Source organism: Rhinatrema bivittatum, chromosome 12, assembly GCF_901001135.1.
Source record: "Rhinatrema bivittatum chromosome 12, aRhiBiv1.1, whole genome shotgun sequence".
Taxonomy (NCBI): Eukaryota; Metazoa; Chordata; class Amphibia; order Gymnophiona; family Rhinatrematidae; genus Rhinatrema; species Rhinatrema bivittatum.
The window spans coordinates 36311534-36383622 of NC_042626.1; the positions used below are offsets into that span (position 1 = coordinate 36311534).

Here is a 72089-nt window from a genome sequence, read left to right on the forward strand (position 1 = left end):
CTGCTTGAAGCTCATTGCAAGGCAAGAGGCAATGGCTTACATCCATTGGCACGCTAATTAAGGCTGATGTTCTTTCATGTGTTCAAAGTGTATATTTGTTTTGTAACATGTTTTGATACAATTTTTTCACACCCTCTTTTCTGTTTTTATATATTTTTACTTTATTGCATGCAGGGACTCGAAGTTATGATTTTCTTAGGTAAATCAATGGGACCATCAGAACTACAAATCCCTGCATGCAATAGGGTAAAACCAGGACTGGATTAGTCTGTTCCTTATGATATTGAAACAGATGGCCACCCAATGGCAAAATTCTTAATTAATACATCAATTTAAAAAATGTAAATGCCTACTTATGACATAAGTCTATTGTAAAGACACTAATCAATTTCTTCCTTGAAAATTATATCAATTTTACCTATATCTAGCTCAATATACAAATAAAAAACTATTGAAGGACCATCTGATGTGGAGCCAATTGTCACAGTTCTGATGCTGATTCACTGTTTTAATCATAGGTCTGTCCTGGCTCTTAATCAACTACATACATTTTTTTAAAACCTTTTTTGCATGATTAATAAAATGGCACTTAGATCGAGATTGCTCTATCCCAACATGGATCCATGTTTTGCATAAGCTGCACTGAAGCCTAGGAACAGATTTAGAAAGCATTTACTTCCACTGAATGGAAAACTGGCAAATGACCCACTTTAGGCTCTGAAACCATTTCCGATTCGGTTTGGTACCTGACTACAAATCCTACAATGCACTGGGGTGTAAATTCAGAAAACTTGAGACAGTCAGCAGCTCTGCCACTGTGTAACCATGTGAAAATGCTTGGAGCAGAGGTTCCCAAATCTAGTCCAGAAGACTTGTAGAAAGGTCTGGTTTTCAGGTTAATGACAATAGGTTAAAAATTCTGGCTTGTAACCCAAATGTATTCTTTGTAGATATCCTGAAAAGCAGACCTGGAGCAGGAACTCTAGGAGCAGCCTGGGACCTACTGAAAGAATAGTTTTACCCCATGGCATGTAGGGAGATGTAGTTCTTAATATCACTATGGACTATATCTCCTTTCATGGCATAGAAGCAGGACTGGCTCAGCTTGCTTCTCATGAATTGGCACTAGGTGGTCACCTTAAATATTCTGCAACTTTTTCAGAACATAAACCTCTGTGACTGTCAATTTTAACTTTATCATTTTTTCATTATACTTTAAGGGCTTTTTTTTTAAATTTAACATCTTAAGCCTATAAATTAATAACATCACTGAAACAGTTTAGGAAAGAAGATTACCTAAAAATAAACTTACATATTTTCAGAAAGCATATCTTATTCACAGCATACCAGTGAAAAATGTAAATAGCACCTGTCAAGGAAGTTTTAAACAGAGACTATTTTCTATATGGTAGTTCAGCATTGTGTGCTGAATGCAATTCATTATTGCAACTCTCTACATGTGGGACTTGTGCAGAATTCTATCTGGGGCTGAAACAGGCTGCTCCATTAAGGATCATGTTACTCCCAGCTTGCAAGAGCTGCACTAGCTTCCTGATGTGCACAAGCAATTTTTAAGCTGGTTACACCAATATATAATATGTCCTTAGAGCAAATAAATATTACTATAAAAAAATGGCCTCAGAGGAGATGCCCTGAAGCATCTCACCAACCTCTTAGAGAGATATAACCCTCATAACCATTGTGCTCCACAGAGTAGTTTCTGTTGATACTTCCTACTTTAAAAAATGTTCATGGGGGAGCAAGATGGCCACTTGAACTAGATACTGTGAGTGTGCAGTGCCAATTTCCTGTAACATTTTGCCTGGATTATGTCACCTAAATGCAAGGGGAAAATGATGAATTTCCCCACCAAGCCTCTATACCTTACCTTTTGCATCTCTGGCTCCACGTTTAACGAGAGGTGAAGTCCTGTTGCGAGTTCCATCAGAGGACGAGGTTTCTCTCAGCCGCCGTCATCAGGATGCACAGCCAGAGCTGAGGCATGATTCCTCTCAGACTGTTGTGACGGAGCAGAAAGAAGATAGTGTTCTTGCTAATTTGCTGGTGGGGGCCCTTGAGAGTTCTTATCTCTGCCTCAACAGTTCCAAATGTGTCTGAGGAGATTCCCTGGATGATGGATATTCTCCAGATATTTGGAGCTAACATAACTCTCAGCCTCTGTGGACTAGGGTGAGATTCCTGGATCTGCAGAAGGCCAGTCACCAGATGATATCTCCCAGCTATTTGGTAAGCTAGCGGCATTTACGTTGGAGTCTCTCTGGGAGTTTATGGCAAAGTTTGGCCAAATTCTTGATATTTCTTCTTTCAAATTGGATTCACCTACTACTAAGCTAGAACCTCTAGTTTCTAATCATGGTTTCACGTTAACTGAGCATGTGACTAAGTTTGATACTGTTAATGAAGAGGTTGAGAAGATTCAAGCCTTTCAGACTACTCTGATTCAGGAGTGTAGGGTTTTGTCTTGCTGTGTTGGATTACTAGAAAATGCTTCAAGACTTCTTAACCTTCAGATCCTGAATTTTCCAAAAATTTGAGGGGAATTACCTTTCAATAACTTTCAAGAAATATCTATCAGACATTTTACATATGTCTTATGATGTAATGCCCCCTGTTAATAAGATTTTCTTCTCATTATTTCCTGCACTTTCTAATGCTCAGGATGCTCCATTATCTTCTTCCATGAATTTGACTCAATTGTTGAAACTTCTGAGGCCAAGATCATCGAGCAGGCTATGTTACTTGTAACTTTTTTTTTCTCGCTGAATTAGATTTGAGCAACATTATGTCTGCTTGCTTTAGAAATACGAATGTTTCTTTTCATGGTCAAGCTGTGAGAGTGTATCCACCCAGATCTACAGTATGTAGGACAACACAGGAGAGGAGAAAGCTTTTCTTGCCTTGTGGCAGGATACTGTAGCTTTGGAATGTCATTTCTACTATACTACCCATGCAAATGTTTTGTTAAGTATCATAATGCATCTTGTATATTTTTCTCCCTGGATCAATTTAAAGCATTTATAGATGCTAGATGGGTAATAACGTCTTCGCCTGTTTCCATTTGAACCAACTTCCCTGATATGTATATTTTGGAGTACTATTATTTTGGGTATTTGGTGTTTCTTGATTTATGATTCCTTCTTAAACTCCTCTTTTCAGTCTCCCTGGCACCTGTTTACTTACAAGAGAATGGATAAGCAAATTGATTATTACTTCATTTTTTGTACTTTAATAACTATTTACTTATTTGATTTATAAATCTGCTTTTCAGCATTTCAAAGCAGATTATATTTAGGTACTGTAGGTATGAATGCATCGCACTTTTGTTTCTGTGCTATAAATACCTTCTACTCAGCCACTGGGGCCTCTTCCTCACTCTGGCTGCCATCTTCCAGTTCATCGCTGCCTGCTATGACTCGTGGGGGTCACCATGTGATTGTTTCCTAGGTTTGCTTTCTCGAGCTGTCCACAGATGGAGGAGATGTCTCCTTTAGGGACTGCGAGCTGCCCTCAGCAGTGGCCGCTTCCTCTCCTGTGCCATTGTCTTTATCAACCTTTTTCCACGCAGAGTCTGTCCATGCACTGTTTTCTCATGCTTATTCATTTGTATTTCCATACAAAGTTGTGCACTTTGTAAACATGACAAATACAATAAAAATACAGTTTTTTAAAAAGTTAATTAGCAAGAAATGTGCAGGTGAATATTCTCCATTGCAAGTCCTATGCTATGGAAATCATTTCCTTTGGCAGTAAGAGAGGAACTGGACTATAACATTTTTTAAAAAAACAGTGGTCTATTTATTTTATGCAAGCCTTTGATCTTTTTTTTTTAATATACATATTTCTGTTTCTTTTGGCCTGAAGGATGTGAACCTCAATTTCTGAACCCTTATAGCAAGGGTGGCCAACCTGTGGCTTAGGAGTCATATGTGGCTCTTTCATGTGCAAAATGCAGCTCTTGCTCTCCTGTCCCCATCGCAACTGGGTAGCACTGCACAGGACAGGAGAGGTGCTGGGAATAGTAATGTTGGGAAGAGGGAGGGGAGGAGAGAGTATGTGGGAGAGACAGGGGATAGGAGCAAGGATGAAAAAGAGAGGGGCTCTGGCAGGATACTGGTGGTGAGCAGAGGGTGGAGAGAGGAGAGGTAAGGTAGCACAAAAGATAGGGTGAAAGATGCTCTGTTGGGGCCTCTGATCCTTCATTAGTGTTCATGGTGGGAGAGCAGGATGTTACACTGGGGCTGCCAAGAGACAGACTGGGAGGCCTGAGAGAGAGAGAGAGAGACTGGTGAGGAAAGATTGAGGGCATTGAGAAAGAGACTGGTGGGTTTAGGATAAGAGATTGAGGGAAGAAAGAAACTAGTGAGGACTGAGAAATTAGTGTGTGCATAGGGATGGAGAGTTAAGAGCAAAAGAGAGATTGGCCAATACAAGTGGAGGTATTGAAGGAGAGAGGATGGTGGGAAGACTGAGAAAGGCTGGAGGGAACAGAGAGGAGGAACTGAGAGAGTACTGGAGACAGGATGGAATAGACTGAGATATTGAAATAGAGTAACTGATGTGGATTGGGTGGGATGATTAAGAGATACAGATTAGAACAGGGTGAGGGAACAGAGAAAGAGACAGTCTGGTGGGGACAGGCTGGGAAAATTGTGAAAGCGACTGATAGGAGGACTGAGAGAGATTTGTAGTAACGATGGATTGAGATAGACTAATGAATAGGGTGGGAGGACTGAGACAGAGAGAGAGGCTTGTGGGGATAGGGTGAGTGATTAAGAGAAACTAGTAAGAACGGGGGAGGGAGGACTGAGAGAGAAGAGAGATTTGTAGAGACAGGGTAGGGGACTGTGTGAGATTAGTTGGAAAACTGAAACAGAGTGGGAGGATTGAGAGAAATTGTTGAGACAGGCTGAGAGAAGTGAGAACCAGGTCCTAGCAGTCCTGTAGTTAGGACCTGCCCTCAAGATAGCACAGGCCATGGAGACTGCTGTGACCAGGATACCCCAGGCAAATCCATTACCTCATATCTGAAGCCAGACGAGGACCTGGAAGTCTTCCTGAAAAACTTTGAAAGGACCGCCCACGTGTCAGCTTGACCCAATGTCAGTTGGACTACATTCTTGGCTAACTTGCTCATCATGGGCAGGAGTCAAGGGGCTTTCCAAGTAACCAAACTGGATGGGAGGGCTACCTATTAGGGGTGTACAGGGATAAAAAATGTGTTTTCATTTTTTGGTTTGTTTTTGAGAGGTGAATATTTGATTCATTTAATTCATGTGAAAAAAATGAATCAAACATTAAAAAAACAACCCCAAAAAGGAACCAAAAAAAGAAAAACGGGGTCTCCCAAGTTCTCCCTTCCCCAGCACCCATATCTCCTACCTGGAAAAATGCCAGTGCCAGGATCCCCCTGGCCCCCATTTAACCAGTCTAGTGGGGAGCCACCTGTGAGGCCTAGGCCAAGGATGTGGTAGGTCACCACGACCGCGACCTCGGCCTATGCCAGGCTCAAGTCTTTGCCTCACCCGGAGCCCATACCCAACGCCAGAGCCCAGGCCTGGAGGCTGGATCCCGATGTCTGGGTCTTGGCCTAGGGTCAGGCCCAGGCCTCACAGCTCTGACAATGCATCCTAACTCAGGTGAATTCACCCCAGCAGGTGGCACCATTTTGATGTACAGCATTGCCGTACATCAAATTGGCTCCATCCGCTGGGGTGAATGCGCAAAGGTAGAAGAGAAAAGGATGCCATTATCACTGCTCTAAGGCCTGGTCCTACCCCTAGACCGAGGCCCAGGTGTCGGGACCCAGCCTCTGGGCCATGCCGAGGCCCAGGCATTGGGACCCTGGCCTAGCCTGAGGTCCAGAGGTTGGGACCTGGCTTCCAGGACAGGCCTTGGGTCTGTGCCCAGGCCCTGTTCTAGGCTGAGGCCCAGGCATTGGAACCCAGCCTCTGGGCAAGGCTCCAGCATCAGGCCTGAGTTTGGGTCAAGGCCCTGGAATTGGGCCCTGACCTAGTCTTCATCAGATACCCGACAGATACCCTGGAGCATGACACCGGGACCCCGCTGAGGTCCCGGTGTCATGCTCCAGGCTAGGCCGTGGCCCCTGCTTTGGTCCTTGGCCTATGCTCTAGGCAAGGCCTCAGCTTCAGACCTATGTCTAGGCGCCAGCAATGGTCTCAGGCATAAGTCGTGGCCACTGCTTTTGGCTTTAGCTTATACCCTCGGCAAGGCCTTGGCCTTGGGCCTAGGCCCAATGCATTCTTTTTAAACAATAAGGTTCAATTCATTTGGGGCCCTCAATTTGTTTCGGGGCTCCCAAATAAAATGAATTACCCTTATTCATCGCATTTTACACATTCATTTAAACAAATGCACATCAATACTACCTATGCGGAAGTCAAGGCCACTATTCGGGAGAGAACTGGATACCCCTCAGAAACATACTGGCAGCTGTATCAGCAGGGGTTACTGCAGCCCAGGAAGAGCCCCTGAAACTTATTTCATCACCTGAAGGATGCTGGCTGGAAGTGGAGGCAAAGACTGACCTCGAAGTAGTCTGACAGGTGCTTCTGGAATCTTAGATTGGCTTGACCGGCCCATGCGGAATTGGGGCTGCAAACACACTGGGATTATGTTGGAAAGAGCTCTAGAAGTGGTGGATTTCTTCCACCAGGCGCAATTAATGCCTGATGTGGCAAGGCAGCAAAAAAATAGGCTGTACAAACTCCTTGGCAAAGCACAGAGAGTTGAGTTCCCAGCAGCATCCATCAGAGGTGGATAGCTTGTTTCTGTACCTATTACTCAGACCACAGTCTCTTCCACATGCTTTAACTCTGGTTGGAGAGGTCATTTGGCATGAGAATGCCAATCTGAGGGGCCTGAAATTATGGATGTTAGCTTAGTGACCCAGGCAACCTAGAATGTGAAGTCTCTGGGGATAAAGGAAAAACTCTAAAGCAAGAACAATCTTCACCCCGGAAGAAGAAATGTACCTCAGGGAATTCAACTCTCCTCAGGAATGAAACTGTGGACAATTTTTCCTTCTGTGCCCTCTGTGTGAGGAATGGTCATCAGAAGGGCCACTGCCCATTTGGAAAGGTCAAAAATAAAGAGCCCTTGAAGGCAAGAGCTAAAAGCAAAGGCGAACCCACCCAGTGGGCATGCTCTTTTGTAAGGCGGTGGACTAACGTTGAAGAGCGTCCATGGTTAGATGACATGGAGTGTGCACGCAAGTGGGAGGAGCAGCGAATGACAGAGCTGGCAGCAACAGCAGAACCCCAGAATGAGAATGAAAAATGGGAACAAGACTGGGTGAAAATGTTCGCAAAACTGCAAAATTGTAGCTGTGGATGTTCCTCATCAGCGTCGTAAAGAGTCTGTGATTCAGGAGGAGCAGGATGACGTGCCCACCCAAGCATTGGTGTATTCGGGGTCTGGCAAGACTCGTTTGTGAGGAGAGCCTTCAAAAGAGTGCATCAATCACAAGAGAAAAGAGACAGTTACCTGCATAAATGGGGACAAACAGGAATACCCAATCAGGTCCTGCTAACGATCCCCCTTAAGGTCAAGCCATTATGGAAGAGGGAGTCCTACCTTAGCTCCCATACCCAGTTATTTTGGGACGTGATTGTCCCCAGTTTACAGCCCTGGGGAGCCAGCTCATAGTAAATCAGGACAGCCCACCCAGGGGTGGGTCACCGGTGAGGAAGAGCTAGGAAGTAGTCCTGGCACAACTGGACACCTGGCCTAACAAGGCTGAGCTGAGTGGGAGGCTATGTGAGGGAGCATATAAGAAACTCCCTCAGAACATCTTAAAGGACCGCCTACAACTGTCTGTACCAGTCCTGATTAACTTCCAATTCAGCAAGGTATTCTGGGCTACGGTGCATCACTGTAAGCAGGCTTAAGAAGTCCGGGCCTGGGGGATGAGCGGGGCCCCAGAGAGAGACAAAATCTTAGGATAACAAACTGTAAGTTACAATTTTTTTGTTGAACTACAAAGCCAGCTAATTTGTTTGTTTTTTACTGTTCACCAATAAAAAAAGCTTATAAAGATTTTTGCTAGAGTCCAGCTTGGCTAGTCCTGAGGGCTCGGCCCTTTAGTCCCCTACTAATACTTGAATATGCCATCTGGGTATGGGGAGAGAGAGCTTGGTAGTTTTTTTGGGGGTTGCAGTTCCATGTGGCAGCTGGCAATGGTAATGTCCCAGTGTTATATAGAGAGAGCACCATTTTGCTCTCGTAAATTCTTTTTGCTTTCAAGGAATCTTTTGTTTTAGATGAGAGTTTCTTTCTACCCTCTCATTCCACTTATTTATGTTTGGATTTTCAAATCCTTTTGGACTCAATTAAGCTGTTTTGAGTTTTCTCTTTAAAAGGTAAACTTTTGATACTTCATCTACATGGGGAGGGAAATCTCAAAACTTGCCCTGTATTCCGATGGGAGTGAAGTGGAGGAGTCAAGTAACTAAAAAAATTAATTAGATTTTAGGAAGTCACAAACTTACTAAAAGCACTTGTATCAGCTCAAACGTGAAATACACAGCTCTAAAGGCATTAAAACACCACTGAATCTTATCAGTAAAGAGAAATGTTGGAAACTATCAAACTCCTCTCTCATGTGTCTTATTGAGTAGTGACTTTGTTTTTCCAAAGCTGAGCTTATCAGTGCTGTATGCAAGAGACTTCATTATGGGAAAAGTAGCAATGTGAGGGCCTTGAAAGGAAACTTTTCCCCTGTGCAGGAAACCTTGGAAATGTATTTTGTGACATAAAAACAGTATCCACTTAAACATAAGTGTGAGATAAGGCCTCTGGAACCGTTATCCGGGTTCTACCACAATAGGAGTTACATATACATTGTTTGGGCTTCCCAAGGACTGGATTTGGGGACCACTCACCAAAGGGAATCTCCAGTACCAAAATACAGCTTCAGAAGAGCCCCAACACCAAGTGATGACTCAGGGGACTGAGTCCCAACACCCAGTGACTGTTTATTTAACATAGTTCCACTTACTCATTTCATATGTTGCGTTCATTTGTGCAGTAACTTTGGTTGTCCTCCTCCTAATTGGTAACGATGCTCATAAGCTCCATCAGGGAAAGGCTGAGCTAGCCAACAATTTCATCTCTGGACTTGTAGCCCTGTTTGCCTTAGAGAACTGGAAGTACAAGCCCACAGGTGCAATGAGGATAAAACCAGGATTGGCTTAGCTTGTCCCCGATGACATGGAAGGTGTGGACAATTCTGTTTGATCATGATCTCTTAAAAAGGATTACAGTTATCTTCTTTTGCCTTTGTCCTACCACTTTCTTCCTTGCTTATGACTATAAGATTTCCCCAAGCATTGAGAAGCACTGAGGGTCGTGTTTTTTGGTCCCCACTGATCCACTTGAGTTTTTGGGAGGGGGTAAGGGGGAAGTGCTTTTCAAATCTAGTTGAATCAGCATAACCTTCTGCTCTAGGACTTATTCTTGGTGTAAATACAGACAGGGTGCTACACACACACACACACACTCTTATAGGAGGATCTGCACACTCTCTAATGGAAGAAGTAAATCAAATCAAAAAGTAAACTGTATCGTGAGAGCAGCAGGAACTTTTGTGGATGTCCTCTATGGATATTTCAGGGTCTTAAGCTTGGAAAGTTGCTTACAGCATAGCATTGATCCTATTCTCCATCAGGAGAATGGATGGAGCTAGATGGAAGCATCCTCATGCGTAATGGAACACTGCCATGAAGCAATGACAGGCATTGCAATAATACCGTCATAATACAGCGTGGAAAAGCAAGCTGCTTTTCTCTGCCCCAATCAGTGGGGGTGCTCTAATACACTGTACTTTCAAATCTGCGTTCTCTTCCTGAATTTGCAGAGTTCTTTTGACTGGCAGACTCTAATTAAAAAACAAAATTCCCCCATTTAACATTTCTTTGTGGCTGACGCACATATTTACCCTCTGAATATGTTAAAGAGAACGAAGAGACAGCACCTGGGAAAAATACGACAGAAAGCAAAAAGCTATAAACTTTAACTAGTTTCAGTGTTGAATAATGTATTATTTAAGGAAAGCAGAGCTGTATTTGAAATATCCGGTAAAATACCAGTTTGAGGAAGGCCAGGGTGTACCAGGAAAATGAGGAAACAGGGAGCACGCCAACAGCCTGAGGAAGGATAGGACCAGACTGGACAGAGACAGGGCTTCAGTGAGGGACACTGAAGAATGATAGAGAAGGGTGAGGGCCTGGAACATCAGGTAGCATGGGCAAGGCTTGATAGAGATAGGAAACACTGCCAGAGAAAGGAGGGACATTGAGCCACAACCAGAACGAGGAGGGAGGAGGGGATAATTCCAGGCTGGGGAGAGCTATGGAATGTGTCACACTGAGAAGATACAATGGTCAGGTGGACGAGGATAGAAGCTCTTGACAGGAGTAACAGATCTGAATAGGGAGAAGATTGAACAGGGAGGAACCAGAAATAGAAACATGATGGCAGAAAAAGATCGTGTGGCCCATCCAGTCTGCCCATCCATCCAATTAATTTAGCATTATAATTCTCATTACTTCCTTAGAGAAGTGTATGGAAACTTTTGAGATATTTGAATATCTCCCCTATCTCACCTTTCCTCTAGGGTATACATGTTTAGATCTTTAAGTCTATCCCCATATTTTTTAGAACAAAGACCAGTGACTGTTTTAGTAGCCGCCCTCTGGACCAACTCCATCCTGTTTATATCCTTTTGAAGGTGCAGTCTCCAGAATTGTACACAGTATTCCAATATAGGGGCCATATCACCTCCCTTTTCCTGCTGACCATTCCTCTCCCTATGCAGCCAAGCATCTTTCTGGCATTTACCATCGCTTTATCCACCTGTTTGACCATCTTAAGGTCATCAGATACAATTACCCCCAGATCCCAATCTTCCTTTGGGCTTAGAAGAATTTCACCGCCAATACTGTACCTTTCCCTTGGGTTTTTGCATCTTAGATGCATTACTCTGCATTTTTAGCATTAAATCTTAGCTGCCTTAGACCATTCCTCGAGCTTCGCTAGATCCCTCCTCATGTTTTCCACACCTTCCTGGCTGTCCACTCTGTTACAGATTTTGATGTCATCGGCACAGAGACAAACCTTTCCTGACAAACCTTTCGCTCAAAAATATGTTGAAAAGAACCGGTCCCAGGACTGATCCTTGAGGCGCATCACTAGCAACAACCCCCTCCTCAGAGAAAACTCAATTTACCACTGCCCTTTGTTGCCTCCCACTCAGCCAGTTTCTAGCCCAGCTAGACACTCTAGGATCCATATCAAGGGCCCGCAATTTATTTATAAGTCTTCAGAACCTTCTCCTGAAGTAATAAAGTGACCTTTGTAGCTCCTGCACCAGATGGACACCTTTTACCATCCTGTCCTTTTCTCCACTGTTTACTCCATAAGAACAACTTATGGTCCAGCACTCGCTGGCACAAAAAACTGTCAGATGCCATGAAAACCAAATTATTCTTTATTCGATTTCCTTGTATTTTCTTTTACCATTTCTTGTTATGTTGCCCCTTCCCCACTGGTGTTAAAGAGGAGGGGTAGAAGGTGGGGAGAAGGTCTCTATTTACTGATTCAAAATCCATGGAGACAGTGCAGCTGCTGTTATAATTATTATTTTTTTTCCTTTTATAAATGTCTCTCCACATGTAAATAAACCCGAGAAATTCAGGAACCAATTACACAAGGACTGTGAAAAGTCTATCATCATCTCTTAGACCAATAACACAGCTAACTCCATTTACAGCATGCAGTCAAATCTGCAGAAGGGAAGGCGGAGTGAGACCCTGCAGAGGAAAGAATAGTGGATATAACTGAAAACAAAACAAAAAAATATATATAGATATATATATATATATATACTGTATCGTAGAAAGAATAAGCATATATAAGAAACTCAACATACAGTGAATAACCTTTTGTCTTTAAGCAGTTCTGTTTATAGCATACTATCATATGCACAGCTTCATTAAACAGCAAAGTATAATCGCTGACCAGTGAATGAAACACTAAGTGGTTAAACCACCTTTCTGCGGATCTGTCCTGGTGTTTCACCAGTTTCCTCTTAACACCCAGGGCTGGGCTGGCACCTGACTGTACCAGCCAGAAGCCTATGCAAATCACTATTCGTAAACACTTAATAAGACATTCTATGTTCATATCGGAAAATATAATTAATAAAATTAATAATGAGCCACCAGACCCCTCTTTCTTGATCTGTGATGTCCACGTAGTAAAATGAATAAACGTTTAACAAATGTTATTTGTTTTTCTTGTCGCTGTCTCTTTTACAGGAAATGGGGGGAGGGAGCGGAGGGGGGCGGGGGTGTGGCCTGTGGATGGGTGGTGGCCGTGGGACGCCCATCAGAACACGCAACACTGAGGGCTTCAACTTTAATACCGTCTGCAGAAGGTTCATCGGAAAAAGTGACCGGCCCCCCCTCCCCCAACTCGGGAAGGCCGTGGGTCGTGCACGAAGGTTGGTCCATAGGCCTGCACACTGTCCAACGCAGGAGGAAAAGAATTCTGTTGCTTTCAGACATCAGTGCTGAGATGTGTTTTTCACTTTTCCGAATTTCAGATTTTTTTTTTTGTGAGTGGTTGCAATATTATTTTTCTTTTTTTTTTTTCTTATTTAATATATATATTTTTTCTCATTTTTTCCCACCATTCCATGTGTGTCAAAACTTGAGATGCAGGTGCAACAGAAGGAGGGGTAGCAGCTGCAGCCAAACACATCCAGCCTTCTCAGACGCTTTGTTCCCATCATGAACTGCTCCTGGGCCTGTGTGAACAGAAAAAAAAAAATATATATATATATAGAGAGAGAGAGACATTACTTAAGAAGTATAAATAGGATGAAGGAAAAACCCTGCTTCATGCACGCCATGCATTCAGGCATCAGTAATATCCCGCCTGGACCACTGTAACTCCCTCTACGTTGGGATTCCTAACACCTTAAACTGCCGCCAGCAGCTCATACAAAATCAAACAACTTTGATCACCTGGCCTGGCCCTGATCTAACACACGAAATCTCTCACCCTTATATATATCAAGCACTTTGTGCTCACAACTCTGGCATGTCTGCAGACCCCTTCTCATAATCAATGAGGTCCATATTCAGACAGTCCGGATAGCAAAGTTAGACGGATAAACTTATCTGGCTAACAAATAGCTATATTCAATAATGCAGCTGCACTGCTGAATACAGCCGGCTATCTTAAGGTTAAGCTGGCTAGCTTTAGGACAGGTTTATGGATTGACCAAACTTAGCCACCTAAGTTAGTCAGCTAACTCTAAATATTGGAATTAGCCGGCTAACTTAACTTCTCCCAGTTACGCTCCCGGAATGCCCCGAACTTAGCTGGCTAAATTCTAGCTGGCTAGAATTAGGCTGGATAAGTGCCCAAATATTCATTTAGCCAGCTAACCTCTGAGGTACTACGTCCTACGCCCGAGCTATCTTCAGGAACCTGGTAAAAACCTGGCTCTGGTCTCATAGAGGGACACAAAGAGGATAACTTTCAAACAACTCTGTGTGACCTCATATACAATGGGCCAGATTTGCAAAAGTATTTACACGCTTAGCAATGGGTTTTACACATGTAAATACACTTTACCCATCTAAGTGGGGTTTTGAAAATTGCTACAATATATGCCATTGAATTGTCCATAGGATTTACTTGCTTATGTGCATTCTAGACATGCAAATGTCTTTTGAAAAACTGCTACAATAATATATTAATTTTACACGAATAGCTCCTTTGAAAATTCATCTGCAAGCATAAATGATCCTGCGGACATCTACTACAGAGTTTTATAATTTTTGCATATCAGGTACATGCAGATTATATATATGAAGAATATACATGTATTATATATATAATATATATAAAGAATATAAAAAAATATAAAGAATATACATGTACACACATATGTATACATAAATATTTCCTTATGCACAAACATTTGCAATGCTTTGAGAGCGCATACTGGGGTAGATTTTAAAAAAGTGCGCCTTCGCGTACTTTTGTTGGCGCACCAGGTGCAAACAAAAGTACGCTGGATTTTAGTAGATACGCGCATAGCCGCGCGTATCTGCTAAAATCCAGGATCGGCGCGCGCAAGGCTGCCGATTTTGTGCAGCCGGCGCGTGCCGAGCCGCGCAGCCTGCCTCCGTTCCCTCCAAGGCCGCTCCGAAATCGGAGCGGCCTCGGAGGGAACTCGCTTTCGCCCTCCCCTCACCTTCCCCTCCCTTCCTCTATCTAACCCACCCCCCCGGCCCTATCTAACCCCCCCCCCACCTTTGTCGGGGGATTTACGCCTCCCGGAGGGAGAAGTAAATCCCTGTGCGCCAGCGGGCCGCTAGCGCGCCGAGACGCGACCTGGGGGCGGTTCCGGAGGGCGCGGACATGCCCCCGGACCGCCCCGGGCCGAAACCACGCCCCCGGGCCCGCCCCCGAAACGCCATATCCCGCCCCCAAAATGCCGCGCCGATCGGCCCCACCCCCCTCGAAAAACCCCGGGACTTACGCGAGTCCCGTGGCTCTGCGCGCGCCGGCAGGCCTATGGAAAATAGGCGCGCCGGCGCGCAAGGCCCTGCTCGCGTAAATCCGCCCGGATTTACGCGAGCAGGGCTTTTAAAATCCGCCCCACTTTTTCTACCTATTTTAAAAACATGTACACCTATAATTTCTGTGCAAAAAAACTATGACTTGCTCACAGAAAACCCTGTTTATGCACGGAAGTCAGTATATTTTAAAACATGTTTTCAAAACATCTACTTGTTCACCCAGTCCTTCTCCAGGTCATTAAGCCCTTCCTTGTTTTTCACTCTGAACTCTCCCCAGTTCACCCAGACCTCACACCCAACGAATAGTAGAAAATAAATTAGTCTGATATCAATTGTGCAAGATAATTAGCAAGTGAAAAAGTACACAAATAAATTGCCAAATGTACATGCATAAGTCTCTTAAAGCAACTTACGCGCATATCTCTTGAGCTTGCTCCTGAACACCCCTAGATTCCCCCTTTTTTGCACGCATTAATGTGCATGCAAGACCAAAAATATGCATATACTGTTGATGCTTATAAAATAGCTTATATACAAATACAAGCTACTTATGCATTTATATGCTAATTTTACATGTGGGGCAATCCATGAAGTTAGCATGTAGCATATTTAAGACTAACCGGAGAAAAATCTTTTTCACTCAACGCACAATAAAGCTCTGGAATTTGTTGCCAGAGGATGTGGTTAGTGCAGTTCGTGTAGCTGGGTTCAAAAATGGTTTGGATAGGTTCTTGGAGGAGAAGTCCATTAACGGCTATTAAATAAGTTTACTTAAGGAATAGCAACTGCTACTAATTGCATCAGTAGCATGGGTTCTTCTTAGTGTTTGGGTAATTGCCAGGTTCTTGTGGCCTGGTTAGGCCTCTGTTGGAAACAGGATGCTGGGCTTGATGGACCCTTGGTCTGACCCAACATGGCAATTTCTTATGTTCTTAAATGTTTTGAAAATTCATCCCAAAGACTACTAAAACTCTCTATATTACCCATTAGACAGCATTACTGCACTACCTACTCTCAGATTGCACTAAACAACTTATATTTGCACACTGATTCTTTGCACTACCTAGACTTGGACTGAATACACTACCTTTGAATTTACCTTGTCTATGTTTATTAAAAATGTCATAATCACCTATACACTAGGCCCAAGGCAATGTACAAATTTCAACATATATAATTCAATGAAAAAAGATACCACAATTAAAATGCCATCAAAACATAGAATTTATGAAGTACAAATACAAGACACACGATACAGTACAATGCGCTTGCCATGAGAGAAATAGCTGATTATTATGGAAGCACTAACTAACTGCAGCTAGCATAGAAACGCCCGCTTAAAGAGCACTGTTTTCAACATGGATTTTAGATTTGTTAAGCAATCCAATTGCCTAATCTCGTTTGACAATGAGTTCTAGAAGCTAGGTGCATCATCGGAAAAGGCACATTCATAATTAACGGCCAAGCGAGCCTGTCGAGCTGAAGGAATATCTGAAAGACCATGCTTTTGAGACATTAATGCACAAGTGGGACAATATAACCAGACCAAAGCACTGGCCCAGGGAAGTTTGTCAGAGTTGATTAGTTTGTTATGTAATTATGTTATTATTATTGAAATTATGATACCTAACCGCTGTATACTACTGCACTGAATGTTAACTATATTTATTGTCACCCTGCTCCATAATTACTGTACAGTACTGTAACTAAATAAATAAACTGTCTGATTTGTAAATATCTGTAATATTTGTAAGTACTGTATATTTGTAAATATTTGTAAATATTTGTAAATATTTGTAAATATTTGTAAGTACTGTAACTAAATAAATAAACTGTCTGATTTGTAAATAAATAAATAAACTGTCTGATTTGTAAATATCTCTTTATTCACTCTCTCCCCCCCTTTTCTGATCCTAGTTAATTTTCCCTGTTTTATTGTAACTTTCTCACATCCTTATTATTGTTTTACTGTATTTAAAGTTGCAATTGGGAAATTTGTTTATTATGTTACACTTTACCCTACACACATTGTTAGCTGTAAACCGGGTTGATGTGATATTAGTCATGAAACTCGGTATAACAAAAACAATAAATAAATAAATAAATAAATAACTCTACTAGTGCCAAACCTGGTCAGTGAAGACTTTTCTTTTTCAGATTGCTCTGCCTCAGGAAAAATTAGAGGGATAGGCCGCTTGTAGTATGGTGACCAAATGGTCTCATGGCAGAAGGAAGTAACTGAGCCAGACCAGTTATTTGTCCCATTGTATCTAAGGCTCAACGCGCGCAGGGGCAGATTTTCTCAGGTTATGCGCGTAGCCTTTAAAAATCTGTCCCTGTATTACCAGGTGGAGGACTTGGGTTCAATTCCTAGGTCAGACCTTTCATTTCCTGTGCCACTTGGGGTGAGAATGCTGCAGAAGCAATATTCAGAGCCCGCTGGGGCACCAAAAAAAAGAGGGGTCCAGGAACATTCTGGTACAGGGCCAACAATTACACTTGTAAGTTGCTATCTCATAAGAGACTTATGCGCATACTTTTGGCAACTTATTGGCATTATTTTACTCCTGCTAATTATCTTGCATAATTGATAACAGACGTGTTTATTGTCTACTATTGACTGGGTAGGAAATCTGATGAACTTGAGAAGGACAGGGCGAACTGATGGTGGAATCGGAAAATTTCAATTATGTGGACATGTTTTAAAATATATTAACTTCCATGTGAAAATCTGGTTTTACATGGACAAGTGCTACTTTGTTCTGCATGTAAAATCACGCATATATTTTATAAATTGGTAGTAAAAGTACACATGTTCAATGCAATGAAATACTTTTACAAGTAAGCATACATACATACACACATATATTGAGAGCAGACATGCGTATTTTATAATATGCGCTTATCTCATATGCATAAGTTATAAAATATCATAGATCTCTGTGTAGCCATATACGCTTGTATATGCAGCCATGAAGAGTTGCTTAAAAATTATCCTCCTAGTACACAAGTTATCCTCTTTTGCACGTAATTTCCAAAAGTTTTCAAAGAGAAAGTATGCATGTGCTTTTGCTTTGAAATAGTGGAAAGTCTGTGAGTAAAAACTACTCATAGACTTTCTCAGCTTTGAAAATTACCCTTGTAATGTGCTATTAGATGTGTATGCATATGTATTTCTATAATAGTGCATATGTGCCATTTATTAGCCTCTTAAAATATATATTTAGCGTGACAGTACAGTTCTGTATCAGAGAAATATCTGAAGTAAGCAAGCTGCTGACATAAGATATGATGTAAAATCCGGTTAATTTCTGCTTCATGTAAGGAAACACTAATAGAATGCAAATGGATAAAAGGATGCAAAGACAGCATCATTTGTAAGCAGTATGAAGAAAAGAAAAGGGGTCAAAGGGTTTTATCAACAAACCCAAGAAGACAGGAGGAAGGTTGACTGACTGTAACTAATTATAATGTGCAGATATTTTATTAACTTTGTGCTTAATTACTTCCTTCTCAGCCCTGATTTCATTATGTTTCTTTTCTCTACAATCTCTGCCTCTAACACCATCAACATCTTCCACATGCTTGACTCTTCTTTCAAGGAAATACTCTACTCAGCCATAATTTTCTTCTCTTCCAACCGTGATTCCTGCATCTTTTTACTCTACGGACTTTCTAAGCCTTTATTCTCCAAAGTCTAATAAGTGTAAAATGCTGTTTTTTGTTCTTTACGAGAACTAAAAAATGCAATCACGCTACCTTTTTTCCCCATAGATCTTCATTTTGCTTCTTTTCAGGTCACCATTCAATATTACCTTACTAGTTTCCTTGACTATACACTATTGGGCCTGTGTTACGATTTTTATGGATCCCACAGGAGAGACTAACAGACATACCTTGGACCAGAGATCGGAGCGCAGACCGTCAGCAGGTGGTCAATAACCAGAATCAGACAGGTGATCAGGACAAGTGGCAAATAATCCAAATCCAGAGAGGCAAAATGTCTGGGCTGGCAACAAGCAATCCAAGTGCAGAATCCAGCAGAAGGTCGGGGCAGGGAGCGAGCAATCCAAGTGCAGAATCCAGCAGAAGGTCAGAGCAGTGAAGAGAAGAGCAGTGAAGAGAAGACCAGTGACAGAACTTACACACAATAGGACTCACAAGGCAGGACCAGGAAGCAGGAAGAACACAAGGAGCAGAACAATCAGCACAATCCAGGAGAAGCAGCAATTCCTACTCACCAAGCATGTTGCCAAGGCGAAGGCCTGCAGGGAAGAAGCTGCTTAAATGCTGCTGCATCAGAAGTCTTCCACGGGGTCTTTCAGTGGGGGGAGGGTGGGTTTGGCTTGGTGGGAAGAAGGGGCCAAACATCCTGGTTCATCAAAAATCAAACAAAAGTCTCACATCGCATTCCTCTCAGAGGAAGCCGCTACGGCTACTGACAGCAATCGGCGCACTGGGGGAATGTCGCGGGCAGCTCAGAATCTCGTTGTTTTCTAACAGTACCTCCCCAGCAAAGTCTCTTCACCTGTCTCCTAGGTCTGGGCTTAGAAGGAAAGCATTGATGAAATTGATGAATAAGTTGAGGAGCTTGAATATTACTGGTGGGCTCCCAAGAATTTTCCTCCGGGCCATAATCTTTCTAGGAGATCAGGTACTGTAATTCTTTTCTTCCTTTCCTAAAATCCAAGATTTTGTCTACTTCATACTGTGTATCATCTTTAATTATTGCAGGTGAAGGTTGTCTCGGTTTTCTAGTAGGCCAAGACAAAATTGCAGGATTAAGGAGGCATACATGAAATACATTGTGAATTTGAAGGTTGGAAGTTAGTCTGAGTTTATATGTGACATTTCCTATTTGTCTCTCAACTGGAAAAGATTCCACAAGCTGAGGAGTGAACTTTAATGAGGGCAATTGTAATCAGAGATTGTGGGAACTTAACCATACCAATTCTCTTGGATGGAACTGTGGAGATTGTCGATACTTCAGATCCACCCATTTTTTTAGCTTGAAACGTGGCCCGTTCCAGAAGCTGATGGGTATTTTGCCATAGATCGTGTAGTTCTTGGGTAGTGAGGATGATGGCTGGACATGTTGATGTTGTAGTAACAGGCAGTGATATATGAGGATGATGTCCAAAAACCAGATCAAAAGGTGAAGTTCCTGTGCCTTGGTTAACATGATTATGGTACATCTCGGCCCATAAAAATAAGGAAGACCAATTGTTCTGACGTTGGTTCACATAATATTGTAAAAAGGTTTTAAGTGATTGATTAGTTCATTCTGCCAATACATTAGATTGAGGATGATAAGCTGAGGAGAAATCAAGCTGAATTCCAAATTTTTTACAAAGTCCTTTCCAATAATGTGCAGTAAACGGAACTCCTCTATCAGACAGGATGTGATGAGGAAGTCCATGTAGTCGAAAAACATGCTGAGCAAACAATCGTGCATACTCCAGTCCAGGGAGAGCAACAAAGTGGACCATTCTTGAAAAGTGATCCACAACCACCCAAATCGTATTGTTTCCTTCAGAAGATCTGTGATGAAGTCACTGGCAATGTGGGTTCAGGGTTTCTCAGGGGCTGGTAGCAGCTGAAGTAACCCCCAAGGTCGAGACCGGGAACTTTTGTTGGCTGCACACATAGGACAGGAAATGCCTTTCCAGAAGACGTGGTAAAGACTAAAAGTGTGAAGGATTTCAAAGGGGCATCGGATAAACAATGTGGTTCACTAAAAGGCTAGAGGATGGGAATAAATAAAAAAGCTTAACCGGCACGGAGCAGCAGTTATTACCCTTAAGAGAAACATGGGGGTAACCTGCACGGAGAAGCAGTGACTGCCTTGGGAAGCTTGCTGTGCAGACTAGATGGACCATTTTCATCTTTTTCTGCCGTCATTACTATGTTACATATTGTCTGGTGTCATTTTTCCACTGAGGCCACCAATAGAGTTGAGAGAGATGCTTCTTAGTTCATTGGAGTCCTGGATGACCTGCAAGAAGAGAGTCATGGGCTCATTGAAGGACTCATTCTCGCAACTGTTTAGGGACTACTGTCTTCCCCACCGGAACTGTAAAAATAGAGGCAATCATGATTCGGGCTGCATCTATAATATGAAGAAGTAACTCAGGGGTTTCATCAGGGTAAAAACTTCTGGATAGAGCATGTGTCCATTGATTCTTTTCTGCTGGGCAAAAGAGCAAGTTAAAGTCAAAATGACTAAAAAATAGAGCCCATCGGGCTTGTCGGGGATTTAGCCATTGGGCATGAGAAAGATATGCCAAATTCTTAAGATCGGTGTAGATTGTGACAGTATGCTTAGCTCCCTCTATTAGATGACACCATTCTTTCAATGCTAACTTAATGGCAAGAAGTTCCCAATCACCTATGGAATAATTATCGGCAGAAGAACATTTTTTAGAGAAATAAGCACAGGTAATTCATTTCCTAACTGTATCTGATTGTAAAAGAATCACTTCAACTCCTACCAAGGAAGCATCTACTTCGACAATGAATGGTTTGGTGGGATGCTGAAAACAGGGATCCTTGACAAATTTTTCTTTAATTGTTGAAAGGCTTGAACTTCCTCTAGGGTCCAATTGTGTATATCTGCCCCTTTTCGGGTTAAGGCCTGAGTGGAGCTGCCAATAAGGAATATCCACAGATGAACTGATGATAATAATTAGAAAAATCCCAAAAAAACACTGTAATGTCTTGAGGCCAGTCCAGGATTGACTTGAATTTTTCTGGATCCATCTGTAAGCCGATTCAGGAAATTATATATCTCAGAAAAGGTAATTCTTGGTGAAAGGCACATTTCTCTAACTTAGCATATAACTTATGCTCATGCAAACATTGAAGAACTTGTCGTATATGGTCTTGCTATTGGTTCAATATCTTGGAAAAAATAAGAATATCATCCAAATATACGACGACAACGTGGGAAATAAAAGGTCTCAAAATATGTCATTTACCATAGCTTGGAGCACTGTTGGGGTGTTGCATAGTCCAAATGGCATGACTAAATATTTGTAGTGGCCATCATGTGTGTTGAAAGCAGTTTTCCCATTCATCTCCTTCTCAAATATGAATCAGATTGTAATCTCCCTGTAAGTCTAATTTAGTAAATATCTGTGCTCCTCTGAGTCAATCAAAAAGATCTGTGATGAGTGGCAAGGGATACCGATTTTTCTTAGTAATGGTGTTCAGTCCCTGGTAATCGATGCAAGAGACCCATCTTTTTTCCCAACAAAAAACACCCAGCTCCTGCCGGGGAAGAAGAAGGTCTAAGGAACCCTCTGGCCAAAGTATCCTGAATAGCCTCTGTTTCTGGAACTGATAGTGAGTATACTCCTCCCCGAGGGGGCATTTTTCCTGGAAGTAATCCAATGGAGCAATCAGTCTCGATGCGGGGAAAAGGTCTCGGCTCGCTGTTTACTAAAGATATCAGCAAATTCTGCAAATGGAGTGGGTAACCCCAGAAGAGCTGGAATAGAACACTGAATTTTGAGTGCTGGTGCCCTTACTTGGATCAAACAAGTCTCATGACATTTTGAACTCCATTTAGCCAATTGCAAGGAACTCCAATCAATGTGAGGTTAGTATAACTTTAACCATAGTAATCCCAATATAATCTGGTTGACAGCAGATGGTAGAACATATAAACTGATATTTTCTTTTATTTATTTATTTATTTATTATTTTTATTATACCGAGTTTCATGATAAGAATCACATCAACCCGGTTTACAATTAACATGTGTGTGGAGGCAGGGAGTAACATAGTGATAAACATTTCCCAATTCAACATTAAATATAGTGTGAAACTTAAAAAATATTAAAACAATAATTAGGACGTGAGAAAGTTACAAAAAACAGGGAATAATAACTAGGACCAGAAAGGGGGAGGGAATTAAAAAAGAGAATATTTACATTTCAGCTTGGGGGGGTCAGGAGGCCCCCCCAAGCTGGCCAAAAGTGCCTTTTGAGCCCAACGAGGGGTCCGGGAGCGAACCCGAGGGGAATCACGTGACGCCGCGTCACTCCGACGTGACGCCGACGTCACGTGCTCCTTGCAAAGGAGTTCAGGAATGGCGTCCTGACCCCGCTGGACCACCAGGGAGTTTTGGTAAGTCTTGGGGGGGGGGGGGGATTAAGGCGGGTGAGGGGTTTAAATTTTTATTTGCACATATGGACATAGACTCAACTTATGGAATTCTCCATATGTCCATATTGACCGCAAATGGGACCCCCTTTCGACTTATGGACTTATGAACTTAAACTTTTGGTCTGCACATCCCTAGAATCTGGCGGTTCTTGTCCAGCCAATTCATCCTTTATGGATTCTGACAGTCCTTGGTGAGATGGCTATAAGACTATCCTCTCCCTACCGTAGTTCAATGGCCAAAGTCCGGAACTGAATCACATAGTCTTCAATGAAGCAAGAGCCCTGACGAATTTGTAATAGATCAGAGGCTGCAGAGGCTGAATGTCCTGGTTCATTGAAAATCAAACAAAAGTCTCAAAGAAAATGGTCAAATTGTCCAATAAGGGGTCGTCTCATTCCCAAAGGGGAGATGCCCAAGCTAATGCTGAGCCCTCCAGCAGAGAAAGAATGAAGGTGACCTTTGTTTTGTCAGTAGGAAATAGTGGCACCTGAAGTGAGAAGTGCATGTTGCACTGGTTAATAAAACATCTGCATTGGCAAGGATCACCAATGAAATGAGGAGGAGATGGCAATCGAAGAACTGAATTTGTAGATGGACTGGGAGGAGCCGGTGTTGGCGAGGATATGGCAAGTGCATCCATTCATGCCACAAGTCTTTTAAGAACCCCTGTTGCTTGATCCAGAACTCCTTGCTGTTGCTGTACCGGAGTTGCCAGGCCAGGAATGGCTTGTAAGGCTGTTAGATCTACTGGAGCCATGGCCTCGGCAAACTGTTATGATTTTTGTGGATCCCACAGGAGAGACTAACAGTCTTACTTTGGAGCAGAGATGGGAGCAAAGACCATCGGCAGGTGGTCAATGAACAGAATCAGAAAGGACAAGCAGCAAATAATTCAAATCCAGAGCAGGAAGAATGTCTGGGCAGGCAGCGAGCAATCCAAGTCCAGAACTCAGCAGAAGGTTGGCGCAGGCAGTGAACAATCCAAGTTCAGACTCCAGTAGGTCGGGACAGGCAGCGAGCAAACCAAGTTTAGAATCCAGCAGAAGGTCAGGGCAGGTAGCGAGCAATCGAAGTCCAGAATCCAGCAGAAGGTCAAAGCAGCAAAGAGAAGACCAATGACAGAACTTACACACAATAGGACTCACAAGGCAGGACCAGGAAGCAGGGAGAACATAAGGAACAGAACAATCAGCATAATCCAGGAGAAGCAGCAAACACCTACTCACCAAGCCTGTTGCCGAAGCATAGGGCTGCAGGGAAGAAGCTGCTTAAACGCTAGCTGCATCCGACGTCTTTTGCAGGGACTTCCAGCGGAGGTATCTGTCATGGCGGGAAGGAGGGGCCAAAATGGAGTGTGTCTCACGTCACGCCCCTCTCGGAAGAAGCCACTGCTGCTGCTACTGATGGCAATCGGTATGCCAGAGGAATGCCACGGGCAGGTCAGAATTGTGTCATTTCCTAATAGCCTGATATTCAAAGACTATTGGCTAGTTAACTTCCTCATTTGCTAAACTGTAATAGGGCTGTAGTATGCAGAAAACAGCTTTAACTCATTAAAAAGGTTGATTTTGTGCGACAAGTAAGCGCATCATGTGGAAATATTTTGCAATGCGCATTAAAACTTTTGACCACTAATTTTTATGGAAATATTTAAACACACAAGCAAAATATGAAGATGAGGATGGTTTAATACTTCTTGCAATATTATATTGTACATTACATCAGGAAATATCACAGATTTGGGGAAAAATATCAACACAGGAGTTATTTTGGGAAAAACAAAACACTTCAGCCGAAAACTGGTTATTTCTCACAATATTTTCAGGCTCACACCTTCCTAGCCCACCTACTAAGTTTTAGACCAATAAAAAGAGCTTCCGAGCAGCTAGTTACTTCCTATCAAAATGTGTGCCCACTATAATCTGCTTTTGGCTACATTGCAAATTAGGGAAGCAAACCAGCAGCATCAAGAGGCTGAAATGCTACCCATTCCTGAGCCATAGCAGAAGGTGAATGGGCAACCAGGGCAGGTGGGTTCTGCATGGGGTTAGGGGTCTCACACCACATTGGAGATGAAGCTGGACCCAGAGGGAGTGAATATTTTGTGTCTGTGCCACATTGCTTGGTCTTCCTGAGGAATTGATCAGAAGGTACCATTTGAGCTCACAGGCCATCAAGGCATTATATGAGGAGCTGAAAGATGAAATGGATTCTGTCACAGGCAGATCTCATGCCATTCCAGGCCTTGTGAACTGTTGAGCTCACTGCATTTCATAGCCTCTGGCTCTTTCCAAGCCACTGTCAGTAGGGAGAATGTCACAAACAAGCTTTTCAAGGTGTTTGCACCAAGTGCTGTGTGCCATGTGTTTGCATATTCATGATCACATCAGATTTCCCTTACAGAGGCATGAGCTGCAGGCTGTGGAGATAGATTTCTGTGCTGTTGCACAGTTCTCTAATATTTTGGGTGCCACAGAATCACACGTGGCTATAACCCCCCCCCCCCCCTCCCCTGTCAGAGAGAGTTCTACCACAACTGCAAGCTCTCAATGTGCAAATAGCGTATGGGGCCATTTATCTGGCTAACTTTAGACCTGATCGATAACAAGTCTAACTTATCTGGCTAACTTAACCAGATTGGTCCGAATATAAGCACTCATCTGGCTAAGTTAGTCAGATAACTAACTCCTCCCGTTATGCCTCCCTCAAGCCCACTTCTTAGCCAGTGAACTACTTAGCTATAAAAGCAGTTATCCAGCTAAATGGTGGCTGCTCAGTAAATGCAGATATTATTCAGCCACTGCCACTTAGTGGATAAGTTGTTACTTATCCGACTAAGTGGTGCTGAATATTGGGGCTATTGTCTCCTCCTCTTGCATTCTTTTCTCAATACAGATTGTACAATCTATTTTTTTTTCTTTGCACCCTGGCAATAAAGATGTAGACCTCTGTCACTTTAATTTATGGATCCTCTTTCTGTTTTCAGATCACATTTGCAAACTCATCCCTCTCCTTTTGCCTTAAATCCTTAACTTCTTTCCTCCAATGTCCCACGGCTATTACTGAAGCTATAAAAAGCAGCTGGGATTAGGACTAGCAATATGTACTTTATGCACACGTACACAAGCATGACTGACACAATGTAAATTATGTAATTAAAAAAAAATCACAAAGGTACTATAACATAAGGTAGGCCATGGAGCAAAGAGGCTACAAATAGAAAAAAATATGAAAGCAAAAATGTTACTGCAGCTGATGAGTGTAAGGAGCTAGCCACAGCTTTTCCTTGTCTTTAGTGGTAAAAAAGGAATGTGGGATAGAATGCGGAAAGGGAGAGAAGGCCCGCACTGCAGAAGACAGGGAAGTGGCTTTACTAACCTTTCAAAGGTGTCAAAGCAGCTGTGGTTTCTTCTAAAATAAAAGAAAAAAAAATTACTGTTAGATCAAAGCTAGAAATGGACTGTAGCATGGCTCTGATTTTTCTTTACATCTGTTTATATTTATTGCAATCTGTTACCCACATTTTTGAAAGAATAGCATCTAAGGCAAAGGACATCGTATTAAATATAACAATAAATGAACATGGACATCGAAATATAGGGCGTGATTTTCAAAGCAACCTATGTGCATAAAACCCTGCTTTATGTCTGGTAAGTGATACTTTGAACATCATTTAAGGGTCAGTGTGAAACCCCATTTTGCATACACTTTTGCCTGCACTAGTGAGAGGCATACTAGGGGCGGATTCGGGACAGAGAAAGAATATATGTGGATACTTTGATTTTCTAAAGTAAGCATATAAATATATATGCAGAAAGTTAAGCCTGCTCAGGAGAGTATGTGTACGCATGTATTAGGACAATCTGCAAATTTTCATAAATTAGCTTTCAAAATTCGATGTACAGTTTCAGGGTACGAAGTAAGTACCCGCAGACTTTAACCTTACACAGGCTGATATAAACTTACCCTCATAGTAATCAGCTATATTACATACAGATTGTACTGTATTATGTCATAAATAACCAAAATGTAAACACCTCCATATAAAGGCTCTGTGAATGCAGTGCAATAGACATAAAACAAGACAAAAAAAATGGGTAATAGTAATAGCAACAATAAATTTATTTAGTTACACACTCTTTACAACTTTCTGTTTGGAGCATAGCACAGCATCCATCTAACATACAATAAAGCACATAATAAACTATGTTACATGATATATAGAATCTATACTATAACAGAACAGCATCAGTCATTCAGTAAGCCCTCCTGTATTGCCTGACTGTGTGTATGTGTGGCCAGCAGCACAAGAGTATATTTAGCATCGGGCACATGAGGTCTGTGCCCCAAATCTCAAGCACAGTGTCTCGAGTATCACTTATAGGAAGGCCTGCCGCGTCAGACCAAGGCTATCAGCGGAAGAGAGAAGATTGCTGGGTGGGCCTGGGCCATGCAACCAAAAAGAGATTAGCATTTTGGGCCAGGATAAGCGGCTGAAAAGATAAGATTAGTGTGTTGGGCCCAGGCTGTGCCACCAAAGGGAGGGCTGCTCCATTGGGCTTGGGCTGCATGGCCAAAAAGAAAAGGCTGCTGATTCCAGTCCACGTGGTGGAAAAGAGGAAGCTGCAAGGTTGGCTGGGCCAAAAAGAGTTGGCTGCCGCTGCTACATGTACCCACATATTCCAGTGTGAGAGCTTGTGTGTGTGTGAGTTTGAGCAATAGCAGTAGCCTGCCTGAGAGCTTGTGTGCGAGTGTGTGTATGAGCAATAATATGTGAGAGAGCTTGTGTAGACGTGTGTGTGAGAGTAATAACATGTGGGAGAGCTTGTGAGTGTGAGCAATAATACTGTATGTGAGAGAACTTGGATGTGTGTGTGTGGACCATAGCATGTGCAAGAGCTTGTGTGTGTGTGCAATAATACTGTATGAGAGAGAGCTTGGGTGTGTGTGTGGACCATAGCATGTGCAAGAGCTTGTGTGTGTGTGAGAGCAAGAACACAAAGGAAGAGCAGGTAAGTTACTGAACAAAAAAAGGGTAGGTAGGTAGGGGTTAGGGGTCGGGGTGGAGAGGGGAAAGGGGAGGAAGCTTAGGTAGGGGCTTAGGGAACTGGAAAAAAGGCCGATTGTGTCGCTGGGTATAATTTGAACATTACCCCCCCCCCCCGCGCGTGCAAGTTGAGGGCCCCTCGCACATGCGGATTTTAAAATCCAGAATATATGTGCACGTGGCCATTGGATTTCATAACATGCATATGCTGGCGCATGCATGTTATAAAATTGGTGCATCCATGTGCGCACGCCAGGAACCGCGCGCAATGAACATGCACCACTCCTTTTAAAATTGACTGCTCGGTGTCTTGGGGTGTTCATGTGCCACTTTTGCCTCTGGTCTTCAAACCACTGTTGTTGGTTCCATTCGCCCCTCTTTTGGAGACTTGGGTTGTTCTTGTCAGTATTGTTACTGCTTTGGCCTTGTCATGGTGCCTTGGGCTATACATGCCACTCTTGGTGCCATTTTTCCCTTCGCTTGATGTCTTGGATTGCTGCTGATGCCTGCCTGCAAGTTTCATTAAACAAGGATAGAAAACCCCAATTTTAGAGGCCAAAATATGTTGCACTGCTTCCCCCTTTGACTTTAATGGAAAATGAATGACCAAATGAACAAAATAATCAAATAAACTATTGGGACCTGAACTGAAATAAATGAATCACTGAGCCAATGAACGATCCAGACTTACCATTTTTTCCAAGCATATCCCTACTTCTGATTAGCAGGGCCTCCAGTTCAGTCAGCATTCGTGTTATTAAAAGCTTCTTTTCAGCATCATATGGATTGCTCCTTTTAAATATTGAGTTAGCTTTTTGATGGCAATCCAATCCTTTGACTCGTACTGTAAGGTTCCTGCACAAAGTTCCGAAGGCTGCAGCAATGTCTGTTCTTGTTACAGTAGCTATGTACAGTAATTTTCCAATTGCCTTTTCATGTTGATCACGGTTTGGTAGTGGATCTTGGTTTCCATTATTCTTTCAGGTAGTCTTGTTTCTATGGGAATCTTGACTTCCTTTGCAGTTTCCATGGCAAAGTGTTCCAGCATTTCAGTGGTCTTTTGTCTCTGAGGATATAGCATACATATTCTTCTCTATTTGATGCCAAGGTAATGCGTAATGTTTCCTAGTTCTTTTACTTCAAAATTCTGATTCAGTTCATAAATATGCCATCACTGTCCCCTTGTTTCCTGAAGCAAATTACTATATCTTCAACACACTGTACATCAGAATGTATGCCCATTTGTTATCTTGATTTTAGTGTACAAGCATGGATCCGCTTTACTTCACATAACTCATTCCTTGGTGAGCATTTCATTTATCTTCTCATACCAAGATCTTACAGCTAGGGGACGGTAAGTTTGATACCAGCACACGGGTGCACATGTATGTGCATATGTCAAAGGACATGACCATTTTATAACATGTGCGTGTATGTGCATGCATGGTATAAAATAGGCTGTACATGCGTACATATGCGCACAAATGCCACATCTACCAAGTAAGTGGGAGGACTTTAGTAGACACGCACACGATGCAATTACCAAATTCCCAGTTCATTCCCAGTTCTCCCAGGTAAAGGATAGAACTTTCTAAACCCTCTAGTTAATTAGCACCCCCTTTTAGCCCTGACCCTTAAAATCCCGCTGACTAGCCTAATTTTATTTTTTTGTTTTAAAACTTACATGCCATCCATAGCATAGGTAAAGTTACACAGTAGGGAATCCCGGCAAGCACTTGTGCGCGTAAGTATCTATGCGCTGGTTTCATTCATAAATCCTGGAATGCCCATGGCCCTGTCCAGACCATGCCCACACCCCTTTTTTGAAAAAAAAATGTGTGCATACTGGGAGATATGCATGTATACGGGTGCCTTTTAAAATCCACGCAGTACGCGCCAGCTAAGTTCTGGGTGTATCTCCCGGCTTTGGCGCAAGCTGGGCTTTTAAAATTCGCCCCTAAGTGTACAGATGTTCTTTTGAAGTTTACATACGAGGTTTTGGTTTTCCAGTTCCTCAAAACCAGGTGCCTGATCCATATAAATGTCTTTCTTGATGTTATCAGACAGAAGAGCAGCCATTATTTCCAATTGCTTCACTTCCATTCTCTTTCTAGCTGCCACATTGAGAAGTGTTCTGATAATGAAGTGTTTCACAACTGAAGCAAAGATTTCATCATGCTTTTCACATTTTGGGGAATATCCTTTGATTACAAATCTTGCATTGTATTGGTGGACATCCCTTTCTGGACTGTATTTGATTTTAAATGTTCATTTACACCAATTTATTTTTCCAGATGGTAGTTTAATGAGTGTCCAGGTCTGGGTCTTGTGAAGTGATATTTTTCTCCTTTTCTGTCCATTTGACTGTGTCCAGTTTAGGTAGATATGAGATGTCTTCTGAGAATAACGGCTCAATGGAATGCAGAATAGTCTGTGAGGTGGTATTCGTTTTTGTTGGTGGGATTAATATCTTGATATTTGAGTATACCTGTTGCCTCACGGGACTCGTAATATGTTAACAAAGCTTGAACAGTAACTTTGGCTTGTTCATTCTTATAGATGAGTTTATATAGGTGTACATCCATAATTCCTTGGGTTAAATTTTCTTTTCCCTTCTTAATGGTGAATTAGTTTCATTGAAATTGCATTGTGAGACCATAATTTGCAAGGCATTTCACTGACAGTAGACTTCCTTCTAAGTTTGAAATATCTAGGACTTCCTTCACAAGGATCTTAGATATGTCCCTTGATGGTGTGTTGCAACTCATGAATCCATAACATGTGCCCTCTGCTGTGTGCCAGAAAAGTTTTGTTTTTTTTAATGCTGTAATCAATATCTGTAAAGAATGTCTCATCACATCTCACGTGGCTTGTTGCTCCTAAGTCAATGTACCATCAATGTGATGTTTTCCCCCTGAATGGCACTGAACGTTTCATCCTATTCTTTGCTTCTGGTCTCATCTGCTCAGCTCTGGCCTTTCGTTTGGACATTTCTAGTGTTTGCTTCCACTGCTCAAATTTCCAGATTGAACTGTTGCCTTTTCAGGTGTCCTGGTTTATTTTAATCGCTTCATTCCTCCATGGCCTTGAGAGCTGTATCTGACTTATCATTCTCTTTACCTTCTTTTTTTGTGATTATATTCAGCCATTAGTTTGCCCTTGACAAATTCTATTGTTAGTTCTGATTCTATTCTGGCCTCTCAAGGGCATTAATGAGGGCACTAAATGACTCTGGGAGACCACATAGTAATACTACTGTTATACGATTGCCTTTTATTTCATCTCTATTCCCAAACAATTGTTCCACAATGTCGAGCATGGCATTCACTTATTCATATATTTACTGTCGTCTTTCAAGTCTCATTTTCTATAGTTTGTGCAACAAATGCACAGTAATTCATTGTTTAGATTTGAATGCTCATGCAATTTCTTTAGTGTACTATAGTTGATTAGCCTCCATTAGCAGGTTTAGAGTTGTTTTTCTTGCCTGTTCTTACAATTTCATTCTGCTGGTGTCTCTGCTTAAAACATCCTACAGATAAACTTTGAATAACAGCATTTCTAATTTGAAACTCCATAGGTGATAGTTCCCATTATTCAAACCTTGCCACTGCAGACTTCAAGGTGAATTTTAAAAGCCTGATGCGCCCCGAAATTAGGGGATGCACGAATATATAGAGTTGGTGCACGCCAAGCAGATTTTAAAAGCCAGCCGGATACACGCATACTTGCCGCTGTGCACACAAATGAAAAGTTCAAAAAAATGGGCAGGATATAGCCTGGGTGGGGCATGAGCGTTGCTAGATTTAAACATGAAATTAGCACATAAATACTTACATGCACTAGCATGTGCCAGGATCCTCTGCCACTTAACTTTACTTCTGCTGTGGATGACATGTAATTCATAAAACAAAAAAGTCCGGGCAGATCAGTGGGGTTTTAAGGGTCAGGTCTAACAAGGGGGAAGGAAGGGTATTAAATGGGGGGAGAGGGGGGGTTTGGCAGTCCTATCCCTTATCTGGGCGAACTGGGAATGAAATGGGAAAACTGGCAATAGTGCTGGTGCATGTGACTTTTAAAATCCCCCCCACTTACACAACAGAAGTGGCATTTGCGCTCACAGGCGCATGCCCACTTCAAATTGTGTGCACATGTGCGTGCGGTCAGGCTACTTTATAGCATGCATGCATATTCACGCGTATGTTATAAAAATGGCCGTGTCCCAGGGTGTGTGCTGATGAATGTGTGCACATGTGCACCTGCGTGCCGCTATGAAAGTTACTGTCCCTATAGCTGAACTGCGTGGCACGAGTCACTACAATTATCTGGGCTGTGGTCTCTTAACCTTGTGCTATTTAGCTTGCCATTTTGTTTATTTTTTTTTTCCAGTATGTTTTGTGCAATCCTGGGTTCCTCTGGGCCCATAAACTGTTAGCAGAGCTTGTAAAATGAGACAAACAGGCAGCATCCATACTAAGTGACAGAACAAAGCATTAAGCATGTTAACCAAAAGGAGAAATTCAATTCAGAAAGAGGAAAACAAACAAAATAAAAAAAAGGGTCCAACCAGCTAACATGCCATAGCAGGTTTAGCGCCATCTGCCAGAGAGAGAGAGAAGCTATTTACACTTCTAGCTAGCATATATTGATGCAAGAAATGCACAAAAATGTAGAAAACATTTTCTTTACTAGAGCGCTAAATATAGCTTCATTATCAACGTAGCAAGCTAATTATATGCAAATCTCTTGGTAGTGAAAAAAGCAGGCAAAGAAACGGTAGTAAAATAATAAGCATGCTAAGAATAGTAGTTAATTTTAACTTTACTACTGTTTTTAACTTCTGTGATTAGAGATTAAAGTTAACTCACACCTATAATCACCGAAGTAAGGAAGAATTGTAGGATAAAAATATAGAGGTCAATTTTGTTCAGCATGGTGAGCAGACAATTTATACAGTAAAATTTAGCCAAATAAATTGTCATGGATATTCAGTGGAGAGCTGCTGATCAGGCACTCTGCTGAATATAGCAGATAAGTCTACCCAGCTAGCTAAGACTATCTGGATTACTTTAAGACCCTTCTCCAGCATGACCTACTTAGCTGGATAAGTTATCCGGCTAACTCTAAATACTGGAATTAGCTGGATATATTATTCAGAGAACTCTGTTCCAGAATGCCACTAACTTATCCAGCTAACTTTTAATCAGCAAAATAGTTAGCCAGATAACAAGGAGGCATTCAGAATGGGAGGAAATTTAAAACCTGAGGTTTGTCTGGCTAAGCCCTGAACTCAGCTGGACAAACCATCTGAATATTGACAACATAAAAACATAAGTTGCGCCATGCTGGGTAAGATCAAAAGTTCATTGAGCTCAGCACCTTGTCTCTGACCATAGTCTGTCTGGGTCATCAGAAAGTACCTTGAAGTTCCCAAAGAGTAGGGATGTGAATCGGACTTCGGACGATATTTTCAAAATCATCAGAAATCGGGGGCTCCCCCAAAACGATAGGAAAACCCCACGATATTGATCGTGGGGGTTCTCTTATCGTTTTGGGGGAGGGCGGGAAAAACGGCACACAAATATAACCCCTAAACCCACCCCAACCCTTTAAAACTAATCCCTTAGCTTCCCCCACCCTCCCGACCCCCCAAAAAACTTTTTACGGGTACCTGGTGGTCCAGTGGGGGTCCCTGGAGTGATCTCCTGCTCCCGGGCCATCGGCTGCCACTAATCAAAATGGCGCCGATGGCCCTTTGCCATTACCATGTGACAGGGTATCCGTGCCATTGGCCAGACCTTGTCATATGGTAGGAGCACTGGATGGCCGGCGCCATCTTGTGCCCCTACCATGTGACAGGGGCTGACCAATGGCACCGGTAGCCCCTGTGACATAGTAAGGGCAAAGGCTATCTGCATCATTTTGAATACTGTCAGCCGATCTGCACCAGCTAGACATCTGCACCTTTGATGCAAGCAACTCATCTGCATCATGCATCTGCGCCATCAGTGCACTCAATATTCCTGCATCATTGGTGCATTTAACTCATCAATGCAGCTGTGCCATTGGTACATCTACACCATCGTTACACTCAATCTAGCAGTGCCATCATTGCATCTACACCATCAGCGCACATGATCCCTCTGCTTCATCAATACGCTTGATGCACTCTATAATCACTCGTGCCAAAGCTTCTGGCCTTTGGCACAGAAGTTGTGGCCTCCCAATCCAAGAATTCCTCTCCACATCTAGAAATGCCAGAGCCTATTTCTTATCACAAGTAATCTGGTTGTGAATTCCTTAATAGAGCCCAGTGCAGATATCTCAAGAAGATTTCATTCTTGAAGTGTGCAAGTGCATCATAGCAGAAGGCTATCCTTGAACTCTACTTGGTGAGGGATCTTGTGATATGTGTTCATGCAGAGCATAGTTAGTGTCATTTGCCTGACAATCTATGTTCAAAGCATCATCACTGAAAGGACCAGAAGCATTACAAGATGACAGGTTTATTTCCAGGGGACTCTCCTTCTTCCTCCAACATCAGCAAGGTAATCATCTTCTTACCGTCTTCAGGGTCATGGTCCCCCAACCTTAAGTTTTAAGGAGAACCTTTTTCTTCCCTGATCAGAGGACCTCTCTTACCAGAATTCTGAATGAAGGTAACTGGAGTCATTCGGAGGAGATATTTTCTTTTTCAAAATACTAGCAGTGATTCCGATGCTACAGTACACTGACCTACTTAGCCCACTGTGGTACGGTAGGCATTGTAGAGATGAAAAAGTCCCTTCTTTCTTCAAAGGTATTGGGGGACAAAGTCCTCAATATCCCTCTGATGAATGTTCGTATGTTGACTCATCAGCCTTATATGATCTGAAGTTTGAGTGACAATAGTAAGTGGACTGTTATCCCCTTCTCTAATTTCTCTTTCAGAGAATAAGCAGCAGTACCCAATCCCAGTTTTCTGACAGGTCTTAGAGCACTGCTGTCTAATATATATATATTTATATATATATATATATATTTTATATACATGATGTAACCCAACTTTGATGGGTGGGGGGGCCCACCAAATTGTATGAATAGAAGGGAGGGCCAAGGCTCATAATGTTTGCTCACCCCTGGCTTAGTGCACTTTATTACATTGAATCCTTAGTTCCATTCATACATTGTTGCTTCTCCACAGAAGTGGACGAAAGACAAACACCTAAATCTACAAGGTAATCAGATCAGACAAATAAGAAATCATGTACATTTTTAACCCTTCAGGAGAGGAGAAACCAGACAGCCACCAACATGCATAACCCATCAAGCTAAAATGTACCATTTATCATTTGAGTTTTAGAAGCCACTTGAACTTAAGTGCGTTATCAAAAAAGTGGTTGCTCTATAGATGTACCATATTTCCATGTGGATTCTTGAAAACTTAGCGTTAATTGGCTTTGCAGATCTTTTATACATTCTGCAAGTTACAGTAAAAGAAACAGCAGACAGCATTCATTTTTGGACTGACCATATATACTTGAAAAGGTTTCTTGTACAGTAGCAGAGATGGTTTCAAACTGCCCAGTAATTTACAGTACTTAAAAGCTATTTATGGCATGTTGAGTAATTTTCCATTTTGATTACCCATGCAGAGCTAGCAAGTTTAGAGCTGAATTTCCACATAACTGATTGGAATGCTGGCTATGTTAAAATGCTTTGGTACAGGTGAATAAGGCCATGATTGCAGCTGTAGGAAAATCCTTTTCAAAGAACTATATGGCTGCAGGAGGTGAAAGTCATTTTTAATCACAAAAGTTATTTTCCTTCATAATTTGGTGAATAAAGCATTCCACAAACTGTTAGTCCTCTATTTGGCCCCAGTGGGTGAGAGTCCACGCTTCACAAATGAATCCCTGATAGAAATCAACAGAAGACCACCTGGACCTTGCCCTGAAAGAATATATCCCTTAATTCCTGTGGCCATATAGTGTTACATGATAGACAAAAAGAACCATATAAAAGCCTTCCAAGTGTGTTGGAAGGGTACTGTGTTCAGTTCTGAAGGCCATTATCTCAGAAAGGATAGAAAGAGGTTAGAGGTGATCCAGAGAAAGAAAATCCAAATAGTGAGAGGTCTACACCAAAAGCTATATGAGACTTGAGGACCTAATTATGGATATCCTAGAGGACAGGAGAGACAGGGAGAATACGACAGACATTTAAATACCTGAAATGTATTAATAATGGACAAGAAGCAAACCTTTTTCAATGGAAAGGAAGCTGTAATTATAAAGCTCCAAGGCGTTAGAGTAAGGAACAATCTCAAAAAATAGTTTATTCACAAAAAGGGTGGTAGATGTCTAGAATTCCCTTCTGGAGGAGGTGATGGAGACAAAAATAGTAACGGAATTCAAAAGGCACGGGATAGATATAGAGTATCGCTAATGGCAGCATTTACGACTTCTCATGAATAAAAAAGATTTTTAAAAATCTTTAAAAACCTCACTTTTTCACAATTGCCTTTCCCTCAACTTCAGCTTAATTTCTATTCCAACAATGCAGCAATGATTTATGAGAATGAGTCCCCAGTTTCTAGAACTCTTGCCCTACAAGCTAGGAAGAGATATCTTATCTGTATTATCATGCGATCCTTGTTCTACGTCTTATTCGTAGTTTGTTTTAATTGATTGTGTACATACATACTTGCTTTTATGCATTTATTGTTGTAACCTGCCCCGAACTTTGGAGGATGCGGGCTAAAAATAATTTTAAATAAATAAATAAAATAAATAATAAAAAGAGAATGGTAATGAAGGAGTAGGTAATGATATGCATGGAGTGGTGATTCAACCCCCAAACAGCAGTAAAATGGCTGCATTTTGCTTCCATGAAGGCATGGGAGTAACCTACACAGAGCAGCAAGTACAACCCTAAATAGAAAGCATGGGAGTAAATTGCATGGAGCAGCAGTTACATCTTTAACCTCAGGCATGGAGGTAACCTGCACAGAGTGGCATTTATAACCCCATAAAGAAGGCAAAGGGGTAATCTTCAAGGAGTTAAAATCCTAAATACCCTACTGGGCAGACTGGATGGGCCATTTTTGGTCTTTGCTGCCAGGCTACTTTTAAAAGCTGCTATCCTAAAAATGAGGCAGCACTAGCATCCAGTGGTTAGGGAGAGCCAAGGGCAGAGCCCTGACTGCCTTAAATGCACTACCATTGCTTTCTCCCTTAACTTCTTCTCTCTGGCGCTGAAGTAATAAGATGTGAGAAGCAAATGTGCTCTGAACTTCACGTGCTAAAAAAAATCAACTATGCTAATGCACTGGAAGTTGAAACGAGCATGCTAACCTTAAAATGTATGCAAAAAGACATGATTAGTATGCATAAAACATGAATTACGCGTGCAAAGCAGGACACGCGCAGAAAACATGATTTGTGCCCAAAGCATGTTTTATGCACATAAATCCCTGCGCACAGGTCACCTATATCACAAACTTCAGGTTCAGCCCTATAGGCTTACATTAGCCCTAGAAACTTTACTCCACCTTCGACCATTTCCAGCATTAAGAAAACCTGAGTTAAGCTTTGCACCTTACTGCATTAGGAAGTAATAATTAATGCCTTAATTAACATGGGATTTGCAAGGAGAAGGGCTAATTTGTGTTCAGTTTTAGTCATGTTTGTGCACACATTTGTTGTGCACTAAACTCCTTGTTAAATCAGGAGTAAAGGCCAGAAATTGTGGATCTTTCTTGATTTTGTTGTACACATTTTTGTGTGTACAACTTCACTCCTGATTTAACAAGGAGTTTAGTACACAACAAATGTGTACTCTGCCGCTAACATGTGCGAACAGCTGAGTGCACCTTACTATATAGGCCTATCTGGTTCTCTGATTTCTTTCTCCAGGAAAAAAGCATTAGAGCTGTCTAGAATAGTTCTGTAGAAATACGTTATAATTTTACTGAGTACAATATTGATTGCTTCTGATGCCTTCGGCAAATGGTACAATACAATTTTACTATAGAAAATTCAGTCATCATACTAGTATTGTAAATTTGCTATGATAAGGAAAATCAAAATAAGCAATGCAGGTGGGCCGGCCTAGTGGCAAGTGCTGTGCACTGAATAAAAACAGACCGATCCAATCATTATAAAAAAGGGAAAAGCTTTGGTTGTAAAAAATAAAATTACTCACAATAATTTATGAGTAACTAGACAATGGAGAAAACCTCCAAGAAATGGGAGAGTATAATCAATGGTCCCATAAACAATACCAAAATCTGTTACACTGGCTGCCCATCCAATATAGAATACTTTTCAAGGCTCTCACCATCATCCACAAATCAGTCTACCAGCAATCCACTCTCCAACTCACCTTCCCACTTGAATTACATACTTCCGCAAGACCGATCAGAACTGCCTACAAAGGTTCGCTCAAGGCCCCCCCCAACAAATCATCGGTCCACAACACTATTCACAAGCGAGCTCTTTCAACAGCAGGTCCACTACATTGGAATTCACTTCCACAAGACTTACGCCAAGAACAATGCCATTCAACTTTCAGAAAGAAATTGAAAACCTGGCTTTTCGCAGAAGCCTACCGCTGAAGGATCTCCTCAACCATCACTGACTCTCACTCCCCCACCCCTCCCCTATCCCTTCCCCCCACCCAACCTCACCCTTTCCTTCTCCTTCTGGACATACCAGGCTAATAACTGCCTAGGACAAACCTATGTTTTGTATCTTACAGTTTTTGTTGATTTATATATTTATCTCTCTCTAATTGTTTCTTAGTTTAAACTCTGCACTGTCTTCCATTGCCCAGGTTTTATGCTCCCTGTTTAATGTAACTTTACTTTCTACCTTGATGTTAATTGGTTTCCCCTCAGTTACATTGTAAACCGGTACGATAAGACCTAGTCTTGAGCATCGGTATAGGAAAAGAAATTAAATAAATAAATAAATAAATAAATAATTAAAACTTTGCACTTTAAGGACAAAAACAAGCTTCTAAACGATGAATATTTTCCTGAGTTAAGTCATCCGATAAAAATGTTGAAAACAATGGTGAATAAATTGAAGCTGAGTCACATGCCCACAACTTAATTGGATCCAAAATGTGAGATGCTTACTCCCAAAATGGCCCGTGTTTTGTCAGAACTACATCAGGAAAGTTTGCTGAGAGTGCACATAAACACAGAGAACCTTAGTCTTGAATGCCAGATTAGATTTCTCATTTCTCAGGCTGGGGATGCTGCAGAGGAAGCATTCACAGCACCCAACGAAATGGATGTATCAGTCATTGCTCAAGGGTAACACCTAATGGCTAGATTTAGGGTGATAGAGTTTGTGGCCTTGATTCAAGGACCATTGTGATGATGCCTGGGCTAAAATTGGAGGGAACATGAAAACAAGGGAAAAATACCCAGGGAGTTGTGAATGAAGGCTCTCGGTGTCATAGCTCAACAGAGGTTGGCTCTGATTGAGCTGGAAGCCCAAAGGAACAGGGAAAAACTGCTGGACAAGAAACTCCAAACAAAACAATACAGTTATCATAGCAAATTACAATCTGATTAACATCTCTTATGAAAAAATAAAAGTTCTTGGGGGAACTCAAGATGGCTGCCACTGAATAGATGTTTCCTACAGGAGCTCCCCAGACTTACTTCTATAAGGCTTTTGTTCGTGCTCCTTTTTCCTTCTCAATATGGGGAAGTGGAAGGGGCAGTGAGAGGAAAGGCTCCTGGATCCCTGGGATGCCAATCCTACAGACATCGTTCTGGAAGCATGCACATACCTTGCCTAATATAATGATTTTGGAATCCGGCTTGGCAGGAGGGGCGATTAGCCTGCTGTGGCCTCCTGGTAGCTTTGCTCCGGCTGAGGAGGAGTTGCTGAAGCTAAGTCTTCGGGCACCTCAGCTGCATCATCGAGAGGCACCTTCTGTTTGACTCTGTGAGAGGATCTAGCTAGGAAATGGGGCAGAGTGTCTTTCGGGCCCCAGGGCTGAATGCAGGAGCTAGCACCATGGGTGTTGTGCCAGACAATGGAGGAGATCAAGTACAGTCTTCAGGAAGGATTACTGCCTGTTGTGTGGAGATTTCAGAAGCCACTGACAGTTTAAAGGTTAGAGCTCCCATGGAAAATACTTTACTAGTTACTTTGGACATACTTTGGTCTGTGATGGCAGCTTCAGAAAAATCAGTTTCTTCTTTAGCTGTTCTTAATTTGAATATATATTCTAAGTTTCAATTACAGGAAGAAAAGGTGATAGCATGTGAAAATAAATTGACTCTGTTGGATACCTCAGTTGTACAAGTTAAGGAAGTTCAAGCGAATATAATTAAAGATCAAGTGTTTTTGCATCAAAGAGCAGAAAACTTGGAAACCTCTGTCAGATCCTTAAAACTCTGTATATTAAGTTTTCCTATGAGGAAGTTTCATTCTCCACCTAAACTTTTTAAAGTTTATGTGAAGGAGGTTTTGCAGGCTCCTGAGACACGTTCTCCTCCCATTAGCAAGATATTCTGTCTTCACCCTCCAAAGAAGATTGGGGTGGGGCTAATACAGATGGAGGCCCAACAGAGATATCTGCGAGTAGTCACAATATATCAGGGTTTTAGGACAAATCGGAAGAGGAGTTATCCAGCAGAGTTCCTTTGCTTGTGACACTTGTCTTTCCTCAAGATCGTAGCAATATTCTTCATCTTATTGTTTATTTTTTATAATCATCATGTACCATTTAAATGCCAGAAATTGTGGATCTTTTTCGATCTTGTTAGATCTACACAGGAGCGGAGAAAGAAGTTTTTAGCCATGCGACCTGAGGCTTTGTCTATAGGAACTTCATGTATAATTCATTATCCTTGCAAATGCATTGTGATACTTGATGGGTTAAAATATGTATGTTCTGAACCTTCTTATTTAAGAGCCTTTATCGATTCCAAGTGGGATGTTTGAAGCTAGATTGTATCCAGGTAGCAAGCGTCGATTTTTCATTTTGGGCAAAGATTTCTATTGCAGCTGTGCAGTGTTTCATTATTATTTTTATTTTGAGAGTTATTAGGCCATTGGCCCCTGGGCCTATTTCAATGTTCGCCTATGGTGGATTGCATATCTTTGTATGTTTTTTTTCTTTTCTTTTTTTGTATATTTCTTTGTTACTGCCTGGATCACATACCCAGCTTTTCTTTTTTCAAATATATTTTATATTTGAATTTGTTAAATCGTAACATTAATAAAGTTTAATAAAAAGAAACGGTCTTCATGTCAGGTTAAGGGGGTTTTCATAAACAGTATAATCTTATGGCAGGAATTATTTATTAAGGAAAGCGCACAGATCACAGAAGTCCATATTTAGTAACCAGCAAGTGGACACATTTTCCAGCTAAAGTTAGCCAGATAACTTGTCAGTCTCTGCTCTGACAGCAGTGCTATTATCGTACACTTTCAGCGCTGCTGTTAGAGCAACACTGAAAGCATCTGGGAGTGGATAAGATTCTCCCGCACTGGAATTTCAGGGAGTAGGAATAGAGGTTGTGGGGGGGGGGGGGGGGGGGGGTGGAGAAGGTGGGATGGGGCAGGAGTGAGCTTGGGACTTTAAAAAATATCATGGAAGGAAGGGGGCTGACCTTAGAATGCTACAGTCGTCATGAAAATGTGGTGGGTTGGTGAGGAGTCGAGGGGAGTCGGGTGCTAGTTTGCACTTATTGCAAACTGTTTTGAGGGGTGGTCGGACTGTGGCCTCTGGCCTGAAGGTCCACAAACTTGTTTTTTTTAATTTTGCAGTCACTTAACTGGCTATATGTTGAATATATCCAGTTAAGGCTAAAATTATCTGAGTACACATTCTCAGATAATTTTAGACCTCCTTTTACCACTAGACTTACTTGGGCTGAGCTTAGCCAGATAACCCTGATGTTCAGTGCAAACTGGCTATGATTAAGCATCGCTCTTGGAACGCCTCATTTTTATCCAAATAAGTTTTGACCAGGTAATGACTCAGCCGGCGTACAATTATCTGAACTGGACAGTGAGAGGAAATACTTAAATCACAACATTGTTTGACTACATTTTGAACTCAGCTGGACAAATCCTTTTGCATGTGGACCTCACAGTGTCTGCAAAAATACTATATTTTCTCATGGGAGAGGCTGCCACTATGAAGCTGAACTAAAAACTGGTTTCTCGCTTGGCATTCACCATCAAGTCATGGTAGAAGGTTTCTTAAAAATGCTTAAGTATACTTTGTTAAAAGTGAATTACAAAACAGATGTAGTAAAGCAGAAAAAAAATTGCTTGCAGCATTCAATAACTGCACAGAAAAATGAAAGATGGGGAGAAGGAGAGGGAGAGACATGCCTTGCCATGCAGGGAGAAACGTGTGTGTGTGTGTGGGGAAGGGACACCTCCAAAATAAGCAACAGATTTTTAGCGATGACCATATGATTTGCACTGGAATATTCCAGGGTAATATTCATGCTAACACCCAGAGGGATGCAGGTAAACCTCAAACCTTGCAAAATACTGATTGGGTTATGAATAATTCAATTAAACAGTGATTCATTTAATCCCTTGCTCCTCAACGAACCTTGTAACTGTAATCTTAGCATGAACAATACAAATTATGGAAACCTGAGGGCTAGAGTGTTTGGATGAGGGTTTGAAATGAACTGCGACTTTTTTTTTTTGTCCAGGAGCTGTTCTTCAGCACCACCCGGGTATGGAGTAATTGCTGCGGATGGGAAGACAAGCTGTGCGGTCTTTTTATGCCTTCACATTTCTCTGTTTCACATTTTCAGTCATTTAAGCATATAAAATTAATTTTATGAATGTAATTGGCTCTTCTAAAATTGACCTGGGCTTGGTGCGCATAAAATTATGCGTGCAGCTCAGTTTTGCGTGGCTTGTCCTGTGCACTGATGAGAGGAGCCCTAGGACCTTTTTAGGTAAGTGAATGTGTGCGAGTTCTCTGCCTATTACCCGAGTATTTTCAAAACTGAACTCACAGGCGTTAGTTCGCTTTGAAACGTCTCGATCTGTGGGTAAAAAGATAATTCTGAAACAGCCCACACAGGCTAAAGACTGAGGGTACCTTTTACCCATAGACTTTAGCATAAATCTGCTTTCAAAATCTGCAGGTGTGTGTGGAACCAGGACTAACATATCTGCACAAATCTGCGCATGCATTTTTTGGATGAATACTTAAAAAAAAAATTGAACGTATGCGCATAAGTCGTGTCCTCACCCCAACTACACTCCAGGAAAACCTCTTTATGGTGCGTAAAAGTATGCACAAAATTGTTTTGTGTATAGTTTAATGTGCACACCTCTCCCCGCCCCAGATAATTTCTGAAAGACCGTCGACCTGCATAAAGGTTTACTGGGTTTATGCGTGTAAAATCTTTTTGAAAATTACCCCACAAGGTCCACATTCAGAAGCTTTACCTAATTAATTCTGTCCATATGTTCAGTGGTGCTTATTTGGGTATAAGTGTCGTTGAATATGCTCAGAACAAGTTACCCAGAAAAGATAATCTAAGTAACCTTACTGCTCCCTTTCCCTCTTATCCCCCAAGATAAATAAATGTAGCAGAGATCAGTGCTGGTTCTTCCCTCCCAACACCCCCTCCTCCCAGATAAAATTGTAGTAAGCATGCAGGACCCCACACCCTCACACCCACCAGAGCAGACAGTCCCCATCCTCAGCCCTCACCTTAAAGTGGGGGGCCATATCCTCACCTTTCCACTCCTCTGGAGCTCCTAAAAGTACCCACTTCCTCCCAGTCTACTAAATTCTAAATATTGGTTTCGCTGACAGGTACCGGCCCTTTGTATTAATTTATTTACTCTGTTCCTGGGTGAACCACTCCCCATTAAGAACTCTCTGACAAGGAAGGGACCAATCCCTATTCAGAACTCAATTCTGAATGGGGATTGGTCGATTCGCCTCGGAAAGCAGAGAACAAATGACTATATTAAGTACCTGTTCCTGTCAGTAATGCCTGCTCAGGGATGGAAACTTTTAAAAGGCGCGCAGGTGCACACGTTCGTTGGCCCGCACCCAGAGACACATCTATTTTATAAAATACGTGCATATACATGCGCATGTTATAAAATAGCCTGGATGCACGTACATGTGCGCTCAATTTTAAATGGGCGTGCGCCTGTGCACCCAAATCCTGTATCTACCGCGTAAGTGGGGGAATTTTACAAGGGACGCGAGCTGTCGCCATTTGCCGTTTTCCCAGTTCTTTCCAGTTTGCTCAGTTAAGGGATAGGCCTTCCAAACCCCCTAGTTTGATAGATTCCCTTCCCCCTTGTTAGGCTCAACCCTTAAAACTCTGTTGACTTGCCTAAACGTTTTTTTGTTTTAAAACCTACACATCATCCACAGCAGAAGTAAAGTTATGCAGCAGGGGTCGCTGGCGCGCACCTATGCACGTAAGTGTTTATGCGCTCGTCCAGACCACGCCCATGCCCTGCCCCTTTTTGCTAACGTTTCGCTTGCGTGAGCAGTGGGAGATACGCGCTTACACGGGCAGCTTCTAAAATCCGCTCGCCACGCACCGGCCCGACTTGTGCATGTACCTCCTGGTTTTGGTGCACACTGGACTTTTAAAATTCACCTATTGGCTTTCAGCGGGGCAGGAGGAGGTAAGACCCTCTCCCTCCTCGCGTTCCATGGCCACTTTCTGTGATTTCGTGGCAAACGGGAATTGGCCCACACTTTTATAGGTGGGGAAGGGGGGGGTCAGGGCTTGGGGCTCAGCTGCTACTTATCTTTATTGGACAGGAGGGCTGGAGATCCCACTCCTCCACTACAATTTAAACTTATGGGAGAGAGGGGGAATCCAGTCAATTTCATTACATTTTTTAATCTTAGGGCAGGAGGACAAGGGGGGGGGGGGGGGGGGCCCAGCACTGCTCCCCGCAGATTTTCTTTTTATCCTGGAGGGTGGAAGAGAGGAAGATTAGGACCTGCCATGGTTAGAATAACTTTAGGCCAGCTATTTGGATGACCTGAGTTATCCAGATACCTTTCATCCAGATAGCACTGAATATCGGCATTGACCAGAGAAAGTTTGGCCATGCACCAGGAATGCCTCCAGTACCGTCTCTTTTTACAGGGCTAAATTTCGAGTGGGTAATGATATGCCCAGATTAAATATAGTCAAGGAGCAAGGGGGTAATAGTCAAATCTGGTGTTCTGTCCAGCTGACTCCAAAGGTTCGTCAGATAAACCCTTTGAAAATTGACCTCTCGGTTCATGGTATTTAGAAACTCTTCAAACTTAGCCTGCCTGCCTGCCAGTCATGGGAGCAGGAAAGATTAAGATTTAAGATTTCCTCTACCCTGCTGAAACTCCCAGTGGTTACCGTGGATTCTGTTTGGGCCGTCCTGGTGAGGTTGACTGCTTTGGTGTATTTTTGCTTCTTGGACAAAACTTCCCTTTTCAAAATGTGAAATTACTGACACAGAGCCAGGAGGCCTGCTTTAAAGAAGACTGAAAGTACTGGTAGAGGAAGCTATGGAAGTTCAGGCTGTGAATGCCAGCTTGATACAAGATAAAGCCCTGATACTTTGTGATCGGAAACAAATGGAGAACTTTAATAGGCATCTACATATCTGTTTCCTTAATTTCCTAAACTAGTGGGTAGGTCACTGCTAGACTCCTTTAAGAAATATCTGATGGAGGTAGTGATAATTATTGCTAAGGCTCTCTGTCCAGTGAATACAATTTACTTTTTGCCTGGAGGGAAAAAAGGAAGAGAAAACCAAGGATGAGTAATCTGGAGAGACTCAATTAACAACAGATAGCCTTGATTTGATCTCCTTCCTGGAAAGATCAATGCAAGATTTATTTATATTGTTATATTCTGCATTGTGGCACGTCAAAGCAGACTACATTCAGGTACTTTGCTAGCCCCACAGAGCTTATAGTCTAATTTTCTACCTGAGGCAAAGCAGCTTGCTAAAGTCATAAGGAGCAGCAGTGGGATTTGAACCCTGATTTGCATGGATCATAATCTGCTGCTCTAACCACTAGGCTACTCCTGAAAGAGGGATGCTGCTAATGTCTTAGAGCAGGCCTTGAATATGACGAGGTGTCTATGTTTTTTGCAACTCTCAGGCATTATGTATGGGGCCAAAGAATCCAGATTTTTCCAGATCTTGCTAAAAAAAAAAAAAATGCAAAAAAGGAGAAATCTTTTGCTTGAAATGCACAAAGAGACCCTCTGAGGGCTTCTTTTCTTTTGCGATTCCCTTGCAAATCTAAATGTTCACTTAAATATGCTTGGGTAAGTGGGGTGAACTACATTTTCTGAATGCTAAGAAAATTGACAGGATTAATTCAGCTGTGGATGGGGATTGAAAGGAACAGCGGTCTTTATGTATGCTCCAGGCCATTCTTTTTCATTACCTTCGATAAGATTGTTTTCCTATTTCTTATATTTTTTCCTCTGGTTTTCCTGTTGTGCACCCCCATCCCCTCCTTTTCGAGGTGTAATGGAATTCACTATATCATGTACTTATGTTTGCCTTTATTAGTTTTATATTTTTCTTGCTATGTATTCTGGATTGATTGGTGATTTTCTTTTCTCAGAAAGGTTACTTGTGAAGATATTTGAAATTTAATACAAATAAAATAAAAACCTCACTCAATGATTCAGAAGGGTATGCAATATGTTTTAACACAGACAGAAAGAAAGAGAACATTCAAAGCTATAGGGCCTGATTTTAAAAAGCATTTTCATGCTTAAAATTGGGTTTTACACGTGTAAATACACATTACCTGTTTAAGTGGGCTTTTGAAAATTGCTACACTATATGCCATTGAATTGTCCATAGGATTTACACGTGTAAGTGCACTTTATGTGTGCAAATGGCTTTTGAAATTTGCTGGGATGGCATATTACATTTACACATGTAACGCCTTTAAAAATGACCTCCTTACTTGAGCTGACCTGGTGACTCTGCGGCATTGCTATGCATTGCCATACAGTCAGATTTTCTGTTCCTGGCTTGGCTGGGGATGCTGCGAAGTCCGCATTCACAGTCCCTGGGGGAGGGAGGGAGTCATGGTCATCGCTGAAGGGCAACACCTAGTGGCTTCATTCCAAGTCCATGATTGCAGGGTTTCAGAGGGGGCCCTGGTGCATGGCTCCAGGCTGAGAACTGTCACTGCAGTGACCAACTTAGGAAGATGAGGAAGCAAGTTTATTATGAAACAGGGGGAAAATCCCCAGCTAGTTGCAAATGAAGGCTTTTGGTGCCAAGGACAAGAACTCGTGTGGAAGTCCCCTGTGATGCCCATAGACAACGGCCTTAATTAATATCCACTGGCAAAGAGGAAGAGCTCTTCCTTAAGACTGCTCAATGGAACAGAAAGAACAAATTTAAAATGAAGTCTTGTATCCTAAAGGCATAGATTCTGAGTACATCCCATGCAGAGAAAGAATGTGTACTAGATTTCTGAGCTCACATGAAACTTCAAATATATTCCCTGAGAGAATGCTATGCTGTTTTGAAACTGCATTTATTATGTATTTATTACAAGGATTTGTTACTCGCTCTCCTACCAGCCTCATTTACACGTGGGAAAGAGGATAAAGGTCAATGTACTGTCAAGTAGTTTACAGAAGTTGATGGAATAATGATAGATTTTCGCTCTGCTCACTGCTAGTTGTCTCTTATCTGGTGCACTCTAAACCTGAAGTTGAAAGGTTCTTATAATATAGAGAATGTCAGATAATGAACTGGTCCCCTCTATTTGCATCCTGAATAACGCCCTCAAAGAACGAGTACAGTCTTCTATGCAAAGGAGACAGGGAACATTCAGGTAAGGGTGGGAAGCAAGAGGTGGGATTAGAGGATATACAACACCGACCGATACCGACCTTGGAACAAGGGTGAGGCTTGTGGGCTCACTTATTTCTACACCAGGTGAAGAAAAGGTGAAGGAGAAAAATGGGATTATATATATATATATCTATATATATATATATAGATATATATATATATATCTAAGAGAGAGAGATTTACACATTCCACTCAATATAAACAGGAAATGCAGCACCCCCAACAAAGATTAGAAGGGAAAAGAATGCTAATATAAGAAAGGAGCTGGCATGGCACGGACAGACAGCAATATCATCTCGGAATTTTCTTTAGTGCTGGGTGGGGGACCTCTCTGCAAGAATGCACCTCCTACTGCAATATATATATTTGAGACTCGGTAGGTGAGTATTCACGCTATTTTAATTTGTAGTTTGCTCAAACGTTTGAGATGTAGAAGAGCCACATTTTGGGTACCACAGAATGACGACCGGACATTTGCCTAATAAAGTCAATACTATATACACCAGGAAGCGGGGCAAAATACTCTTAAAGATTAAAAAAGGGTGAGAAATAAAGGGCAGAAACACAGGCTTGCCCACATAAAAATGCTGTTTGAAAACTGAACTGAATAGCTGTGCACGCACTTATTGCCACGCCAAAAGGGGGGCGATGCCTGGGGCATGGTAGGCATGGGCCCAGGAAAGCATGGGCAGGGATAGCATTTTGTAATCCCCTGCCCCATGTACTTTCAGATGCATGTGCTTTGCATCTGCATCAAAGCAGGGGTAGTTTGCACCAGTCCAGATTTTCAAAGGAAAGCTCCGTGGGGAATTTCCTTTTGAAAACGAGCTCCCAGTGGGGTCTGAAAATTACCTTCCAGAGGTGGAGAAGAAGGGAGACCTCACAACAAAATAATATATATATATTTTTTTTTTTTACCCACTTAAAAACATTTGAATATTGCCCATCGGAATGTCATCTTACCTCAGAAAATGAATGTGACTATGTTCCCTCTACCTTCTTGTGGGTTGTGTATGCAAAAAGTTCTCATGTGCAAGGTAGGGAACAAATCTGCGCATGTGCGCTTTCAAACCCCATTCTATTTTTCTTTTCCGTGCTTTCCTGTGCGCCCACATTGGTTGACTACCCTCCAGGTCCAGTACTGTTCTCGCTATAACACACATCGCCCTTCTCAACCTGAAATAATTTACTTCCCTTCTTTTCCAAGGAGCTCTACACGCTGCAAATGGAACATTCTGATATTACTTCTCCAAGGTGCCCGTTCTTGGCTGCCCTACTTACCATACAGAATGATACTGGCATTAGTTTGGCCCAACATGTTGATGGCCACACAGGTGTAGTTGCCATAGTCCTGCTCAGAGACATTGAAAAAGGTCAGCCTGGAGAAAGTATCCTTCGTTTCCATGCTCAACCCCTTGTTTCCATCCATCAGCCTGTGGTGAAAGAAGAGAGTTGCAAGTGAGTATCCTTCTGGCTTCAGAGAGAACCTGCTAGGTGCTGGCATCTACTGTTGATGAAGGGCAGGACTTTATCCCAGAGCAGCAGAAGCTTCCGCAGATCAGGGTGAAGGCGTACTAGCAAAGCTGGGTGTGAGGAAGCCTCAGTCTTGAAACAACAGGGGAGGCATGGGTCTGAGGTGCAGCGCAATTCTGGAACGATAACGGGTAATGCCAGTCAAGACTGAAGTGCACTGTCAGAGGTATATGGGGTTCCAGTACTGGAGCAGGAGGTGGCAAATAATGAACTTTAACCTCAAAAGTAATCAATTAAAAAAGCAAAGAGGCCAAAATACAACAGAGCATCAGCTAGGTTACTGATGCAGTACTATGGGATGCTGCAGTTACAGTTGTAGGTACTCCAATTGATTTTTGTGGGGGACCAAGACTTACTAACGTGGAGCGCTGCAGCTCATTAATCTCTGCACTGGCAGAATGAGGTACTGGGGATGAGCACAGAACCTACCTGCCCAGTCCGCAGTTCAAAGCCATGTTTAGGCTTTTCATCATGCCCCTGCCCACCTCAGAAACTCAGACTCCTCTCATTATGTATATGTTAGGGCTGGTCAGAAGACTCAGTGGTAGCGCTGTGTGTGGCCACACAGGAGAAAAGTTAGATTTCTGAGCTAGAGTTAGGGTTGATGTGGAAGCAGTGCTGACAGCTTCCAAAGGAGGAAGGAGTCCCAAGCACCACTCAACAGCAACATCTACTAGCCAGATGCCGCATGCCCATTAATCGGGTTCATAAGAAAGCTGCAGTCTGTGGTTCCTGGCTGAAGCTTTCATAGTACTGGTGGGCTAGATGGAATGAAGGAGGGTGTTAAAATGAGGACCCCCTCTCCCCAACTAGTTGCAAATGGTAGAATCCAGTTTCAACTGAGTGGTAAACCCAAAAAAGCAGGCAGAAACTGCCAAAAATAAATAAATAAATAAATAAATAAAAAATATATATATCTCATACAACCCTAAAATGAGAAGTTTGTTTACCTTTTGTCTTCCTTGTACCAATAAAAATCTGCAGAAGGAACCGCTGAGGCATCGCACTGCAGAATTCCCTTCTGTCCTAATGTGGCCCCTGTGCTCTTAGCATCTGAAATGTAGGGTGGATCTGCAGAAATAAAGCAACTTCATTAGGGATGGCCTGGTGTCTCAGTAACAAGGGCTGGCCAGGGATGGGGATATTACATTCACAGACTCCATCATTATTCAACGGTGCCACCTACTGGCTGGAAATAGATTGATTTTGTACCAGGTCCTGCAAGAAGCCATGGTCTATGGCTCTTAGCCATGGATCTTCGAGATAGGTGGTCTGGGGGGGGGGGAGGGGGGAGAGAGGGCAAGACAAGGTTTGTAAAAATAGGGAGAGCACCCCAGGTAGTTGTGAATGAAGGCTCATGGCTCTATTGTGCCCCAAAGGCCCATTCCAACTGAGCTGGCAGCCCAAAGGAGCAGGAAGAGCCAAACATTCAATTAAAAAAACAACTCCCCAGCATCGTTAAAAAAACCCCTATTTTCTTTCCATAAAAATATGTCATACTAGGGATGTGAATCGTTTTCCATATCGTCTTAACGATAGAAATCGTGTGGCAGGGCAAGAAAATCATCTTAGGCACGATTTTTTAGTTAAAAAATCGTTAAAAATCGTTTTTTCCGATTAGTGCGCACTAACTCGAGTTAGTGCGCACTAACGGGAGTTAGTGCGCACTAACTGGGAGTTAGTGCGCACTAACTGAAAATGATACAATTTGACACTTTTCAGGTCAGTTAAGGTCAGTTTAGGAATGAATATGTATTCCTATTGGCTGCCCTCTTATTTATTCATGTTACCAAGTTTCCTACTGACAGTATATGGGGGATGGGAAATGGAAACAGTTGGTAGCTTGACAAAACAAGTAATGTGATCAGTCAATGTGACTAGAACTTGTGCCCTAACCCTGATACCAGGGGTATTGTGATCTTCCTGCACACAGTGCCCTATCCCTATTAATACCAGGAGTGTTCTGATCTTCCTGCACACAGTGCCCTATCCCTAATACCAGGGGTGTTGTGATCTTCCTGCACACATCCCGGTATCAGGGATAGGGCACTGCATGCAGGAAGATCACAACACTCCTGGTATTAATAGGGATAGGGCACTGCATGCAGGAAGATCACAACACTCCTGGTATTAATAGGGATAGGGCACTGCATGCAGGAAGATCACAACACCCCTGGTATCAGGGATAGGGCACTGTGTGCAGGAAGATCACAATACCCCGGAGGAGTGAGGGTCAGGCAGCTCCCCCCTGTCTGTGAAGCCAGCCTCTCACTAGTAATGCAGGGAGGGAGCTGTCTCAGACTTCACCATCCTCCCCCCCCCCTCACCCACACACCATTCACTAGCTGGGACATGGGGGAAGTCAGGAGTGAGGGTCAGGCAGCTCCCCCCTGTCTGTGAAGCCAGCCTCTCACTAGTAATGCAGGGAGGGAGCTGTCTCAGACTTCACCATCCTCCCCCCCCCCCCGCCTCACCCACACACCATTCACTAGCTGGGACATGGGGGAAGTCAGGAGTGAGGGTCAGGCAGCTCCCCCCTGTCTGTGAAGCCAGCCTCTCACTAGTAATGCAGGGAGGGAGCTGTCTCAGACTTCACCATCCTCCCCCCCCCCCCCCTCACCCACACACCATTCACTAGCTGGGACATGGGGGAAGTCAGGAGTGAGGGTCAGGCAGCTCCCCCCTGTCTGTGAAGCCAGCCTCTCACTAGTAATGCAGGGAGGGAGCTGTCTCAGACTGGTATCAGGGTTAGGGCACTGTGTGCAGGAAGATCACAACACTCCTGGTATTAATAGGGATAGGGCACTGTAAGAGATGACTGTAGTAGATTGAATAAAGATCTGATGCTTCTGCTCTCCTCACACCAAACAAAAACAACACACAAGCAGAGAAGCCCTTCTTACAAAGCTGAGCTAGTGAGTTAAGTAGGAGGAAAAGTAAACATACTTGTGCCAGTGTGGCTACTTGAAAAATACACTTACCAACAATCAATTACATATATTTGAACTGTGTACAGTTCCAGCCAGGACCACCTTTCTAAAATGCACAGTGATTGGCAAATTCAACATGCACTAGCATTTCAGGTGCCTGCTAACAAAAATAATAAACAAACAAGTTCTAGTCACGTGAGTGCTGATCATTACATTACTTTTTTTGTCAAGCTTCCAACTGTTTCCATTTCACATCCCCCCAACCATTACCTCAGTATTAGCCTTGGTAACATCAATAGATAAGAGCACAGCCAGCCAATAGGAATACATACATACATATTCATTCCTAAGTGACCTTTACTGACCTGGGAAGTGTGAACACTTTGTTTCATTTTCTGTTGGTGTTCGTTAGTTTCCAGTTCCATTTCCCATCCCCCCAACCATCACCTCAGTGGTAACCTTGGTAACATCAATAGATAAGAGGGCAGCCAGCCAATAGGAACACATATTCATTCCTAACTGACCTTCAGTGACCTGGAAAGTGTTTATTTGTATCATTTTCAGTTAGTGCGCACTAAATCGAGTTAGTGCGCACTAACGGGGAGTTAGTGCGCACTAACACGATTTAACGATTTTTAACGATAAATCGTTAGAATTTCTTTTGTATCGTGTTCTATAACGATTTAAGACGATATAAACATTATCGGACGATAATTTTAATCGTTGAAAAACGATTCACATCCCTATGTCATACCACATCAACAATAAAAAGATCCATTACAGTCTAGACGACAACTAACACGGGGGCTCCATCTGCCTAGTCGTGGATAGCCTGATATAAAAGTGACAGTCTCAACAAGTAACAGAGCAGAGAGACTTGCGCAGCATGTGATGACGACATACCGGCAATACCTCATCTCTGGGCAGTAACATACCTCCTGAGGCTGGCAGGCACTTTCCAAATAAGAAGTGGCATACTGCTTACCATATTCTGCAGCAAAAGCCAGCGCATAATGCTCTGCACCAGCAGGCCACCAGAGCTTACAGCAGTGTGCTGAAAGCCCATAATCGCTGGTCCAATGGTACTCACTGCTATGGGCATGCTCCCAAACTGGAGCACTTTTCGGATCTCTCCAGAATTTCCTATTGCATTTAAAGGGATCCTGAACAGAAAATGTGGATTTCTAAAGAGCTAATGGACTCTGTACCCCTAAGGCGCATCCCTTATGCCTACTCTCCCCAGATGTGCTTAGAATAGCAGGAATGCAGACAATAGTCAGAGAAATAAAAAGAGAGCCAGAAAAAGAAAAGAAGCTAAAAAGAAAGACGTATAATCTCAAGGCACGTATAGGTACATTTATGTATGTATTTAGCTAGAGAATCATTCAGATGTCAGCAAACTAGAAACAGAAAGACTGAGGAAGATATGGAAAATGATACACGGCTCATTGTATGTCACTTATGGCTGTCCATTTATTTTCAGTGTCTGCCGAGGCATACAAGAATGTGCTTCTGTCTGCCCCAGCCCTCAGAGAAAGAACAGCCAGTGAGGGGCACTTACAATTCACAGTAACTTTACTTTCTGGACATCTGGTGCTGCCACATCATTGGCAGCGCTGCACTCATACTGTCCAGACTGCTCGCGGGTGATGCCTTCAATCTCCAGATACTCTTCTTCACTCGCAAACCCTTCAGCTGCACAGAATCAGAAAAGAAAGGTGCCAGGATATTAGTTAAGTGTTCAAAAGGGAGTGCATCCACACACCATAATCAGGATTTCTTGAAGGTTGTGCTACCTTTCATTAATCCCTGCCGTTCCCCAACCAGTCTTTCATGACCCCCACCACCAGTTGGGTTTTCAGGATATCCACCATGAATATGCATGAAGTAACTGTATACATACTGGGTCTCCAACATATCTTATGCATTCACTGTGCATTTCCTGAAAACCTGACTGTGGAGTCAGCAAAACTAATTTAACCGTTTTGATGGCAAAACTGAATGACGATATACAAAACACGTTAAATAAAATAAATAATTGGGAAAAACATAAGAATTATCCATAAGTGATGATGACAGAAGAGCTTTCCAGATCATATAAGTCTAGACCGTTTGTGGTCTTAAAAGGTCTATATCACATCATGTCAATACATTTTATGTTGGTCCAACCAAAAGGAATCCTATGATATCACTTTATATTTATTTCCTGCCTTATCTTCTTTCCAGCTTGTTACAAGCTCCCAAGTTCTCTTTCCCTGTTGATTGTAACTTTGACTTATTCCTTCCTATTGTTTATTTTTTGTTTACCTGAATTGTTACCACTGTTATACCATTGTTAATTGTAAACCGATCCGATATGGTTATTTATTATGAAGGTCGGTATAAAAAACTGTTAAATAAATAAATAAATAAAATCCAGATTTCTTCAGGACCGATATAGCTGTTAGAAGTATACATTGCCACAGTAAGCACACTCTTATTACCACCTTAACTCTCTACTCTTGCCAAGGAAACCTATTTGACCTTGAAGTAGAAAGCTTTTTAATAGAACCCAGAAAGAACATGGGGACTTCATAAATCTCTACGTTGGCTTTATCAGATCATTTCTAGCAAAACTTCTGTAATTACTATGTAGATCTTCCTTGAGCCCAGTGTCACGCTTAATATTCCTATTAATTTTAAATGGAAGTCCTTGCTACATATGTGTGGCAATTGGTGTTATATTTTAATTAGGTTTGCCCTACACCATCTGAAATTAATAATAACAGTGTAATTTTTAAATCAACAGTGCTGCAGGAATAGAAAACAAATTAATGTTGAACAGTTTGTATTGGATTACATAAGTACCATGGCTAGAGACCATGCCATGAGTCTTGTAATGAATGTTAGAGCTAGAGACATCATCTATTGGCTATCAGTGCTGGCAACAGTGTTTATAGAACAGGACCAGGTTGTCAGGCAGAACTCGTGGGTCAGGATTCAGTGGTACCGATGGAGAAAGAGACCACATATCATGGCTGGGTAGCATCCGCAAGTCAAGGCCATCTTGCTGCTGGAGCACCTGGATAGATATACAAATGTGTCTGCTAGACTGTACACTTTAAAATCCTGACGTAAGTATCACTGCCAACAGAGTATACATACATCCTGGAATGAGTGCTATTTGTAGAGAATGTAACTATAGTTCTTAAAATCACTTCCATAGGTCCATTACTGGAGACTATACCCATGGATCATGGAATAAGTGCTTCTGGAAATCTAGATTATGACAGACAGTGGATCAGGACCGATTCCTGCTAATGAAGGGTTTGCTATGACTCCTGGAGATTGTGTTTGTATTTTTTATTAAACTTTTTATATTTTGTGGCTTAAAAGAATGTGTCATATAAACATGCCTATTTCTCAATAGCAGTTTTATTATGGGGAAATGCACTATTATGTATTGATGAAAGGTTGATTACTGTTATTAATATTATATAGGCTGCAATGATAACTCATTCCACATCCACAATGCAGAAATATAAGGAAGCAGCATAATATGAGCTGTGGGTAATTACTCACACATGATGTAGTGTGGCCTGGGTTTGTTTGCTATGGGAATGCTTGTTGGTATTTGGACAAATGTGCCTCATTATAGTGACTGCCAGGATAGACAGAACAAACCGGTGGTTAAGCTAACACCATCTATAACCACTGGCCCTGCTCTCACAGAAAATATCAGGGACATAATAGGCAATAGCAGACCTGCAGAGGTCTGAGAGCACTATTAGAACCCAAGAAGGTCATCTAATTACAGAAGAGAAAGAAAAGGGTTTTTCATTTCATTTTTCAATTTACATGTTTCCTCCTCCTGAAAGGACCAATGGGGTGGCTTACAGCATCAAAATACACAACACAATACAATATCATATATGCCAAATAAAATAGCAAATACATCAGATAAAAAAAGGCAATAATTATCTTTTCCCCTCTCACAAGGGTTCAGAATATCTGCTCTTCAAAATCATTCCCACCCAATCCCTCGTATATAGTATGTCCCTATCCAAAGTGGGAGAAACCTCTTAGTACATCTAGTTCCCTAATCTGGCCATCCAAAACTCTCTGGTTTATAGCACATCCACGATAAATATTCATGAGATTTTTGCATACATTTTTGTCTAAAAAAAAACCCCAGGATAATCTGAAACATTTTGATTACCTTGAAAATCAGACCTATTGAGGACTTTCAAGGCCCAGATTTGGGGACCACTGGTCTGTGCTAAGACAGATAGGTTGAAAAACAAAGACTTTGTTAGCTTGCCTTTTGGGAATGTCTCTTTGAGAAATGACATTAATTTCCCCAAAAGTGCTAAATTTGATAATTAGCTATAATTCTTCCATTATATTTTATAGAAGTTCTAGACTGCATGATTTTTCCCCCTTATAGAAGCTGCATAAAATTAAATCTCTGGGCAAACGATACATTATTTCAAATTTGGACAAGTGAACCAACTTTCAGACTTTTCACAACTACTTGTGCCAAAACCCTAAATTAAAACTCGGTACTTGAAAGTTAATTATTACTGTTTTCCAGGGTTTGGAAGGGGGAAAGGGGGGGGGGGAGTGGGAGAAGGGTATAGTAAATTGGACTTCTATGAATCCATAAAACTGTTTCTTGTGTGGCCCCTATGCCACAAGAGTAAAGAGTAGTTATCAAGGTTTCCCCTTATGGGACCATCTGCAGAGCCTCAAACAGTATGTAACATCTGCTGCGCGTGCACAGGATGTACAGAGGGCAAGAGGTTAATCTGGAGCCAATATAAGAATGTTCCAGGGCTCCAAGTCATCTGTTGGTCAGAGAGTGTTACGTGCCCTCCTTCACAGACAAGAGCGTACATCCCCTAGAGGCTCAATGATTGAGGAGAAGTGATAAAAACCCTGACTCCACTGAGTCTGGGGCTGCTCCAGACTGCAAGGGGACGAAGAAACCAGTTGGGAGCAGTGATCCTCTCTTCCAGGGTTTCAGAAGGGAGCAGCAGGAGCAGGGCAGAGATTTTTCTCCCACAACTCTCCAGAGACCTGAAGAGAAGACGCAGAGGGCTGTTCATACAGCCTGGAAATTTAAACAATAAAGCCTGTGCACTTAACTGGGATAGGAGCTTATCCAGACCAGGAAGACAAACTTTGCCAGAGGGAACTTGCTGTGGGGCTCAGAGGATCCTGATGCTGCACCAGAACGATTTTTCCTTGATCTGGAACAGGACATTCTTATGAGTAATAATTTGACTAACTGAGGAAAATAACGAGACCACCAGGCTAGGTTTGTTCAAAAGACTGAGGAAAAAACAGAAACGAAGTAACCACAGATACTGTGTGTTGCTATAAGAAGGAACTGTTTCTTAATGCTTGTAGCATGGTCAATAGCAGAAGTAAAGTGAAAAGTCAGTGTTTCAGTTGGTCTTCATCAAACTCTATGATGTCACTTCCAGAGGTAAAGATTTCAGGTTGCATGGTTCAGAGGCAGGCAACATCCACACTTCTCCCAAATACCTGTATAGGTTTAAAAGTACGCAAACCTCTCTGCACACAAAACAGGATGAAGTGGAGAACAGAAGAGGCCCTAAATTTCCAAGAGGTCTTCCATGCTACCAGTTTGTCTCGTAATTATCCTTCAACAATTTATTGACAGTGCTAACTCGAAAGGAATGTCAAAACATAGTCATTAATTCACTGTGAATTCTTCTCATCCTGAAACCCTCAAATGTACCTCATGCTGGCCTTTAGTACAGTAGAATCACAGTTTACTACAATGCTGACTTGTTAAATTCATTATTGGCAATAGCATCCACAATATTTTACATTATTATTATTTAGATTATATATTGTAACAAGAAATAACATATGACCCTACTGTACTTTCTGCCTATGGGGCATGATAATAAAGCGCGAGACTCTAACAATGACAGCTCAAGTAGATGCAGAAATTTTGACTCTGAAGAATCTACAGTAAACTATTTAGTTTTTTGGAGCACAACTTGAGTCTGGAGAGTGATTTGTGTGTGTGGAGTGTTCCCAGCCTGGTATTGCTCCTGCAAGTTATCCTGCCCCCAGGTCAAGGCCTTGGAGACTTGACCCCCCACCTTGCGAAAGTAACCCAAATGCTTCCTGAGGCAGGGAAGGTAACCCCAGATATACATGGGGTTATTCTTGTGATTGGGAAAACATTTTTACAGAGCCAGTGTAATAAAAATGCAAAGAACCTAGGATAATAGGTTAGAGTACCATGCTTTATTATCATGCCCCATTGGCAGAAAGTCCAGTACAGTCATATGTTATTTCATGTAGCAATATATGATGTTCTGAATTATAGTATCATGAATTATTGTGGATGCTATTGCCAATAATGAATTGTAGTAAACTGTGATTCTACAGTATTAAAGACCAACATGAGGTGCTTTTGAGAGTTTCAGAATAAGAAGAATTCACTAGGGATGTGCAGCAGGGACAGATTCGTCCCATTCGGTATTCGTATTTGTCGGGACCCAAATCCATTGCATCCGTTCTCGGGGGACCCCGATCCGTTCATTAGCTACATATGTATTTGTTTCCCAAAAAACCCCCCATCCCAACCCTTTAAATTTAATTAACTACAACCCCCCACCCTCCTGACCCCCCTTCCCCATGACTTGCCAAAAGTCCATGGTGGTCCAGCAGGGGTTCTGGAGCGATCTCCTGCACTCGGGCCATCGGCTGCCGGTATTCAAAATGGCACCAATAGCCTTTGCCTTTACTATGTCACAGGGGCTACCGGTGCCATTAGTCAGTCCCTTCACATGGTAGAAGCACAAGATGGCACCGGCCATCCATTGCTTCTACCATGTGACAGGGGCCGACCAATGGCACCGGTAGCCTCTGTGACTTAGTAAGGGAAAAGGCTATTGGCACCATTTTGAATACCGGCAGTCGACGTCCCGAGTGCAGGAGATTGCTCCGGGACCCCCGCTGGACCACCAGGGACTTTTGGCAAGTCTTGGGGGGGGGGTCAGGAGGGTGAGGGTTTATTCATTAGTGATATGTTGTATTCGTGGGGGTTCGCCATACGTTTCGTGACCCCCACGAATACAAATATGGCATATATGTTGCGGATTGCCAATATGTTTGCAACCGAATGCACACCCCTAGAATTCACAGTGAATTAATGACTATATTTTGACATTCCTTTGGAGCTAGCATTGTCAATAAATTACTGTGGAGACATGCAATCTACTTAGAATACAACTGCAGAAATGAGGAATAATACTTTTAAATAAATAAAATCTTATAAATAAATAAAAATAAATAAATAAATAAATAAATAAATAAATGGTGATGAAAGTATGAAAGAAGCCAGTCAGATGCCTTTAATACTCGTACATTTAAGACTTTTATTTCTAACCAAATTATCTCACCCATACATTAAGGAAATCAGCATATTTACATTTTATTTATTAATTTTCTTACCCATTCTGTTACAAAAGCACCCAGAATGGGCCAAAAAATAGACTATAAAATTACAATTAATGAATATTAGATACATTATCTCAAACGTTCTTCTCATCTACACCTCTACACTCAATAATATAACAGTATTAATGAAGATCACAAAATCTTAATAAGTGATTTTACTTTCCTTGTTGTGATGTCAGATCCACTCAGTTTCATTTTACAGCTATTATCCACTATTATCTTCTTAAGACGCCCTCAGAATTACCTTGGTATACTGACAAAGAATTAGTTTGAGGAGGACAAAATATTTAGACATTTGTAGATATTTAGACTGGCATTTATGCAGGTGCCTCTACTTTGTGTCCTCGTATTCTACATTTTACACTTGAGTGTTCTGGGTTTGCACAGAAAAACTCAGCCAGGGGACAGGTAAGGTCTCCGTGCATAAAAGGAAGGCTGAGCTAGGGGCGAGAGGTGGTTGAGAGGCAGAGTGCAGTCAGCAGCTGGCACAGGAAGGGTTGCATCTCGAAGTGCAAACGATGGCTCGCACTGCCAAGTGGAGAAATAACGCAGAGCATGAGCAATTAGCAAATAATTTAAAATAAAATAAACAGAGAATGCAACACCTTCCTTCTCCCTCTCTCTGCTGTCCTCCTTCCATCTACGGGCTGCTTCGGTCTCCTACCATCTGTTTCATTTTTCTTTTTGCCCCAAACTTCACTACTCTCGCTATCCTGTTGCTCTTCTCCATTCTCGGTCTCGCGCCCTCTTCTTATTCTGCCACGTCTCTTTCTGCCTAACCTGCTTCTCCCTCACTCTTCCTGCCCTGGTCACCATTAGCCCCCTCTGTCATCCTTCCTGTCAGATTCCATCGCTCTTGGGTCCCACCCATGTCCCTTACGCTCGCCCCTAATGAGGAGGGTAAGGGACATAAACATACACATATGTATATTATCTAAAAAAACAAAGGGAATAAGTGTCTCCGAATGTATGCTGGTATCCACAGCTGCCGCCTGGAGCCCTGTGCTCTCTCTACCTGTCTGTCCGCGGAGCTGCAGAAAGAAATGGCAGCAGCAGTAAGTATGAAATGGAGATGCATAAATAACGCTGCTCCGGCTCCCTCGTGGCACGGCAGAGATAAGGCTCGATGGGTACATTTGGAAGATTAGGATCTACAAGTGACTGAATGGTGACTTGCATTGTAACGCCTGCCTGATGAAAACCCATCTGTCAGTGCTGCGAGACGGCACAGGCAAACGCCAGCCAACTGTGCTGGACTGGATTCAGGCCTCCAGAAGTCAGAAAAGGAGAGAGAGATAACACAGGATACATGGGCGAGGAAAGGAGGCCGCCGAGGAGATCTGCTCCTTGTGGATCTCTTCTTACCGGTGGTTAACGCTGAAAGCCGGGGAGCAGCACTCTCCTAGGCTTTCCCTGTTGCCCTCCGCCCCCCATCCCCACCCCGGCCTCACAGTTATCATGGCAGCAGAGACCATCTGATTATTATTGTTATTATTATTTGGATAGCGCATACCGGATGTAGGCAGCGCTGTACAGAGACAGAAGATGGACAGCCCCTGCTGACTGGAGCTTACAATCTAATCGAGACTCAAGACAGACAGGACACACAATGGCAGAGGCATTGCTAGGTGGTACTTAAAAGATCAGTGGCAAAGGGCCCATAGATCCTTCCCCATCCCTTGCCCCTCCCAACATTTAGATAATTAAACTGAAGAATCACAAGCTCCTCTCCTAAAACTGAACATTAATGTTAGGTGTAAACCATTTGAAAGAGAGCTCCCTAGGGGTTAGAGCAATGGGGCTGAGAATCGGGGAAACCAGAGTTTGAACCCTGTTTTCCACACTGATTCTATTGTGGCCTTGGGCAAGATACTTTACGTCCCATTGCCTCTGTTACCCACTGTTAAACTGAGGCAGGGGCTTACTGTACTTGAATTCTAAGAACCAAAAAAAGGCTGAAAACTACCTTGAGTATTATTTGGAAAGGCTGGCTAAAAACCCCCAAACTAAACTAAATCTGATTTTAAAAAGATCCAAGTTGCTTCACTTATCCTTAATGTGATGGCTGAGTGGGCCTGCCTGCTTCTTCTGATCTTCCAGTCTGGATCAAATGATGAAGGGCTGCCCATAGATCAGGTTTGTTATTCGGTCACATTCCTCTCTACCCCAGCCGCCACCCTTGCTCACGCTCACCTAATTCCATCCCCCTCTTTTCTTATCTCACACCCACTGCCCCCTTGCTATCACTCCAACCCCTTTTGCTCATTCTCTCACTCTTCCACCCTCCATCGCTTAGGGATGTGAATCGTTTTTATAACAAATTGAAATATCGTATGATATTTCTTAATTCGTTATATATCGATTAAAATGAGAAACAAACACTTTCCCCCAAAATTTTCATGAAAATCATTTTTTGGGATAGTGCGCGCCAATGGGAGTTTATTTTTGTTATTTTTTGTTACTTTTTGTTATTTTTGTCAGTGCGCGCTAACTCCCGTTAGCGCGCACTAAGCCAAAATACGATTTTTTACTAAAAAAAAAATGCCAATCCGAGGGAAAATGAGATTTTCCCACGGCCACACCAAACCCGAAAGCATAAACGATAGGGCACCCGATGCATATCCCTACGTCGCTTGCTTTGTCACCCCTCCTGCTCTCTCCATCTAAACCCACCTTGCTCACTCTCTCACTTCTGAAGACCACTTGCTCTTACCTCTCTGCCTCCCTTGCTCATTGCCTCATTCCTCTTGCTTTCATCCCCCAGCCCCTTTTCCCACTCTCCCCCAATTTATTTGCTTCATCTCGATTTGCACTTTCTTTTCTCATTCTCTTTGGCCCCCCCCCCCCTTCCTCCTTCTTCACTCCCCACTCTCTCTTGTTCTTACAATCCCTGCATCACCTCAGGCCACAGGGTCAGTGTTATTACCTGCATCCTTGTAGCTTTCATGTATTTTGCAAAATATTATCTACAGGTTCAGCAGGGTTGCTTCATAGATGCTCAGGGTTACAGAGCTTCATCATTGGGTCCACAGCATAGCTTACAGCCTTCAAATTGCCAAGAACAACGGGGATCCTCTCTGAACCCCCTAAGGACCAATCAGAGTCCTCCAGGATGGGCTTACAGGGCTTGTTCTGGCCGGAAGCAGGTATACAAACCTTCTCAACTTACTTGGCTGCAGCCAACAGAGCCACCTTGTGGCTCATGGGCAAAGCACAGGCCTGCATCAGGGCAGACCCAGTTCAAGACCAGGCCTGGCTCTTTTGTTTTTCCCCCCTTACAAGCCTAAAGCAGATGAAATATAAACAGGAGCAGCTGAGTCTAAGGGTCCGGCTGAGCAGACTCTGGCATGAGCCCCATGAGCTTAGAGCTAACAACACCCCTGTACAACACAAAACAAATAAGAGGCTTGAGCGAAGACACCAAAGACACAATTGAGAAGAATTAAAGTAGGTGATTATAGGTGGGATTAAATTGAGAATATTAATTACAAACCAAATATGATGTTTGGGTGGGTGTGTAAATATTGAAAGGAGAACTCTGGTTATGTACGCTGATACTAATTGATATAAGGAGATGGTTAGAAATGGGCTAAACAACCATGCACTGCTTTGTGTTTGTTAAAGCCTACCTGCAATATAGAGATTTCCACAAGCGCAGATCGTGGCCTGTCACAGTCCTAGAAGGCAACGACTGATTTGCTTAGAGGACAATTTTATAAAGATGTCTAGCTGTCCAACAGAGGAGTCAGCTGTCGAGATCCCTTGAGGTAGAAACTGCACCATGCAGAGCAGCTAAATCTAGCTCCCTATATGCTAAAAGAGAGCATTTCCAAGGGTGTAATTTTGGTCAGAAGAGAAATCTATGCATCTATAATTGGATTTGCAAATATATGTGCATAATATTTCTACGCTTGTAGCCACTTAAATGTTAAGAGAGTTTTCAAAGAGAAAGAACCGGTATCTTGCTGCTAGGTGGCTTAGAAAAATGCTCCCCTTAGTGGATAACTGGCCACCAGCCATCTCCCTGGGGGAAAGATATACTTACTTCAGGGCTCTCCTGGTGTTTAGCTAGCAGGAACCAGACTCTCAAGCACAAACTTGCATATGCCACACAGTAGTAGTTTTTTTCCAAAGAAATAAAACTTTACAGTAAATAAACTTCTGCGTGACAAGTGAACATTTAGCAGGTGATGAGTTGCTTCATTCATGAGACTTAAAGCATCTGACCCAGCTTCAACACTTTACTTGCAGACGTTCTTATTAGGATTTTACATAGCCGTAACTGGGCATTTTATAGCACCCAAGGCAGGCAAGTGTATCTGCTACCAACTCCAACACTGATCCCTGCTCCTCTCGCCCCCCTCTCCCTCCTCCATTCTGATACCGGTTATGTAAATGGGGCATGGGGATGAGGGCATCAGGATCAGAAGTTGGTGGGGAGAATGAGAGCATGAGGGTCAAGAAGAAAGAGGGACAGCATGGGGTATCAGGGAGGTGGAGAACACTGGAGTCGGACCATAAGAACATTGTGTATGGCTAAAAGGCTGCCGATTTCTTTGCAAGAAACTACATAAGACTTGCCATACTGGGTCAGACCAAGGTCATCAAACCCAGTATCCTTTTTCCAGCAGTGGTCAATCCAGGGCACAAGTACCTGGCAGGATCCCAAGGGGTAGACAGATTCCATGCTGCTATTCTCAGGGATAAGCAGTGGATTTCTGCAACTCCATCTTAATAAAGGTTAATGGACTTTTCCTCCAGGAACTTGTCCAATCTTTAGTTATAGAGTGCTTCCCACAGATTTTCTCACATTTCCCCATTGGCTGCTTTTTCACAATCTGTGCCAGACCTTCTGCAGACATTTTAGCAATCTTCATGTGCCAACTAAGGAGGGGGGGGGAGGGGGAGGAGTCTATATAATAAAACTCGCAATAAACATATTTTAGTATGCAAGTCTTTAAAAATGTTACATGAATGCTAAAATACCACTTAATGTGTGATTACAATAAATGTTAGTTTATATCTGGTAAAACATTCTCTGATAGCGTGAAAAATGCAAACACGAACTAGCATAAAATGTTACATAGAATTGAGAAAGCTAAATAACAGATGCACACCAACGGAGCATGTTCCCCGGCTCCCCTTCCTAACTTCAGAACTGGATGAAAGTAAGCCTGGCGCACAGAGCTGCTTTTCAGTGCCTGCTCACCTATCTTCTCTGTCAGCAGGAATCTTGAAAGAATACTCTGGGAGGATGTGCTTGGTGAAGGACAGGAGTATGAAAAGGAATGATCAGGGAGGAATCTTGGTTGCCCTGACTCAGAAGGTCACCATCATTTAATCATCCCCCACAAGATAGTGTAGGCCCCCCACAAAGACTGGATGGCACGGTCTCTGCCAGAGCCTTAAAGCTGAAAAACCAGGAGTTCCGCTAAGCTGGAAGAAGCCTCAACACACACACGTAAGGCTTTATTCACAGGCACCTAAGTGTGGCGCATCCTAATCTCTGGATCTACTGTGGACATTTACGGGGAAACCTGAAGATGCTGTACTTTCCATTTAAAGTAAAGTGAGTCACTGGGGCAACACTGTCCATAGGACTTGCCTGCAGTTGCATTTCATGCTGCGTCTTTCACTTGCTGGATCCTTCCATCCATTCTTACTGCCTTCCCCCTTTACCTCCCCCAGGGCCTCCACCTCCTACCCCCTTACTTTAAGACAGTGAGGAAGAAATAGATTTGATGCCATATGCTTGTCCAGTTTTTTTTTATTAATTAGATTGTAGGTCTCAAAACTGTGGCCTGCAGTCAACAGAATTAACAGAGGTCCAGGACAATGAAACCTGCCTCTCAGCTTCTCACCAGTGACTAGACAGAGACCAATCTTCTTGGGATGCCATTTCTAAAGAAGACTGGGAAAATAGCGATAATTCCCCTCTCTTCCTCAGTCTCCTGCTTTCTATAATTTTTATTGTTGCAGTGAGTGGCAGGCACTACCGGTGAAAATAAGACAGTCATGGTTTTGTTATTTATATTTTAGCTAGACTTGAATACATAGAAAGAGATTCCTGGATAAGTCATGTCAGGGTTTGTTTGTTTTTTAATTTGAGCACTCTAATATGGAATATCTATATCTTTCTTTGTTGTTATGCTATAATTCTTATGCTGGAACTATATATTTGTTTTGCTGGTGCTCAATCAGGACTTTCTTGCAAAAGAGATATTTTCTCTAAACAAGACTCTTGTGGAAAACAGGAAAACAAAAACTACAATAAACATGGAAGGCTTTCAATAGATAATTACCATTCTTTTCCAAGTATCTCATGGGAGCACCAAGTGACTAAAATGTACTTTCAAATCTCAAAAAGTGTTAAGATTCTGTGTTGTTCTTTTTCAGATACTATGAATTACTCGGCAATCAGTTTGAGTAGCTCTACAAATATTGCAAGGCTCACTTTATGACATTACTGCAAAACCTGAGTTCTTCTTTCATGATTTACAGGAATGGCTTCAATTTACTTGATGGGTGTGACAAATTGGTAGTTGTCTGAGAGGTGGGCAAGCCTGCTTTCATGAAACAAAAACACCAGTAGCATGATAATACTGTTAGGTCTTTAATTTTCTCCCACGCAGGGGGAAATCTGTGACCTGTGCGGGGCCAGCGATTTTGCGCCTATTAATCCAAGTGCCAAATACACACTAGGATTTAAAAATGAAATCATAAAATCATACATTTGCCATACTGGGTCAGACCAAAGGTCTATCAGATCAGGTATCCTGTTTCCAACAGTTTCCAATCCAGGTCACGAGTACCATGTCAGGATCCCAAAAGGTTGATAGATTCCATGTTGCGTATCCCAGTGATTTCCCCCCAAGTCCACCTTAATAATGGTTTATGATTTTTTTTCCAGGAGCTTGTCTAAAACTTTTTTTAAACCCAGCTACACTAACAGCTTTTACCACATCCTCCGGCAATGAATTCCACAGCTTAATGATGCATTGAGAAAAAAAAACATGTTCTCCTATTTTTCTTAAATGTATTATCTAGTAACCTCATTGCATGTCCACTAGTCTTTGTACTTTTGAAAGAGTAAATAACCGATTTGCATTTACCCATTCCACTCCACTCATTATTTTATAGACCTCTAAGACAGGGGTGGCCCAATTCCACTCAAGAGCCAGAAATTGGTGTGGTTTTCAGGATAACAATGAATATATTAGACATTTTAAATAAGTAAGTAAATAAATATAAAAATAAATAAATGAGATGGATTTACATACACTTTCTCCATTGCATGCAATAAATCTTATGCATATTCATTGCAGGATATCGTGAAAACAACCCGTATGTGGCTCTTTTATATCATTTTTCCACTCAGCCATCTCTTCTCCAGGCTGAAAGAGTCCTAACCTCTTTAGCCTGTCCTTACAGGGGGAAATGGGTTCCACCCTCTTTATCATTTGGTTGCCCTTCTCTGTACCTTTTTTAATTAAGCTTTATTTTTTTGTGATGCGGTGGCCAGAACTACACACAGTACTCAAGATGCAGTCACACCATGGAGCGATACAGAGGCATTATGATATTCTCTGTTTTTATTCTCCGTTCATGTCCTAATAACTCCTAGCTTTCTAACTTGCTCTCTTGGCCATCGCCACCCCGCCACACACTGGAGCAGAGGATTTCAGGTATGATCCACGATGACGCCCAGATCCTTTTCCTGGGTGGCGCTCCCAATGCGGAACCTTACATTGTGGAGCTATAATATTTGGGTTGAATCTTCCCTAATGCATCACTTTGCACTTGTCCACATTAATGTCATCTTCCATCTGGATGCCCAATCTCCAAAGGTCCTCTTTGCAATTTCTCACAATCCTCTTTGTAATTTAAAATTTTGTATCATCAGCAAATTTGATCGCTTCACTCATTCCAATCTCTAAGTCGTTTACTTTACCTCTTCCCACCTTAACACTGTCCTGGCCCACCCCTTTTTCCTGTGGGCCAAGGCATCCACATTGTGAAACAGCGCATGTACTTTTGGCCCCAGAGAGGGAAGGAAGTTTTTCAGCCCAGGAAATTGCATCTGATAACTGTTTAGCTACCCAGATAAATTTCTTTGAAAACTGTCCTCAATGTTCAGATGAAATCCTATCCAGATCTTCAGTAAAACCTTTGCTGCCAGCAAAGACCAGGGACGACCAGAAGGCTAGGGGGCAGGCAGGATGTAGCTGAGCAAGAAAGGAAATAAAAATACTGTGCTTGGAATCCAAAGAGTCTGCTGCTACTAGGGATGCTTCAGTTTGTTTTCCGCATTTTGTTTTGATGTCACATTTGGTGCTAGTCTCAGGGCCAGCTGGGACAGGAGCAAGTGGGGATCACTCTGTCTTGCTGGAAGACCCACCACAGAAGGGGGACTGGGGAGGATCTCCAGGCTTGGTTCATTTGCAGAGTGGCAGAGGAGCGGGGAGGCACAGATGGGCTTGGCTCAGTCCAGCTGAGTAGCCTCACGCCCCAAGCTTCTTGGTCGCAGGTGGAGAGGAGCGGAATCAAAGGGATGGCGGAGGCCCATGGAGGATACTTTATACATTTTTTGAATGGTTTTATAGAAAATGAACTGAAAAATCCCCCAAAATTTCAGAAATGACAGGAAAATAGATTTTTTTTCATTCTAAAACACCATTAGTTTACAAAGGAATGCACATCCCTACCAGTGTATGAAATTTGCAGAATGCATCCTTAAAACAGAGACATGACATCACAGATAAAATGCTTCTCCATCTGAGGCTGAAATATATATTTTGGTTTGGAAACGTGCTGGAAACTCAAATAGAAGGCATCTCAATCTCAGTTCTGGGAAAGTCAGAAGAGGACTGTATTGTAATAGTGAAATTCATGGTGCAGTGATGTGCTGAACATGAGGTAGATGTTGAGAAGGCCACAGAGGTGAAAGTAACTTCACCTGGATTTTTAGCAGCACTTATCCAGAGAAGTCTACTGCTGAACATACCTGGCTCAAATTACCAGAATTAAATTGTCTGGGTGTAACCCTTGCCCCAATCTCTGGTGGGCACAGATGCTCACTGTGAAGGTCATACGCAAGAACAGGACCCATGCTTCTAGGGAAAACTGGAATTCACATATGTAAATGCACTTCACCCATGTAAGTTGTCTTTTGAAAATTTCTACAATATATATGCCATTGAATTTTCCATAGGTTTTAACCGTGCTATGTGCACATTTTAATGGAAGATGTGGAATTAAAAATTGTATAAATTTAATTAATAAATGTATTTTGAAAATTGCTATGATTATATTACATTTACATGTGTAACTTCGTTGAAAATTCACCTGTAAGGTTTTGTACCAAACAGTACAGGAAAAAAAAAAAAATTCCAGCAGCACAAAAAATAAACTCAGTCTCTCACATAGGAGGAGAGGTTGCACATGCTGGCAGCTAAGCTCTCATAGATCAAGAACCCCCTTCTTCTGAGAGCTTCCTCTGGTACAGCTCTCTCTTTACTCCTTTAGTAACCATCTTAATTCTCAGAATAAGTCAGGAATGTCTAAAGCTGATGCTTCTCTTTGGTCAGCAGCTCAGGAACCAGACTTCACCTTACTCCAGCCTGCAACTCCTCTTTTCCCAATCTGGAAAAAAACTCTTTCTGGATGGATGAGAAGCAGGGACTTACACCTCTCTTCCTTGAGAGTTTTCCCAAACTCAGGAATTCATTCTTTTTGTCAGTTTGTTCAGGAAACATAGGAATCCTTCTTGGACTCCTCAACCTAACCTACAGATCTGAGCGCCCCCAACCACCCAGTAAGACAAGAATCAGACCTGGCATTCCCTTTGGAGAGACCACCCCCTCCACTATTTATTTACAATAATTTGTATTTTGCCTATTGCCAGACCTTGCTCTAGGAGGATTCTCTGTTGACAGATACACCCCCGAAGAACTCTAAACTGATATGCGTGGAGTTTGGTTAAACTGCTGACATCTCCCAATAGCGTGTGACAATCACCTACTCAGACATCACTGACATGCAAGACCTACTGAGACCACTGTTACAATTAGTAAGGGGAAACTCTGAGACCCCCCTTACATGGGTAACTTTAGGGCAAGTATTTTTCCAACCAAATTTATCCAGCTGGTGATAGAGTAGGTCCAGTATGGGGGGCTTGTAGTTGGCATGCAGAAGTCAGCAAAGCGATCACAATGGGGCAGGCCATGGGGTCTCAGAGTATGTTCCCTGCAGCCTCCTTCCTCCCCCATAAGCACGCTTCTACTTCCTGTTTCAAAGATGTATGCCCTCATAATAGGTTCCATGCAGGGCCAAAGGAATGAAAAGCTGCTAGATGTTTCTCGATAGAGCCTATGTAGTGCAAAGAAAGAAAAAGGTGCCGGCTGCTTCCAGCCCCCTTCTCTCTTGATAGGCCATCATGAAGCCAAAGAGAGAAAAGGCCACCACCACCACCACCGCCTCCTGCCCTGTCTCCAGCTGCAGTTGTTGGGGCCAAGACATGAACATTGTCCCCCTCCCCTGGCCAGCAGGAGAATGGGTCAGGAACTTCTAACCTGTTATTTCTACCCCTCTTCCTGCCATACTAATCTGAACCACATGAGAGAGGAGAGGCACTGATGGTAGGAGGAGCAATAGGGCTAGAAGCTACCAATGGCTGGCCCAGCTCGCCTGCTAGCAATGAGAGAGGCAGGAGGTGAGGGCAAGAGAGGTTGAAGAGGTAGGCATGATAAACAGCTCTGTAACTAGGTGGGGGAAATGAGACTCAGGGATTGGGTCAAGTGGAAGAGATTGATTTAGTTAAACAAATTTGTTTGCTGTTTATTTCATATCAGTTGTGCTAGGCAGAATACATATTAAAACATATACAGCTAAATTAAGCAAATAAACAAACCTATATTAAATAAGGGATTCAGGGAATGGGTTGGGTTAGCATGATGTCTCAGGAATTGGGTCAGGATGGGAGGGAGAGTGGGAACTCGGGGATTGGCTCAAAGAAGGGGGCATGGTAACTGGAACTGGGGGGGGGGGGGCGGGTGGAAGCAGAGACTGATAGATTGAGTAGGATTTGGAGAGAGAGAAGACTGAGGAATGGTGGGCCAGTGAGAGACTCAGAGGAGATTAGGTTGGGGATATAAGTGACAAATTGAGAGAGTGAAGATTCAGGGGAGACAGGGGGAAAGTATGGTCTCTGGGATTGGGTGGGGAGAGCAGAGAGATTGGGAGATTGAATGGGGACCGGAGTGTGATTGAGGGATTGAGTAAGGATTTGGGAAAGTGGGAAATCTGGGACTGGGAAGTAGGGCAGGGATGGGTGGGACAATGGGGACTTTGATATTGGATAGGGAATGAGAAGAGTAATGACTTAAGGACTGGAAGAAGGGGCACATCAGGGACTGGCCTGGAATATGAGAAGCACAGGGACTGAGCTGGGGTTGGGATAGTGGGAACTCAATGATTGTAAGGTAGAGCAGGATTTGGGGATGGAGGCAGTGAGGGCTCAGAGATTGGATTGGGAGAGCAAGGAGAAGGGATCAGTGGGGACTCAGCAATTGGGTGGAATGTATGAGCAGGAAGTGATAGACAGGGATGGAGATGGGGTAAGAGATGGAGGGTGGGAAGGGCCTGGTAAAGAAATGAGAGAGAGAGGTGGGAATGGGAGAAAGGCTGGGGGGGATAAGAATGACAGCTGGAAAGATGTTAATTATGCAAGAGGTGAAAATAGGGAGACTGAGGACTGGGAAGGACAATGAGGAGAAAATCAGAGGTGGGATGGAGAAGTAAGACTGTACATGGGGCAAGTGCAATAAAAGATCTGGAAAAATGACAAGAAGGTAGAAGTAAGATTATTATTTAAGGGAGAGCATGGGAGGGAGTCACTAGAAGGGATGGGAAAGCTTGGAAAGAGGTGAGAGGGAAAGAGAATAGTTGGGAGAAGTGAGAGAGGATGATTTAAGAGGTGGTTTCCACAAACCAGAAAGGAGGCACCTTTAGGGGAAATGAAAAGAGAGCCAGGTAGCTGGAGACTGATGAGGGCAAAAACCCAGTGGAGATGGAGTGGAGAGTTGGGAAGGTGAAGGGGTGGGACCGGGAAAACTGAAGGCTGATATCTAGTTATGAATAGACAGAGGTAGAGAATAGAAAAACAACAAGAAAGGGAAAGATAAATGTCAGAGAAATTGTGGGTGAGAAAGTGAAGAAGATAGGAGAGGAGAAACAGAGAGTTAGAAGACCAATAAGAGGAAAGCAGATCAGAGAGACTGAGATCAACGCGATTTGAAAAATAAAGAGATTGATATTCGAAGGCTTTGTCTGGTTGCCTTTTGGAGTTAGCTGAACAAAAGCCAAGATTTGAATATTTTCTCTCACCATCCAGATGCATTTTGTGTGTACATTCATTGCACATTCAAAACTGATCTA

The 72089-nt window shown here is 42.5% G+C and overlaps 1 protein-coding gene across 2 annotated transcripts; it reads right to left on the minus strand.

The window, feature by feature from the left end:
- Positions 1-11506: 11506 nt before the first annotated feature.
- LOC115074553 (protein CEPU-1-like) lies at positions 11507-53860 on the minus strand. Of its 2 annotated transcripts, XR_003852271.1 has the most exons (6): positions 53731-53860; positions 50190-50310; positions 48988-49139; positions 26185-26217; positions 12731-12847; positions 11507-11849 (listed from the first exon to the last, which is right to left on the minus strand). XR_003852271.1 is itself a non-coding variant. In XM_029574118.1 (5 exons), exons 3-5 carry the CDS (start codon positions 49133-49135, stop codon positions 12744-12746), a joined length of 285 nt encoding a protein of 94 aa, XP_029429978.1. In that variant the 5' UTR covers positions 49136-49139; positions 50190-50310; positions 53731-53860; the 3' UTR covers positions 12628-12743. The 2 variants fall into 2 exon arrangements, 1 of the variants encoding a protein (XP_029429978.1); XM_029574118.1 differs by lacking the exon at positions 11507-11849 and having other exon boundaries at positions 12628-12847.
- Between the last annotated feature and the right edge of the window lie 18229 nt (positions 53861-72089).

Coding starts and splice junctions, on each gene's coding strand:
- LOC115074553 (XM_029574118.1), bottom strand. CDS start 49,135: ATGGATGGAAACAAGGGGTTGAGCATGGAAACGAAGGATACTTTCTCC. Junction 26,218..48,987: donor TGCCAGTATCATTCTGTATG/GTAAGTAGGGCA, acceptor CTTTTATTTTAG/AAGAAACCACAGCTGCTTTG. Junction 12,848..26,184: donor TGCTTTGACACCTTTGAAAG/GTTAGTAAAGCC, acceptor CTGTTCACACAG/GCCCAGGAGCAGTTCATGAT.